This window comes from Hoplias malabaricus, chromosome X2 (genome assembly GCF_029633855.1).
Source record: "Hoplias malabaricus isolate fHopMal1 chromosome X2, fHopMal1.hap1, whole genome shotgun sequence".
Taxonomy (NCBI): Eukaryota; Metazoa; Chordata; class Actinopteri; order Characiformes; family Erythrinidae; genus Hoplias; species Hoplias malabaricus.
Genome location: NC_089819.1, coordinates 23,892,762 through 23,964,850, shown reverse-complemented (window position 1 = coordinate 23,964,850; position 72,089 = coordinate 23,892,762). Strand labels below are relative to the sequence as shown.

The following is a 72,089-nucleotide window of genomic DNA, read 5'->3' as shown; positions in this document are numbered from 1 at the left end:
GGGTTTCTGTGGGTCCAAATCCCACACAAAACCATGGGACGTGATGGTATCACACACTCATCCAGTCACTCACACCTGGGAACCGTTTCACACACTCACCCAGGCACTCACACACTCTCATCTGTGGACAGTGTCACACAGCCACTCCATCTACAAATAAGTGTAAGAAAACTGACCACCTGGAAGAAACCCACACAGACGCAGGGAGAACACACCACTCCTCACAGACAGTGACTGAATTTTAGGAATATGAAAACAGACCCAATTACTAAAACAGAAAACTATTACCCGATGCAAGAATCCAACCCATGACCCCCCAGGTCCCTGGAGCTGTGTGGCGCTGACATTAGACACAAGGACTGCGAGGTTGGAGGGCATTACATTTCTCATTCTGCCGATCAAAGTGGTGCTCACTAGTGCATTCTACACACCCTTACTGCAGTCTTTGGTGAGAACTGCAAAGATACAGGGAAAGCAGAGGCCTACTGCATAAAACACCTTGAGATACAGACAAGGACCAATCAGAACGGACAGTTTGTTTAGGGCTGTCTGTCCACAACGGCAGAGAAATAGGTGATAAGGCGTAGATAAGAATGTGTGTGTTTATTAAATGAAGTTATTGTTGAGATGCATTCTGTCTGTAATCTGAATTGGGCTGCTGTAGGTTCCCACATGAGCTTGTGTTTTTTTTTTTTTTTTAAATAAAAGTCCAGCCAGACACTTTTAAAGACTGCAGGCCACACAGGTCTGACCCAAACACATGCTTTTACACCAAAAGCACCCCATACATTAAACCCTTTAAAACACAGTATGTTTTTATCAATAACTAGTTAAGAATGAATTATTCATGCAAACAAACTAAAAGGAAATATATCAAACCCTGTGCACTATGTAAAGACATACGGCTTAAAGTGTGCACTATTATATATAATTGGCTTTCTATTAAATATTTAAAGTTAGGGTACATAAACTTTGTCATGACCTACATAGCGCAGTAAATACAGAGGACGGAATAATCCGAGTCATGTTTTTAGTGTGAAAGAAAGAAAGACAGAAAGAAAGAAAGAAAGAAAGAAAGAAAATGTATTGTCATTTTCTCACCTCGAGTTTTTGAAGCCAATGGAAACAACTATGCTAGCTAGGTACCTACCTTCAAAGAGCCTAGTTTTTTATTAACAACACTTGAGGCTGCTCCACAGGGCAGATTTATCAACCTCGAGTAATCGTTTCTAATAGTGAAAATGCTGAGGGACATTATTATTGAACAGCTTTTAAATCTGAGCTGAAGTTAATCGGCTGACTCTTTGTGGACTACTTTCCTGTGTTTCCCCTCTATTCCCCTGATTGGTTGATTCGACTGTGACAGTTGCTAATCTGTCGCCCAATGAGAGAGCTCACATGCTACAGAGAAAACTGTAGTAATTCTGATTGGATAGTTTCTCACATTGTATTTTAGCCGTTGGTTTCCCACCGAAACTTAACAGTAAAATAATATGTTATTATTATTATATAAATATTATTATTAATATATATTATATATTATTATACATCATCATCATCATTATTATTATTATTATTAGTAGTAGTAGTAGTAATCATCCAAATAAATGTCTGACCTCACTATCGTTCTCACAGATGAATGAATGCCATCAAATCCTCACAGAAATGCCTTCACAGAACAGTACAAGCTGTTTCTGCGAGGGGACAAACTCCAGATGAATAACCTTTATTTCACTGTATGCTTAGCAGTGCCATGTATGACAGAATCAAATCAAGAAAGAATATAATGCTGTTGATAATGATAAATTGTAATACTGATTCATAAATTGCTGTCGTTGATCATTGTGACATTATGATAGAGTAGATATCAGTAAATGTTTACACTTTGGAGGTTGGGAATGTAAGGGTCACTGTCTCTGGGGTGATATCTGTGTCCAGTAATGCAGTGTAATGCCTTTACTTTGTTTAAACCTGGAGCTGATGGAGGTCATTAGCTAATGTTCAGGGCCCTGTGTCTGAGCTGACTCTGGTGTAATGAGAGACATGGACACGAGGATAACGCTAGTGTAGATTTGTAGTGCAATGTAGTACATTTAAAGCAGTATAAATCCAAAGAGAAATGTAATGCTTTAAAAGAACCGCTAGATGTCACTATTGAATTATTTCCAACAGAAAAACGGTGAAGGCCAGAGCTGACCAAAGTAAAAACATTTTATTTAACTCCAACCAGAAAGTTACACTTTGAATCTGTTTATTTATAAAATCTGAGACCAGATTAAAACCACTGTCGAGGTGGGAGGGGTAGTGTAAGGGTCTGAGCCACTTTGACAAGAGCTACAATGTGAAGGTCACAAAGATATTTTGGTGGTTAACCCCATAACAAAAGTGGTCCAAGTAAGGACAGCCACTGACACGGTCATGGACGCTCAAGTCTCACTGATGCTTGAGGGGAGTGAGGGTGAGCCGGTCTGAGATACTGAAGCATACACTTCTTAAAGAGTTAATTAATGCTGGCTCTGATAGAAAGGGGTCAGAACACACAGTGCAGCGCAGTTTATGTTACAGTAGCTCTTCTCTGGAATTGGACCAGAGAGTTTCTTCTTCTGTTGGAATGAGGTTTGGGCCCCAGGACCCTGTTGCTGGGTCAGTAGATGTCATACTTTAAACCACTACTGGCATTAATCACTGCATACCAGAATACCCCACAAGACCTGCAACTCTGGAGACGCTTTGACCAAAACATTATGACCATAACAAACTTGTCAAAGAGGCTCAGATTCTTAAGTTCACCCATATCTCCTGCTTCCAACATCAACTTCAAGAACTGACTGGTCTCTCACCTAATTTTTCCCTTCCTTGAACGTGCAACTGTAAAGAGAGTATTATCAGTGTACTCACTTAATTTGTCTGTGATTTTAATCTTGTGGCTGTTCTGTGTACATTATATATTTTCTCGAATGTTTACGTGTGAAGTTTAGCTTCAGTTATATGTTAAAACTAGTGTAATAATTAGTTTAATTCGTTAATGAACTTACTAACAGGCATGTGGTTGTAATAAACCACTGAGCAGTGGTGAACAGAAGAGGTCGCTGTTGTATCCCTTTATAAAATGCCACTGCAGTTCCCTCATCGCCCGCCAAGTGTCACTATTTCGCGTAAAATCGTAAAGCTTTGGAAAACGAAGGGGATTCATTTCAGTCTCTGAGCCGTGACACAAAACTCAACAACTGTTGCTTCTAATATTAACTTTGCTTTGTTTTAAAGTCCTTCGGTGTTGTATACGTTCCTTTCTGTGCCCTTAGAGGTAGTTTACTCTCATTGGGACACAACACTCAAAACCAACAAATCTGAACCTCTTAAACAGTTTTTACATCACCTTATCTGATGTAGCAGAATGTTATGTGTGTGCAACGGTAAGAGAATATCTGTGCGAACCTCCCTAGCTGGTCAAAAGACAGTTCTTGTTCCTTCTCTGAGTGAAAATAAATAACTGAACACGTTTATTTTAATGCCCACTTGCTGTTTATGTGAATATATTCAAACATATTTACATACGTATTCACTGCTCAGTTGTTTACACACACTTCTGTACTTGGTAAATGTACCTAGCTTGAATTAGCACCATTGCTAATTGTACATTGACAGTTAATTTATTAACTTAACCCTTTTTATTTTTGTTGACAACTGGGCAATGAGATATTCCTTCATTCATCTAGATTCTAATTCAAGGGAATAATAATAATAATAATAATAATAATAATAAAAGAGTAATAAAAGTAATAATTACCTATAATGTGGTCTGTGTATAAGTTACAGCACATAATGTTTTGTGACAACTAAGGATTGCCAAACAATATGGCTCCCAGCGTGCCCCCTGTATTTAACTAAATAATGAATAGATAGAAATTGTGTGATAAAATTGGCTAAATTTAAATGTGCTCCCTCTAGAAAGATAAATAACTATGCACCTTTACCAGGTGTGTTCTAACGCTCACATATATATGTGTGTGTGTATATATATGACTTACAATTTTGCTCTTCTGCTTTTTACTGCCCCTGATTTTTGATTTCTGCTCTGTTGCTTAAGGCCACTTTTTTGCTATGTCTCCAAAACCGCCACCTGAGACTAATATTGAAACCTTATTTCCAAACAGGAAACTAGGTCGTCCTGAGACAAGTGTTAAAAATGTGCCGCTGCTCTGTTCAGAGTTTGGCATCCAGAGTAAATCTCAGCTCAACACTGAGGAAGACTGCTCGACTTCTCTTCCTCTCTTCTGGTGTATGACCAATTTCTGTGAGAAGAAATGTGTCTAAAGCTTTAAATCATCTCCTTCCTCTGAGATAACAGCACCTTAGTCTACATTACATCCTGTGAGCCCTCTCTTCTTTATCTCTGCTTTAATCTGGATCCCAGAATATACACCTCAGTGTGACCCAAGAGGCTGAATATTATGTGTAAAATAAATTAATGAGCAGTTATAACATACAAAAATGGCAACACTGACCTGTTCTTTGACAGATAGTGAGCACATATACATCTGATATGACATGATATATATTATATGGAGAAGAAAAAAAAGTACCACAAAAAATGTATTAATAATATAATAATAATAAAAATAAGAATGATTTTGGTTATTAAACAGGAAAGAAAAGAAAGTAACCATAAACATAGGCTTAAAAATGTGATTTTATTTAAATATGTGCCACACTGGCTCACTATTAAGCAAGCAACAGGTCTCCTATTCACGTTATAAATGTTTAATGGTGTTTATTGGTGGGTTTTAAGGTATTTATTCCTAGGAGCGCATTTTGAAGGTTAAATAGCCAAATAATTAAGTACTTCTAAATCATTTAATAATTGTTTATTAATGTGTTTTAAAGTGGTTATGAATAATAGCTCGTTTATAATGTTTTTGTAGCTAATTACTAAACTCTAAACTGACTGCTGATTATTGCTAGTTGAGGTTTAGGCGTCTACAGATAATTCAAAGGTATTTATAGGTAACTGATAAAAGACCTGTTTAAATTACGGTAAAGCTGCAAGTAGACGTCACTTGATTAGAGCTAAAGCTTTAAATAAAAAAAAAAGAAAGAAGAAAAGAAAAAAGAAAAGAAAACCAAACTCCTCCCCTGTCCCCACCCCCACGGAGTGAAACTAGCCCCGCCCACTACAGACAGTCGGCCTTAGACCCCCTTATACACTTAAAAAGAGGTGGCACACTCACAGACACAAGCATTTCATTCAGGACTGCCTCCTTAAGCAGATTACTGCTGCTGCTGCTGCTGCTGCTGCTGCTCCAGATCTTCTCCTCCTTCTACTTCTTCTTCTTCTTCCTCCACTTCACTTTGCCCTGAACTCGTTGAGGATGCTAGCAGTCCCAGAGCTGCGGATTCTGCTCTTACTGCTCTGCCTCTGGCTTTTCTCTGCACGCCACAAAGTGCAAGGTGAGTCAATTCCCCGTGTGGATTTTGCCAGGTCTCTCTCTCTCTCTCTCTCTCTCTCTCTCTCTCTCTCTCTCTCTCTCACTGTCCACTCTGGTGCTCTGGGGTCTGAGAGGGTTTACAGCACTTACACTTGACTGGAGTTAGTCCAGTAATTGACTGAAGACTATCCTCTTTAAGCCTGGTGTCCCCTCTGCGGTGATGTGTTGGTGTGCGGTGGTAAATACTGAGTGCTGCTGACACCGAGGCAGGTGTGTGTTTACAGTGCATCAAGGTCTGAAGGTTAGAAGGCCATTGGTTTAATGCTTTAAACGCTTTGTTTGAAGTTCAGCGAGGGAACACATATAAACTGTCAGTGTATCAGTTTTGGATTTAACAGCCATTGTTGACCACTGGTGACACCCGCGCGTGAGAACGAGAATAAAGGGTTGTTGAAACGTTTAATAAAAACAGACAAACAAAAATAAAAACCGCACGTTTGTTGATATTTTTTAAACGCCATTTTGCTTGTTTATTTTCTGCTTTATTTTTGTTATCTTCCCAAAGTCACAGCACAATTCAAAGTGTCTGGGTTGGTGTTTATGGTGTGCTCAGGTGCTCCGGGGATTGCAGTGTTTTTCCTGCGTCTGCCCCCCATCCAAAACCAAAAAAGTTTGGACACCTTTTTACGGTTTTCTCTTGTGCGCCTCGATGTCATTTTAATGAAAACAGACACGAATGCGAGTAAAGGTGGTATGGCACGGGGTGTCCATTGGCTTGGCTCGACCCCAGACTCCGTCTCAGTCTCAGTCTCGGTCCTGTCTGTCCGCTGAGGGAAAGACAAGGAGCCCCAGTCTGTCTGTCTGAACTGTCTGGTCCAAGTGGGAGCCCGGGGAAGTGTCTCGAGTCTAGACTGCACATTGTGTAAATAGGCTCGAGTCTGTCAGCTCATAGAGAGAGAGAGAGAGAGAGAGAGAGAGGGAGAGAGAGAGAGAGAGAGAGAGAGAGGGAGAGAGAGAGAGAGAGAGAGAGGGAGAGAGAGAGAGAGAGAGAGAGAGAGGGAGAGAGAGAGAGAGAGAAATCTTTCACTCGAGAAAAAGGGGGGCAAAAAGAAAAAAAAAGGAGCGAAGGGAAAAGTGTCCGAGACGGAAAGGGGGCAGCCCCGTTGAGTTTGTCTGGGTTCAGGCATGCAAGTGTAAAACAGTCGCATTACTGAGAAATCAGACAAAATACCGAGGGGGAGGGGGAGCGGGGCAGCTTCCAGCTAATACAGGCTGCACGTGTTGTGTCTGGGTCATTGGCTTCAGACTTTAATGCGACTGGCTTTCTGTTTTTTCATTCTTTCTTTTTTTTCTCTCTTTTCTGTTTTTTCCTCCTCCACCACCTCCTCCTCTTTCTTACCCCCCACCCCTTTCTGTCTTTCTTAGCTGGGAACTGCTGGCTCCAACAGGGGAAGAACGGGAGATGCCAGGTGCTCTACATGCCCGGGATGAGCCGAGACGAGTGCTGCAGGAGTGGACGCCTGGGCACCTTCTGGACCGAGGAAGACGTTCCCAACAGCACCCTGTTCAGGTGGACCATCTTCAACGGAGGAGCTCCCAACTGTATACCCTGTAAAGGTACGCCCCGCAGAGGTGCATTGTCCTGCAGGTGTGATTTCTGAGGGCACAACCCTCTCGAAAAATCCCATGCATTAATATTAGTGTTATTACTGTAAATACACGTATCTGGATATTACTATAAATATTTCAACCCTAAATACACTGATAACGGGGCTAATACTAGTGCTGATACTGACACTGCTAGTCATATGTTCAGTATTAACGTACTGTAAATAATGTAGCTGCTTGGGGAGCAGTGTGCCCCACTGGTATCAGCTAACAGTGGTCAGATGTTGCAGTGTGTCGACTAAGAACGAGTTTATTTGCGAGGGTGCTATAGTTTGGACTGAGCGGATTGGTCCAGACTGATCAGGTGTCACCCCAGATGAACGTTCTTACTCTCATCCAGCACTTCTTCTGAAATAAAACAGCTTCTACACACTTCTAGGAGGTCTTCACACCAGATGCTGGATCATTTCTGTGAGAACATTAGTAAGAAGAGGGTTTGGTGTGATGCTGAATGGTTACATTCACTCTTCAGAGCCCAGTACTGGGGATGCTGTATCCCTCTAAGCCAACGAGCATAGTTATAAAAGTTTACAGTCTACGTTTAATGTCACACGACTAACGTCTTCCTCCGTGTGGTTCAAAGAAACGTGCGATAATGTGGACTGTGGCCCCGGGAAGAAATGCAAGATGAACAGGAGAAGCAAGCCGCGATGTGTGTGCGCTCCAGACTGCTCCAACATCACCTGGAAGGGGCCGGTGTGCGGATCGGACGGGAAAACCTACAGAGACGAATGTGCCCTGCTCAAGTCCAAGTGCAAGGGGCAACCTGACCTGGAGGTGCAGTACCAGGGCAAATGCAAAAGTAAGTTTTGTGTTGATCTAAGCTAACGCCTTAAACAGCAATAGCGCCATTTTAATGCTTCACTATCAACAGCTAAACTACCCACATGCTGTTTTCTGAATTGTCTACAGCAGTCGCATGATGATAAGTCTAAAGAATAATAACCAAACACAACACCTGCAGTTTAAAAGTCATTTTAAAGGAACACTAGGTATTACTTTTACCTCAAAACTGCAGCTTCAAAATCATTGTGATGATTCACTGTGCTGTAATAGGAAGACTATAGCCTCTGTCATTGCTACTCCGGGCTCAGCACTGCAGAAACTGCACTGTGTAACTTCTACAGGAGGGTAGGAAAACAACCCGGCCCCACTTCCCCTAGGACAGTGCTTTTTAATAGAATTCATAAGAGGTTTGGACCCACTTTAAGGTAGGTGACTTCCTACCCTCCTTTAAAGGTTACATAGTGTAGTTTCAACAGAGTGAAAAGAGTGTAGCAACAGCAGTGTCTCTATTCTGTCCACCACTGCTCAGTGGATCATCACAAGCTGTTATTTTAAGGTAAAACGATTACCTAGTGTTGCTTTAAATTTCCAGTCTCACTGTTGTGTTCTAACATCTCCAGATCAATTAAATTAAATAACTGAGTACCAAGTCTGAAATTCCAAAGCTGAAACGTGAGAGATTACGCCCGGGGGTCACTAACGTCAGGGCGGGTGTAAGGAGAGCCGCTGGCACTTGGCACAGCACACGCATGAGGAAAACGAGATTGAAACACTAGCCCTAAGTGTTTGCATTTGTTTTTATTTTTTTTTATTCGCAGAGACTTGCCGTGATGTGCTCTGCCCGGGCACTTCCACGTGTGTGGTGGACCAGACCAATAACGCCTACTGCGTGACCTGCAACCGCGTGTGCCCCGAGGTCACGTCGCCGGACCAGTATCTCTGCGGAAACGACGGCATCGTGTACGCCAGCGCCTGCCACTTAAGGAGAGCCACGTGTTTACTGGGCAGGTCCATCGGCGTGGCCTACGAGGGGAAATGCATCAGTGAGTGACCAGTGGGAAAACAACCCTGATCCCGTTGCTTTTGTTGATCCCAGTTGAGCGTGAAGTTTGCAGGGGTACACAAAGTTCAGGAAGCTTATTGTACGTCGATTTTCAAAGGGATTGAGTGGCGAGGGGGTGGGAGGTGGGCTTTTGTGGCTTATTTTCCAGCTAGAGGTTTATGTGCATATGCAACCAAGCCAACTTTCCAAACAAATTCTGACCTCTGCTGCTCTCATGACAACAGTGTTTGCAATTAGTATTTGCAAAAGTAAAAGCCGTGGGTGTCTTAATTGCTTCCTGATGTTGGCAACACCGGCCTGTCTCCTCTTACAAACAGAGTGCAACTGCCCTTCCAAACACTTTTTGTGAAACCTCTACCTCACAAGAGCTGTTAATTCCATCACCGAAGGGTCATTATTATATAAGACTTTTTTTATTATTATTATTATTTAGTTATTCGTTTAAAATTTACTACAATATTTGTCTAATTCCCAAGAACTCCTAAAGGAACACTAGGAAAGGTTTAGTATTTTCTCCTAGTCTCCAACTAGAGTTACAGAGTGTAGGGTTTATGTCCTAGAATCAAGGGGCAGATTGGAGGGAGGGAATGAGGGGTGGTTTCCTACCCTCCTCCAATATTTACATAGTGCAATTTCAGCAGTGCTGAGCCTAAGGTAGCAACAGAAGAGGCTATTTTCTCCCTGTTAATGATTTTTGAAGCTGTAACTTATGATAAAACCACTTCAACCCTTCAGAGAGTCAGTTGATACAACGCAGAGCTGGTGAAGTGTCTGTAGATGAGCTAAACCAGTCAGAAGTAAAACAAAACTCTAAATATTTGTCACGTCACACCCATGACTAACTGGCTGTCTTCCACAATATCCTCAGTATTTATGTCTCAAGTTACAATAAATGGATGTAGTGCTGCAGTTAAAATCACAGCCCAGATACTGATCTGAAAAATCATAGCATTTTTCCAACACACTGCAAAAATTGAAATCTAAGCAAGTAAAATTTACTTAAATCTACACTAAATATCTAGTGTTACTCATTTGGAAATTGTTGTAAGGATATAATACCATTATTCAACTTATTTCTAACTTATTTTTATCTACAGAAAGTGGCCATTCCATTCCATTGGCAGAAATTTTTGCTTAATTCAAGAAATAACATAAAATGACGCTTAAAAGAAGCAAAAATTTCTGCCGATGGAATAAGCCACTTTCTGTAGGTAAAAATAAGTTGAATAATCGTATTATATCCTTACAACAATTTCCAAATGAGTAACACTAGATTTTTAGTCTAGATTAAGTAAATTTTACTTGCTTAGATTTCAATTTTTGCTTTGCAAACCTTTCAGCCACGCTTTGAGTCTTAACCCCCCCCCCCCCCCCCCCCCCCGTGTCTGCATCCATATTCTCTCCTTTACTATCCCAGCTCGACCATGAACTGAAGGTGTGTTTCTGTGCACTTGCAGAAGCCAAGTCGTGTGACGACATCCAGTGCAGCACGGGGAAGAAGTGTCTGTGGGACACGAGAATGGGCCGAGGTCGCTGCGCCCTCTGCGAGGAGTCGTGTCCAGAGAGCCGCTCGGACGAAGCCGTGTGCGCCAGTGACAACACTTCGTACCCCAGCATGTGCGCCATGAAGCAGGCCGCGTGCTCCATGGGGCTCCTCCTGGAGGTTAAGCATTCAGGATCTTGCAACTGTAAGTAACACCCAGCAAAAAAAAGACAATCCAGTGCTAGCCTCCTTCCCTCCACCTTAAACACCCCATCCTTCCCTTGCTTCGCAAAAGCCCTCCATTGGTCAGATCTAAGCTACACAAAAGGACTCCAAATGGGAAGTACTTGGTTTTTTCGCATGTCCTCTTGGGCTGACGGCTTTTTTTTTCAAATAAAAATAAACACCTGAAATGAATAAGTAAACACCATGTAAACACTTTTAAACAAAGGATCTGTAATCGCGGGCTCATTTCTTGGGGGTCATTTGACCTACTAATTTACTGCATAACAACCATATTAATGCAAGCAGACTAACTTCTGCCGCTAACATGTTGTCATCATTCTAGTGACGTCTCATTTACCCAAGCAGGCTGCCTTCATTTTTTTTTTTTTTTTTCTTTTAATAAATTAAAATTTTTGCAGTGTTGAATTCGAGAGACGTTCGGCTTATAATCATATCGCTACAGCTTGTAATTTCCATGGTCACGTTGCTAATTTCTTGATAATCATGTACATTTTTTAAAGTTTGTATTGTTTTCTTTGATTTTTTATTTATTTTAATTTTTTTGCTGCTTCTGGCTGTAATCAATCATTTTAAAAAATGCACTATGTCCCCATGACATTATCAGCCCTGCCAATCTGTACCAGGGTCAGAAATCAGTAGCATCCATGTTCTTAACAAACATAAGGTGATTGTAACATTGGCGCCGGTGTTTAAACTTGTTTCACGCTTTACACTACCTACTCAACTTCCACGATGGTCCACTGACCAGTTTATTTACATTCCAGTGTATGGTGTACCTGTGAATACATTCGTTTTTTACATTAATTTTATTGTCCAGAATATTAATAATTGAAAAAAGAACATTAATAAAACAGTGGAAAGCTCCTAGCCCTAGGTGCTGCTAATAAAGTACACTACATGACCAAGCGTTTGTGGACACCAACTCACATCATTTACTTATGCATGTCCTCCCTCTGCTGCTGTAACAGCCTCTACTCTTCTGGGAAGGACTTTTCTGACTTTTCACAGCTCCACTGTTCCACAGCGCAACACTGGGACGTTTATACATTCAAAGCTTACATTTGGCATTGAGAATGTTTATGTGCAGCTGCTCCAGAGCATCTCCTTTCCACAGTGGGTGCACCTGCAAGTAGGTATTTGGGGTGTCTACAAGTGTTTGGTCGTGTAGTGCATGTAAGACTAAATCCAAGGGACCAACTTTACGATCACCTCATGGCATGAAACAAGCATTTTACAGTTTGCAGGACAAGCATTTCTACTCTAGTGGTACGTGTCTAACATGGACAGGAGGTTTTTGTTTCGCAGGTTTGGTTGTGAATGGGTGGTGTCTTGTGAACGTGTTCATATGGATCATGAGGGACTGCTTATTTCCTTCTGTTGCTCTGTGTACTGTTTATTTTTTTATGCTTTCATTTGCTTTGAGTTCCCAATGTCACCGTTTATGTAGAAGGATATACCTCAGAACTGTGCCGTTACGATGACCGTTTGACTAAGGTCATCTCATGGCACGGGACGCCACGCTAGCCGAGTAGCCGCATATTTTGTTTTTCCATTTTTTTATGTCAGAGTTGGGTTTTTTAGAGTAGAAAAGAAAAAGAGCCAGTCCTAAAACACACAAGCACTTTTTTTTTTGTCCTCTTTCAGGAATCTGCGAAATTAGACCTGAGCCACTGAACCCACCGATCTCCCGCTCTTGTCACAGTACTGACTTTCTTGATTATGTAAAGCTTGTTGCGTAATTGGGGTGGGCTGAGGGGGAAGAATGGGTTGGGGTTCGTTGGGAGGGGGGTGGTGTAGTTGGGGGCAGAGTGCATTGCTGCTGCCAAATCTGCCTAAACACAAAGCTAGATTGTGGTCTTCAGAAGGCGGAGAAAAAACAGACAAACGTTCAGTTAGATTCTGCGCTGTTGTGGTCATTATTCATACAACAGCTACCATGTATTCTCCCATATAGCCATCACGGAAGAGCAGGAGGAGGAGGAGGACGACGACGAAGACCAGGACTACATCCCTTATATCCGTTTATCGCCAATACTGGACGGATAAACCGCCTCCAAACCAATGGAAAAACAGTCCTGTGGAAAACATACAAAAACGAAACATGTCCACACTGTACAAATGTGTATGCTAATTTATTTTTCAAAGAAAAAAAGGAAGTATACATATAGTTCAGTCCGATAGATGTTTATTTATACAGTGTTTTTCTTGTTTTATAATTTATACATTTACAATGTCTGACTTACTATCTCTATCATGTTATTATTTTGTGTTCACTTGTTTCGACTTGTCTTTCATTTTTTTTTTTTTTTATTATGAAGAAGTATATTTGTCCAAAGAGAAGCAGTGTTATTTATTGTGAGGTTTAAAAAAATTCAAAAAAAAAAAAAATAATAATAATAATATTAACTATACACACCTAAAAAGAAAACAGAAAAGCGCTACCATGTAAAGTGTCATGTAAAGTCTTGCAAGCTGTAAATTGCATTCCCGGCGCTGTAAATCTGCTTCAGTCGCTGTCCATTCTGTACCACAGATGTTTATTTCACATGTAACTGCATGTCTGCCTGTGTGTTTATTTATTGGGGGAAAAAAAAAGAATCCGTCACTCTTTCAATGTACATAAACCTGTTTCTGCTTTGTTTACTGTTCACTATAACTGACCAAAGGGATCTTCTCAATGGTTCTCCATCGTTTGGCTGTAAAGTGCAGCATGTTTTTGTTTTTATTTCTGAACGTGAGCCATTTCTCATTTGTTGAGGTTTGTGAAGCTGTCGTCGTTTCCTCAGTGGTTTCATGTGTTCAGCTCGAGAGCGGAAACTCTGGCCGATACTTGATTGTCAAAAATGTGCCATTAACATGTCTATGCTATTTTATTGTTTCTTTGTTTTTATTGTTTTTTGTTTATTTTGTTTAATTTTATTAATATTACTTTTTTGGCTGTTGTTCTGCGCCATCTCCAAGCTCACGATACAGGATCCAGTATCAGTCTAAATCTTCTCACTTATCCTTTGCTGGCATTGTGTTTTTCAAAATGGCTTTTTTTATTTTCAGACATCACAAGATGAATACAAGATTCAGTTATAAATATATAGTTTTGTATTTTTTTAATGTAAATGTCATATGTATATATAAAGTTTGATGGTATTTGTACAGATATGAAGAGTGAAACAATAAATAATAATAATAAAAAAAAGGATAAATCTACTGTCATTAGCTCTTGGTTCATGACTTTCCCAGTAAACATTTAGCCGTTGATTCAACGTTGAAATAACGTAATGACTGCCGTCTAAACAACGTTCTCTTAAGGTTGAAAATGAAAGTTGAAAAGACGTCCAAACACAGACATTGAAAAGACTACTATTAGACGTATTTTGGACGTCCATTGACGTTATTAATTGGTCCCGAAATAAATTACTTGTATAAAACGCGTTTTGGGCGTCCACTGACGTTATCGATTGGTCACCACTTAACTAACTTATTAAGATGGAATGGACGGCCATTGACGTTTAAAATATGTCCTTGACGGACAGACTACTTTTAGACCTACTTTTAGAACGTCCAGGGACGTTCCTTGTTTACTGGGTTGGCTCTCCAAAGTGGACTTTCCCTGTTCCACTAAATGTAAACAATCAGCTCAGACAAGTCGAGACTGCAAGGCTAACATTGCTAATAATTAAAGGAAGCGTACACACCTTCAATTAGCATGATTTCAACAGGAAGAAAACTGAAGTCCCATGTTGTAATTAAAACTTCCAAATAGTAACACCCTTGTGTTTGGACTGGTCCAACAACACAGTACTCCCTCATTTAACAAGTGGCTTGTATAAGTTTTAGACAAATCATTAAAACAACTTGCGATTCTTGCAGTGAGATGTTCTTCACCAATCGGACGTAATAAACACACATTGTGTGATTTAAACATAAATGGACCTGTGACTGTTTCAGAAGGAGGAGAGTGTGGGGTTGATCCAGAAGTTGTTCTACATGTTTTATTAGCTTCCTTTCACACTGTTCTCCAGCGGCCAGAACCCTCACAAAGCTGGTATTATTCTGTTGGTGGATCTTACACTTCAGAGAGCACCTCTGTGGTGATATAATGCTCAGGCCTCTCTGTATGTAGTATAAGACCAAAATGTGGTGGACACCCTTGTAGCCAACTTTTCTTCTGGAGCTAGGTACTACTCACGTAGGCCACAAACACCACTCCAGCTCATCCAAACGGTCCTGGATGGATCTCCTCTCTCCAGGGAACAGTTCCACTGATCCCATGCCTACTGGTGGTTAATAGCTTTTGCCATTATTCCTGTAGAAGCTCATTGTCCGACCCAACTTGGCCCCCATTGAAGAAGCTTTTCCGAAGCGTGCACCCTGTGCATTAATATGTTTGTCTGGTTTTTAACTTTAAAGAGCGAAGTAGTTTTGATGGCAGGGATGTTACAATACAGGGTCTGGTTAAATCTTCCATTGAGAAACTTGGACTTAATGAAGTCTAGCATTCCAAGAGAACACACAGAGGTAAAATATAATAACTTTAAAACTACTTGAGCGGTTTATGTACTCGAAACCGCACAGACTTAACATGGCACCGTATTAAACAACTGACAAAACTGAGGCCTTCTGGTTTTTTAACTCCTCCATGTCTGATTTGGAGTCTTAGATTCTATCTTATGCAACACAAACAAAAACACCTGCATGTAATTTAGTAATAAAAATAGTTGCAGATTTGCGCAATACGTTACAGCACTTATTCAAATATTAGAAAACACTGCTTTTTTTCCAACAGGTGGTTTCCTCATCTCAAGGCATACCCCAGAGCACTGAGATAAACCTGCTCTCAGTCTTGTAAAGCTGGGCACGAACCCTTGTTCTGTTTCACAAGCTGTACGCAGGTTTGAAACCGTATATATGTGGAGCATAACAAGAAAAAAAAAAAGACTACTTCGAGATTATATCTAAACAATATTTAAGTTTTAAATATAAAAGTTTTCTAGATTTGATGTCTTCAGATTAGTGGAGTTCAACCCAGAACTAGTCATCCGACCATCTTTACCAGACCTCATTCGTGTTCCAACATCTAGTCTAGAAGAGACCCTGCGGCAAATGAGAACAAACTGCCCACGGACAGCCACCCCACTGGATGAGCAGGTGTCCACAGATTTTGCACCACCATGCATTACTGTTGAGAATGAATCTAGTTTAGAAACGTTCAGCAAAGTTTAAATAAAAAACACAAATATGATAAATCTCTTCTTAAAAATGACCAATATATGCTCCTCAGAGCTCTATGAGAATGGTGTGGGCGTGGCCCAATAATAATGACTGATAGCTCTCTATCACTAGAGAACAGAATGCTGTTTATGTTACTATAGCAACACAGCCTCAAGACAGAGCAGTCGATGTTTTTTTTTTTTTTTTTGTAGAATTGGCATTATACAGCCGTTCATGTGCGAACCTACGGACGTCTTTTGTCTTTTATGAGTCTGGGGCTTTTATGCCCACTGCTAGTTTGCTGTATATGCCGGTCTAGTGTGGCAGCTATTTCCGCTGTCCTGCTGACTGAGTCGGTCTGCCTTCACCGCTGCTGCACTGCTCTGCGCCCCGGCCAAGTGCAGATGATATCTCCGCTGATTCGCCGTTAAACACGTCGACCGAGTGTTGTTGCTATCTCTGCTGTACTCAGACCTAATCCGTTCAGGTTCGTTCTGTTTGCGTCTCTCACTCCTTCCCCATAGCTTGGTGAATAGCTGGATAGCTAGCTCGTTTACTAATGGCTCCTAAATTTTGGCTCACCAGGCTCTTCGACTCAGAGAGGAGGTGTGGCTATGGTAGCCTTGTGATTGGTCAGGGTAACAGTGACATAAGCATTACCCACTTTTAGGACTGCCCATTCTACATCGAGACGTGAGCAGTACTGGTCATTTAGAAAAATACCAAATAAAACACAACATTTCAAAATCGATTCCCTGGGGCTTTAAAGTGTGGCTAATTGGTTCCATTAAACGGTTGCTTCATTCCCATTATCGAATGAATCACTGTTTAAACCCTAGTTAGGAAACAGACTGAGAAGACTCAGGTGATAATGATTAAGGATTAGATGCTTTATTAGATATAGATACAGAATAAGAACTTGTACAAGGCTGTTACAGAGAACAGTAACAGTGACCAGTGATTGATGCTCTACTTGGCAGATCTTCTAGTTCTTTTGTCCCAGGAAAAGTTTGCTCCATATGACTTGACTCTTGGCTTCGACGTTCTCCTCTCTGTTATATCGTAGCTCCAACCTGCACAAACAAACAGGACCGTGGATGAGTGGCCAAGCGTATTTTCCGGAATTGATTTGGGAGCGGCCCGTTGGCGTTGATGTGAAAAGTAAACGATTGCCACGAACAGTTGGAGCAAAAACAAAAGCAAACCTTTAAGTAACAAACAACACGTCTAATTCCTTCAGCACGACCTCCCTTCGGGGACAGTTCTGAAGTCCAACTCCAGCAAGAATTTGACAGTTCAGCGTTGCAGAAAAACTTCAGTTATGATTACGTCTTTCATGTTTCAACAGCTTACCATTCTTCTCCGCAAAGGCAACGGCATCCTCCTTGGAGCTGAACGTAAGGACCATGTTGGACAGTGGATCGGCTCTGAAGAAAACACATCACAATAAGGTTAGAGTTAAACAGGGCAAATAACATGTACAAATCTTTTTGGGGTGACATTGCAACAAACTATCGCACACCCAGGTCTTCAACATTCGAAAACATTGTCACTTTTCTTTTTCACATTGAGCACTGAGGATGTTTGAGTGGGAATCATCATCAGTAAATTCAGACAACTATCCATTTCATTTAACAGCCTGAGGATGTCGGGGGTGGGGGGGCGGACACATTCTAATTTACATTATTTACAATCTACATAAAATGATTGGACTTCAAAGCAGAGGAGTAAAGGCTTATTCACGGACTGACTTATACATCAGACTTTGTGTGATGGTTCCACGACTTTAGTAATCTGTTTTTGTTCATCCAAAAATAATCAGACTCTATATGAATAGACCCTCACAGTCACAGTTCGATTCCCGCTCCAGGTGACTGTTTGTGAGGAGTGTGGTGTGTTCTCCCTGTGTCTGCGTGGGTTTCCTCCGGGTGCTCCGGTTTACTTCCACGGTCCAAAAACACATTGGTAGGTGGATTGGCGACTCCCAAGTGTCCGTAGGTGTGAGTGTGTGAGTGAATGTGTGTGTTGCCCTGTGAAGGACTGGCGCCCCCTCCAGGGTGTATTCCTGCCTTGCGCCCAATGATTCCAGGTAGGCTCTGGAACCACCGTGACCCTGAACTGGATAAGCGCTTACGGATAATGAATGAATGAATGATATAAACTTTAAATAAAACTTCGCAACTTTGCGTCTTCGCAAAATCTACACCTACTTGCTACTGGTAACATACTGATTAAAGAAAACAATACGTATAAAAGGCCAGACCGTTTTCACAGCCCATGTTTTAGGTTGTACATTAAAATGAGCAGAAATGTCAAATCTAAAGTTAAACATAAAAGAAAGCTGTTTTCCGCAGAAGTTACTAGAAATTTAAAATCAGTGATGAGACGTTAGTAATTAAGCAAGTAAACAAAGTAGTGTTTCTGGAATTAATGAACATGTACAGCAACATCTCACTCAACACAGTGTTAACGTCTTTGCTCTCTCGCTTACGTCGAGGCCCAGCCCATTAGAGGGTTCTCCCAGCGCTCGCGAGTGTCAAAGTCCATCTTCCACTTCTTGGTGTTCTGCACGCCGGACTGCATGGCCGTACGAGTGGGGACGAATATGCGCACCTTACGGGTCTTGATGTGCTCCTCCGGAACCCCCGTTAAGGCCGTGATGTCCTGAGGGGAAACAAAAGAACGGCTATTTTAGGTCTGTATTGTATGGCTAAGAGCCTCTTTTTTTAAAACAGTAATAATTTGCTCGGGCTCTTTCTGGCTGATGAAAAAAGGTTTGGGAAAAGATCCAATAGCCTTTGCTTTGTAAAATGCAAATGCGAGCTCGTGGTAAGCATCCAAGTGGGAGGGAAAAAAAGCAGCAGCATTAAAGAGCTTGGCAGGCCTCACACACTTACACCTAAAGGGCATAAAAGCCCAAATATTTCCTTTTGAATGCAGACGCGCACTCTGTCTAGACAAGCTAATTTCTCACACACACAAAATGCTCCGAGACAGTCCATTGTGATTTTTCTTTTTTCACTACAGGGCTTCGGTCACAGGCCAGAAACCTGCGCTTTCAGGTGTGAAGGCAGAGAGAAAACACTTCCAATTCCTACATTAGGTGAAGACTGAAGTGGTGGGAAAAAGGCTATTGAGGGCAGGCTAAGTGATTCTGAAACCAACCAAGCATGCTGAATACAAGATTATACTTGTTATAATATGCAAATTACCATTAATGTTTTTCTCTTCTACAAGTAAAAATGTAAAAAAAAAAGGGATGCACACAGCAAACAAGCTTTATTTTGTACATTATCCTCATTTTTAAGGCTATTGATAATTTTAACCCTTAAAAAAATGGTTCACTATGAAATCATATTTATTTTTAATATTATTTTGTACTCCCCAAATGTAGTAAATCAACCAAAGACGTATTTCTGTTTTGAGACCGACTGGTAAAGAAGCAAACCTTGAAATCCAAACAGATCTTACATAAAGACTTGGGCGAGTTATAGAGCGATACATGTTTATTTTTCCTCAAATTTCCCTCAGGATCAATAAAGTGATGTCATAATTAGACCTTAGAAAAAACAACAAAAAATAATATTTAAAGTAAGGGAGCATTAAGCACTTTTAACCTATTCTTAAATAGTTCCTTAGAGTCAGAAATTAAATAAATAAATAAATACATCTGTAAGACAAAGATTTAGGAGAAATTAACTGTTTCATAACCGTTGAGTAATCAACAAAGATTCGTTTTAATTATTTTATTTCATTTACCAAACCACGCGATGTGTTCTATTCCCACTTTGAAATAGAAATAGTTTGAAAAGTAAGATCAGCTCCAAAAGCAGGTGTTAACTGACCATGGTCCTGAGCAACTGCTGAAAGACTGCCCCAATTCTTCAAGGAATTAGGCGACGAGCATTGGGAAGTCGGCGACGACACACACACAAACCTCCCAGCACGCAGCCAGTAACCACCCAAGGTTCAGAGCCTCACAAGCAGCGCTCCTTTCAGCTCTCCTTCACACATTTCAATGGCCATTACAACTTCAAAGAATCAAATTTTTATCATTGTCTGTCATCTGCCAGTTGATTCTTTGGAAAAGGGGCGCTTTAGCATGAACCCTGAACAAAGACACCCGAACAAATTGGTGTGCAGAGAGTGCTTGCATAACATTTGGGCAGACTGAATAATAGTTGACCATACAGTAGCCTATGGCCAATTCATACGACAGGGGACAGGATTATGAACAATTCTGGGAACCTGGTGAAAAGGTAACCAAGCTGAATTTATGTCAAATGGTAAGCAAGAGAATCGCCGTGGTTTATTTGTGCGTTGGTCGTCTGGTATATTTTTGTCATGTTTTATATTCCAGCTAATGAACGTACTTCCTTACGGGAAAAAATAAATCAATGAAACCATCTATTATTGTTTTCTAAACACGCCTGCGTCTTTCAATATAACTGTGTGTTAAATGAGAGTTTCAGAGATGGCCCTATTTGTCTCTAAATTAATGCACATAAGGAAAACATACAGCTCCAAATGGATTTTTGAGGATGCTTGTGTCAGCCCCGGACACTAATTGTAAACAAATATATTAACGGATAAAAAGGCCAAGCCAAATTCACTCGAGTGATAACAGAAAATATGTTCTGAATTCACAATACAAAGCCTTCATTTCCTAGAAGGCATGTTTGTAGACGGCTTCTTTGCTCAACAACAAAAACGACTCTAGACCCTGAGGGGTTGCCATGCCATTCCTAGTAAATGCTGAGTGAGGTGCAGACAACAGTAATAATAAATCATAATAACAACAACAAGAGAATTGGACAAAAATCATTAGACTAGTTCCCAAAAGTAAGTTTTGGAAATTATGTAAATTAGCGCAAAATTAAACTGGGCGGAGTTAAATTTGGACTAACTCAATTTTTGATTTGTCAAGACCCAAGGAATCAGGGGAAAAATGATTTTGTCTCCACGCCTCACAGTGTAGGACACATTGACCTAAACATGTTTCGCTTCACTATAGCGCCACCATTAGGCCAATCAGTGTAATTTTTGTTGTCCTCCAAGATGCACACAAACTACAGCTACCTTCCAAGTAGGGCGTCTGTACGACCTACGGTCTCTTCCGCACAATGACTTTTACAAGAGAAAAAGAATAATAAGAAAACCCAAGGTGTGCTTGAACCCTAATAATAAGTTCAAATTATATATAGTGCCTTTCCCAGACCCAAGGATGCTTTACATAGCCTCCCCCGCACCCATTTTTAAAAACACAAATAAATAAATAAGCAAAAAAAAAAAAAAAAAGGGGGGGGGGGTGTTAAGGTGAATCCAAAGAAGAAAAGAGGAAAGCTTTAAGCAAAGATTTGAAGGATAACAGGGACGTAGAGTTGCGAAGAAAGGATGGGAGACAAATCCAAAGTTTGGGGGCAGCAGCATTTAAAGATCCGCCAACCAAAGTAGTAAGTCTTGCAGACACAAACGCAGGGATTAAACGTTATCTACGCGGGATTAACAATCCAGACTATGGTAAGCATTGGTAAGTTACATAAACTGCTGCTGGAAAGAGCTGCACAAACTGGAAATAAAAACTTTAAAGTTTGTGTTCAGTCGAATATGAATGTGTTTGAAAGGGTCTAAATGAGCTAAAACAGAAAAAGCGCCTCCTCATTGTCCCTGCAATGAAAAAGGTAGTCTAGACTTTTATGCCTGCATACATTAAGGCAACAAAAACTAGGAGGGTGATCTGCACAACAGGCGAGAGCACAATGGCCCAGGCACAAAGCGGGCGACGGTGGCTTAAATATGGTGCTTCTTGGGAAGGGAAGGAGAGGAAAAAAAAAACGAAGGGCAAAGAGGAACCACAAAGGGAAACGCTGCACGTTTCTCCTTCCATGTACAGGAAGCAAAATGAGAACTATGAAGTTTGACACTATTCACAGGGGCCTACAATCCCTGGTATGCAGACAGATTGCCAGGCTTAAGAGCGGGGGAGGAAAAGCTGGCAAAGTCTTCGTCACGTGAAAGCGTGTCTATATTTCTGACACCTTTGGCTCCTTAATGAATAAAGAGCATGGGATCTTTTCAGGGCGACAGACTGAGGGCCGAGACGCTCAAGAAAGAGCCGAGGAGCTCAGGCTGGCTGGCAGCTCCGCCAAACCAGTGTAAACCTGAGAGAATCCAGCATACAAACACACCTGCACACAAAGAGCAAAGGTAGTGATGACTGGGAGATCTCCGAAATATAAACTATGACCAAGCACAAGGTGGAAAATTTAATGCCAAAATCCAACATAAGCCCTGATCTGTCTGTCTGCCTCTGCATGCAACCAATGTGAATTCTGGTTTGACGAGGAGGAGGAGGCCACCAAATTTAACAGAAATCTCATGCTTAGTTTCCAAACCTTCTGTTCAAAAAAGGATTCAAAGTTAGAAAACTGGACTCTTAACAACTGTGATGACCACTTTCATCTGCAGAAGTTAGGAGAACATTAAGCTTCAGGTTGGAAAAGCCACTGTGAGAAGATACCTCACCACTATTGGTCGGTCTGAAAGAACGTGGAGCACTGAAAATCAAACAAACATGAGGTGGTTAGAATGATGAACAACCAACTTCTTTAACTGAACTTCGGAAGAGTGGAAAACCTTCCAGAGATTTCATAGAAACACTCAAACCAAGCGTCCAAAACAGAAAAGCTGCATTTCAGGCAAAGTGTAGACAGCTTAATTCTAAAGTTAAATTAGGACCTGAGGTGTAACTTCATATTAAAGCAACTCTAAGTAGTTAAAATTACAGCTTCAAAATCATTGTGATGCTACACTGACATGTAACAGGGAGAATGGAGCCTCTGTCTTTACTACTCTGGGTTCAGCACTAAAGTAACTGCATCATGTAACCTCTGGAGGAGGGTATGAATCCACCACCCCTTTCTCAATTTCAGGGCAGTGTTCATTCATTCATTCATTCATCCATTATCTGTAACCGCTTATCCAGTTCAGGGTCGCTGGGGGTCCAGAGCCTAGCTGGAATCATTGGGCGCAAGGCGGGAATACACCCTGGAGGGGGTGCCAGTCCTTCACAGGGCAACACAGACACACACATTCACTCACACACTCACACCTACGGACACTTTTGAGTCGCCAATCCACCTACCAATGTGTGTTTTTGGACTGTGGGAGGAAACCGGAGCACCCAGAGGCAACCCACGCAGACACAGGGAGAACACATTTCAGGGCAGTGTTGTAAAATTGAATTAAACCCTGCAACTGCAGGAGGAGCCCAGAAGCAAAAACAAAACATCTAACCTTACCTAGTGTTCCTTTAAATGTTTCCAGCTTATTTCCAGGCAGTTCTGTCCTTCACTTCAATAAACCAACTCACTGTCTCCAAGCGATCTCTCGCTTCAGAAAATTGGAAAGGCATTGTTATTTTAACCCTCCCCTCCCTCCTCAGGAACTCCTTAAGTCAGCGCTGGTCCTCAGGTTATCGTCTCCTTTGCTCTTTACGTTAGAGTAGTACAGTTTATTCAGCTGCCTTTGGGCCAAGTCCCTTTGTAAGAGCCACACACAGACAAAGGTGCGATTGCATGGCTGTTTGATGGCAATCGCGGGGCCCAGGAATATTAAGAGACAGGAGGGTGGTATGGGCAACTTGTAAAATAGCACAAAGGTGGCAAACTGATGTTCAGTTCTGAGCTAGAGCTGAAAAGCTGACCATAACACAGGAGAAAGTAGACAGAAAGTCCTTCCCATCAGATACAGGTGGAACCCTTTTCATGGATTTCCACAGGCCTGGAGTCCATATGTAATTTAATCAGATCCAGTGCTTCACTCCAGGACATGGAATTCAGATAAATAATTCACCTCTCCGGCACTCTCACACGAAAGCCTTTACAGCGTAAGCCTCAGTTTAAATTCACCTTGAACCTAATCCAGTGTCCGAGGGTTAAAATACAGAGACTTCACCAATTCACCAAAGGGGTAATTAACACCAGACTTGGACATTCAACCTTCCCTGTGAGTAACTTATGAAGGGGCTGCGAATAAACGACCGAGTGTCATCATACGCACCGAGGATGGTGTGTAAGTGATGAGCTCCAGCGTGTGGATATTTAACATTTGTTTTATTCTCTGTCAGATTGTACAAATAATCCCCGACAATTACGTGAGCTCTTTGGCCCGTGTCAGTACTTAAGGAGGACAATTTCCCGTTATTAATGCAGGGGGGGGGGGGGGGGGGGCTTGCACATCTTCAGCTGGAGGCTTCCACAAACTGCAAACACTTCTTGGAGGGCTGCGCTGAGCTTAAACCAGTTAACAGTCCGTGTACGCGCTCATGTGCTCAGTTGAATAGCGAGGCTTTCAACACCCTTGCTATCAGGATGTTATTACCTGAGACTTGACCTCTCTCTAGACATGTTGAGTGCTAGGTCACACACGCTGCAGTCGGTGTATCAAGCGCGCAGTTCAAATATCTCTCGGTTGGAGGGCTCATTTAAGGGTGGGGAAAAATATATATAATGTTTAAGGCTTTGTCATATGCATAATACATATTTTACCACTATAAAATCAACCTTTACAGCTGCCATTCTTTCCCAAGTTTTTCAAAGTGATCTGCAGAACTACGCCTTCAAATTTCGGTCTCAAGCTGTTGGGTTCTTTTTCTGCTTCTCACTCCACTGTTTTGAGAAAAACACAATCTTATTGTTCAGCCTGAAGAGGGCTTAGTTTGAGTCCATTTTCTCAGTAAATGCTTCAAAGAGAGATCCACGGCGCTGAGCTGTGTTCTCCCAGTGTAAAGGAGGAAACAAATACCTGTGTGTTTTATTTCTTTTTTTTTAGATGTGTAGCCAGATTGGAGCTTGGGTTAAACTCTGTTGACCCGATGGGGACCGTTTGGGTGGGTAATGGAATTTTAATTGGAAATTAAATAAAGTGTGGGCTCTGAGACTTGCTCAAAATAACCGAACAACTGTAGACAAATTTCAAGTATCAAAATAGCTGCTAGGACTGTTTTTAGCTATGCAGCATATTTCAGGTAACACTATTTGAGGGTCCACTCCAGATGCTATGTAGATGCTATGTAGTGCAATCTAACCTAAGGTAAATGTGACCGATTCAACTACATTTTACAATATGCTAACTCTAAATGTTGTAGATAATTAACCAGATGGTGCTTTACCAGATGGTTTCCAAAAGATTTTAGCTACATTTTAGCGCTGCTCTTCAGTTTCCACACGTCAAATGAACGCACAACTTCATGAACGAAACACATCCTGGCTGAAGGGCACATTTGAGGTGAGAACAACGTGATGTGATTGTGATTCTTCACCAACCTTTTGCTTTAACCTTGACAGCAGGGTTGTGTGTGTATTTTCTGTTGTGCAACACACATCCCGTTTGGTCATCTTTGAAGTGTGAAGACTGGGCTAATTACAGATTGGAAATACGAGGTCACTAATAGAAACAAACAACATGTAATACTTGTGTGAGTGAAAGGAGGGTGCAGCTGGTGCTGAGGGTCAACTCTATTCTCACATTTCAGCGAGGGATCAGGGCGGGGCGGGTGGAGAGGGCCGGAGAGAACGTGTGTGAGTGGGAAGAGGCATTTCCGCATCCTATTAGCCACGTCCCACCTGTTTGTTTGTTTGTAGGCAAAAAAGCTTGGCACAGCAGTGGTGCTTTTCAAGTGTTACTCACGAGCCATCTGCACTGTTTGAGGGAAAAAAAAAACGCATTCATATCCATATGTACGTGTTGATATTTAGAAAATGTCATTAAAATGTCACTCAGTTTTCAGTGATGAGAAACAGAGAAAGCTGTTCTTATTAAAGCTTAACGATTACAAAGTCAGTTCACAATGTTAAACTATGTTTAGTGTACATGCAGACAGACAGTGATCTCACTCTCTGTTATTATACCAACAACCAGTGATCGCCAACTTAGAATTGGAAATTCATGCAAATATTTACGGGCCCTTAAAAGTGACATTCATTTACACTTTTTTTTCCTCCTTTAAATAAAATTCAGAGAATGACTTCTCGCCATTTGCTAGTCCTGTGGTCTGTCTGCAATGCAAGAAAAGGTCCACTGCCTGTACACAAGCAAATAAAGTGTCTCGGGCCAGACTGGCTTGGGTGTTCTCTCGAAACGGCATCTGGAGGCGTTTGGATAGTGGAGAGACCTCCGAACGTTGAAACACATGAAAAGTGATGAGGATGTTGCTCTGTTCCTGCTCCATAAGTAGGTAATATTGACATTGTTCTGCTGTTACAGGTACATTAATTAAGGTGGAGCTGACTCTAGATTCAGGAAAGCGCTAACTGCTTGAAAGTAAACATAGACCCAAAATGCTACAAAACTAAACAGCTCGAGTTACAAATGAGTTTTTTGTGGTAATTCAAACAGTGAATAAAATCTATAACCATGAACAAGCTAGTCGCCCAACTCAAACATACCATTCCACCTTAAAAGATGCAGACTTCCTGAATGCACTCAAATGTGAGGGGAGGGTTTATTCTGCTGTGAGCATTTACTTACATAAAAATGATTTCATGTCAAGATTTGAGAGCGAATAGGATACACAAGATCCTCAGAGGAATGTAATTGTAACTATATACAATACTACAGTATCCTTCTGGATAAATAAAGTGTTATATCTTTGAAGGCTTTTGGTCCATGTACTTGTGTTTTAAGGACCCATAACCTAGATATGTTTGTGTGTGTGTGCCTAGTTATTCCTCATATCTGCAGTAGTGTTGGCACAAGACGACGACTCCTGTTCCAATACAGATTCTCAAACATCTGACAGCAGCTAAGTACTGATCTGTTACTTATTTACTGTGAAGTGGATACACTCTGAGTATTAAATGTTTTGTTTTCCATCCAGTGTTTTACTGTCCCTCAGTGGGATGTTAACATTTAGCATCTAGGTGATAAACCGCTTAAGTCCAAAATGTGATGTACTCACTCCTAACTCTCTCAAATCTCAGATCTACTGATGATCTGACTCGTACGACTGGTGCGTACTAAATAAATACACTGCACATCTCAGGGATTCGCGTACTAGTAATAAGATTGCCTTTCAAGCTAACAAAAACATCTTAAAGCAGCCAAAGGATCCAGATAATTTTGCCAGCTACTACTGTAGGAGTGTGGTGTTCACTCTAATGGCTAACTCGTTTTATAAAGTTCAAAGTTATTAGCTACCAAAGTCATAACAATAGAAATATAATAAAGTTGCCAAGAAAGGACAATCCATAACTTGCACCATCTAATTATTTTCTGTTCTCTTCATCATCAGTTCTGTTTCTAAAGATAAAGCTGCTGTGCTCTGCTCTCTCTCCATCTTGGCAGGAATACACCCTGGAGGGGGCGCCAGTCCTTCACAGGGCAACACAGACACACATTTACACCTACGGACACTTTTGAGTCGCCAATCCACCTACCAACATGTGTTTTTGGACTGTGGGAGGAAACCAGAGCACCCAGAGGAAACCCACACAGACACAGAGAGAACACACCAAACTCCTCATAGACAGTCACCCAGAGCAGGACTCGAACCCACAACCTCCAGGTCCCTGAGCTGTGTGACTGCAACACTAACCTGCTGTGCCACCGTGTCGCCTTGAATTTCATTCACTTTAGCCAAAACGGAAACCATGCACACTTCCTAATAACGATTAAATAAAGAATTTGCAATCTTTAGAGCACAGAACTGAGAGATGGTTATTTACAAACACATGCAGCTCTGGCAATGCTTATAAAACCATGCTTAAGTTACTGAATCACTGTCCTTCTTTAAATTTGCGACCTACTTTGCTTTAAGCATTGTGGCACTGCACACTATTTTGAGCCATCTTCAGACTAAGTTTGGACTAGAAAGATCTCACAACCGTACCCAAGTCCACAATGTCTGCTGATATCAACCCGATACAGATCCAGTGTCAAACCAGTGGCTTTACTAAAGCTACGGTATTTATGGCGTCCTGTTCGGTTATCATGATGTCCATGTAAATGCAGTTCCACGTAAAACCAACTGCATTCAGCAATGAAAAAACCCCAAACATCTCCATCAACATCATTGCGTCTTTAAAGGTCAGCTAGGAACGTTCTCCTTTCTTACTCTGTACCTAATTACAGTTAAGTTACTCGGACTTAAAATATACAAAGTGATTTTCCTATAAATGAACAACCATAAAAATAAATCAAAAACAGAAAGACGTTCTCCTAGTTAGTAGTTTTAAATGTGTTTGCTATTATTTTCCCTAATTCTCTACTCCTCTGTCACTGCTGCATTAGCAGCAAACAAACAAAATGTTCTCTGAGCTTTTCTAACAACGTAAATGCACCCTTTCAAACTTGGGGCCATTCACTGGAAATAATGACATGTATGATGCAAGAGACATGTCTAATCTAGAAGGCTACGTGACTAAAGACGGACTTTCTAAACTATCACACAATAACAATCAATCACATTGACTCTGTGTACTTCCTATTAGCTTCACACACAAGTCCAAGTCCAGTCTACAAAGTGGAGACATAAGAGTGGGCCCATCTCCGCATACAGTGGAGTAAATGAGTTAACACTGCAGGAGAGCTGAAGCCAAAGTTCTGCTCCTGGGCCACACAAATACAACACCACTGAAGGGTGCCTTAAAGACTACTTTCCCTTGAGTGCTAAGTAAATGAAATACCATTTAGCAGCTAATACACAAAGCCTCTTGACAGGTCCTCTTCAAAGAGCCGTATCTTTTGACCTAGTTGTCCAGCCTTGAATTTTTTTTGCACAAGCACCTGGTTTTAGGTTCAACTAGACATAACAGACACTTGAGATGTGTTGTAGGGAGAGCAGGGAGTAGGGGGAGGACAGGTCAGTGCAGTCCGGCTCAGAGCCTGGATCTCCTCTCCCACTTCTCTCAGGATCAGAGAATCCATAGAAATCTCAGAACAATTTACGTCTGTTAGAGCTCTCACACATCAACCAAGTGACCCATAATATCCCTATCACGAACCATCGAGGCCTCTACTGAACTGCATCAGGACGTCACCAGTCTACAGCAAAAATGCCACCACATAATATGCTAAAACACAAAGATTGAAAGCAACAATTGTGTTATATTCTACAGTGCAGGCATCTGGTTTTCTTTCTTGTCCGCGTTCTCATTTTCCCCCATGTGGGGTGACAAGGCTAAACTGGTGCACACATCTCATAATCATTGCTTAATACCCAGGGATAAAATGTAGTACTAAACATCTAACACTGCCTTTAACACGGATAGTCCACAGGCTACTAAACCGCCGAGATCTGCACGTCCAGAGAGAGCCAAATTAGTGGCTGCTACCATTGAAAACTACAGTGAATGAATTAATAAATAACACTTTGTCTGGGGGACTGGCAAAAACAGACTGTGTGCCACCAAAAGGGAATTGAGTAATTAATGAGACAAACAGACTGGACAATCACAGCATGCCAATCAGATAGCTGGCACAAACTTATTCCACTGTCTGCTCTCCAATAAACACAGCCTTGGTTCCACTTCTACACTTCCAACACCTTCTCTTCCCATTCTCTCTCAATAAGAATATGCATTTCATTTTAACAAGCTGAAGAAAAAAAGTGTTTCAGGTGAGAATGAGTTTTTTTCTAGTTGTGAGCATTATCATGAATATATATATCATCAATATATCTTTTTGGAATAAGAGATAAGAGAGAATTTATTGTCCTTCACAGGGCAACACACACACACTCACACCTACGGACACTTTTGAGTCGTAAATCCACCTAACAACGTGTGTTTTTGGACTGTGGGAGGAAACCCACGCTGAAACAGGGAGAACACACCACACTCCTCACATACAGTCACCCGGAGGAAACCCACGCAGACACAGGGAGAACACACCACACTCCTCACAGACAATCACCCGGAGGAAACCCACGCAGACACACGGAAAACACACCACACTCCCCACAGACAGTCACCCGGAGGAAACCCACGCAGACACAGGGAGAACACACCACACTCCTCACAGACAGTCACCCGGAGGAAACCCACGCAGACACAGTGAGAACACACCACACTCCTCACAGACAGTCACCCGGAGGAAACCCACGCTGACACAGGGAGAACACACCACACTCCTCACAGACAGTCACCCGGAGGAAACCCACGCAGACACAGGGAGAACACACCACACTCCTCACAGACAGTCACCCGGAGGAAACCCACGCAGACACAGGGAGAACACACAACACTCCTCACAGACAGTCACCCGGAACAGGAATCGAACCCACAAGGTCCCTGGAGCTGTGTGAATGCAACACTAACCTGCTGCGCCACCGTGCCGCCCTGATTAGGATATTCTCATCTGAATTAACAAAATTTATAACCAGTAATTTTTGTGTTAAAGGAGCAATCTGTAGGATATTCACTGTAATTAATCATAAAATGTCCAGGGTGTGTGATCATAGATCACACAAGAAGGAAACAGTCAAAGCTAAAACACAGCATTGCTAAAGCAGTATATTCTCTTTGAGAAGTGCCAAGTCTGGAGCGCAGCTAATAGATCCCACCGCCCGAGGTCCTGTCTGTCATCCCTCCCTCTGTCCAATCATTTTACTGTCCACTGTGAAACTGGCCAGGTTTACAAACAGCCATGAAATGACCAAGTGGACAGAGTTAATGTTATATTTTACCAGACCCCAAAAGCCCTATAGCCCTTCTAAAAACCTCCTTGAGTTGAGACGGAGTAAAATGAGAGGAAATAATGGCCTTGTGTTTTAAAATTTGAGGCAGTTTACAAGCAGCAACACCACAGAACAGAGCCAGAGCTGGCTAATTTTCTCCTGAACTTGTAACAGGAAATCATTTCTGAAAAAACACAGAAGTACAGAAGCCTATGAATAGATTAAAAGGAGTAAACAACATAGGTTGAGTGTTTTATATATAGAAAGTGAGGCATAGGGACATTTGAAAAAGGTAAAATTTTGTAGCTATATTTTATACGAAGAAGGCGAATAACAACATGATTCAAAAATGTAAATACCACTCTTTGTTTCTTTTAAAGAAATTAATGCAGATTCATGTGTATTTCTTTGTGGTGTGTGTGTTTTAAACAAATTAAAGAGTAAGAATTGTGTTTGAAAAGCCTCGCATATTCAACTATTTAAGGTGGAACGGAGAAATCAAGCTTGGTAGTACATAGCAAATATAAGCATTTCTCTAGTAGACAGATGATTTAGTGACGTTCACCGGGTCGTATGTTTGAAATAGATAAAATGGGAAATAAGAAGTGTTTCAAAACGAGTTTATGTTTAAAAACCTAGCGCTAGCTTTAGCTTCACATAGCTGTTTAAGGTGGATGTGAGTATTCAATAAGAAGCTGGAGAACAAAGCATATAACTTGACCCATTTAAGGTGCAATTAAATGCTTGAATACAAAAATTGTGAATAATTGGTTGAATAGTACACTTGGTCTGTGCGATTTAAACAGACGAAGTGGAAAAATTGAAGGTGGATTGGGACAGTAAAGGCTTTTGAAGGCAGACGTTGTAGTGAAACCATGAAAACTTTTCTGTGTAAATGTGTTGGTTATGGCAAACTCTTCTTAGCTATTACTTCCCCAGTTTTTACACTCGTCTCTTGCTTTTTCGTTCAGTTTTCCTCAATCTGGCAACCTGTTTTAACTTCACTTCTGGGGAGGGGGGGAGGAGGCAGACATCTCTCCCCACTATTTGGGAACTTTATTATAGTTCCGATTTTAAACGCTTGGTGTGAATATTACAGATTGCTCCTTAAACAGTTGGCCTTTTCCACCACTACTACACCGTAATACCATTACTTTCAACAGTTTCACAACAACCCATTTCACACATGCATGGTAATGCAGAAAAATTTACCCACAAACACCCACGACATTTGTATGCAGACTTTATTCCACTAGCGCACTAATAAAAGCTTGGCATAAAGTCCAAGTCATTGAATGTGTGAACAGAGCCGCTAATGTCCCGGAATATTTCTTGCACTCGCTGCACAGTTGTCCCCCCATGCCTAAAGCACAATGAACATTTTCTGCTGCCAGGACACTTCTGACACAAAAAATATTAAAAATAGCTGGCTGTGTGCTACATATGTGTGAATACTTTGCAGACTATGATTTTAGATTCAAATTTCTCATCAGCCTTGTGTGGTTTCCGTAATGCAAATGCCCATATCACAACAAACAATGAATAACACTATACTGCTCAGCTGTGGCTGGTGTTGAATTTTATGCATGGCTGACATACCACAATACTTAGATAACACAACGTCACTTCAAGATCTTAAGTGAATCATGCACCGATAATGCAAACTTTGGAAGGTTGAACTATATTAGGAACACATATTTCAAAATGATAGGCATCTATGTACTACAGAGATATTCAAATGTTAAAGATAAAAAAAAAAACTGTGAGAAATGGCCGATGTGAGTCCGTCCTTATAAGTGACCTGTGCATGGGCCCAAGCTTTTCGTGTAAAGCAGTGTATCAGTGGCCAGCCATGCAGGCTTTCTCGCAGCTCAGCATGCTTAATCAAACAGTAATTACTAACAAAAGCAAGCCAGGGCAGGCACCAGAGGGAGAGAGTGCCAGCACTCAGGCACAATCACGCACGTCTTTAATTGCCATCATTTAATATACGCCACACATTTGACTGCTCACAACAGGCTACATATGCAAGCACTTTCACATGAACACATGGCCTTTACCTTGGGATGTTTTGTTCCTTATTTATGAAATTCCATTTTCATATCTTAATCAGACAGGAATATTGAAATTTAACAGCAATGTCACTGGCTTCCTTTTCAAAGAAATTAAAGCCAGGTGATTGGAATCTCAGTCGAAATTGAGCAACACGTCAAAGGTCCCATGTGTCACTGCGGTTTATAAACTCTTGAAGATCAAACAAATTCTAATGTTGTTTCTCGAAAACAAAGAGGACTTGGATAAAGTTTAATCAAGTTTATATTGTAAAAAAAAAAGCATTAACATTGTATTCCTGAACCCAAACAGAAAAACATAACAATGGAACCTCATATTTCAAAAAATCATTACCATTAAAAGTGACATTTTGCTTGTGTAATATCCTTTAAATCATTGTGTGTGCGTAATGATTATTGAAGACACTTAATGTTCGGGTGATGCGGTAAGGTAAGGTGACCAGACGTCCTCTTTTACCCGGACATGTCCTCTTTTTTAGACTTAAAAAAGTGTCCGCCGGAATTTCACAAACGTCGGGGATTTTGTTTTTCTAGAGCTTACGTAGAACTTCGAGAAGCTTCCTTCACAAACTAGTCCCGCCCTCCCCTACTCCTATTGGTTCACTTGAGTGAGAAGGGGGCGTGGTGAAGTAGCCTAAAATCTTCTGATTGGACGGTCTGACTGTAGAGCTACCGTTATTGGTCGATAACCTTCTCTGTAAACATTTAATTGGTCAGTCTGCACGTCAGTAGTCCTTGTTTACGTCAGGCAAAGCTCATGTACCCACCCTCATCTCGAGCAGCTATGCCGAAACGTAAATGTAAGTTCTCGGATGAATTAAAAAAGAAATTCCCATGTTTTGTGAAGGAAATAAAGATGTAAAGGACCTAAAAGCACACATAGGTTCAGCTAGGAATACAACGGCAGCGAGGGGCGAGAGCTCATCTCCTTTTTTCACCATCTCAGATCTGGTCACCCTAGGTAAGGCATGACACAAATAAAATTAAATAAAAATAAAACTCCCCACCTGCTGTACATCATCAGAAAGTTTTTACCTCTTAATGCATGTAAACATCTTCAAATACAAACATATGAAGGTACTGCTAGTTTTTTAACCCATCAAATAAAATGATGCCAAATAGCAACAACTTTAAGTAAGCTCAGTAAATTGTGCTTTTCATATCAAAGTCTAACTATTTTCAGGAGTTTAGGAGTCATGCTTTAGAGTGGATTTTTCACTCAATTTATCGAGGTTCATTAAATGTTTCAACTGAAACAAACAATTGGATTTAGGCCCATAATTAACCAACATCACTTGGTTCAACAATTGTTTACAATATTTAACAAATAAAGAACAAATTAAATGCATTGCATCACAACAAATAAGTCTTTTTTGGGGGAAACAGAGTGGGCTTTGTTTCAGAAATGCTTCAATAATTTAAACAGTTTAAACACATTTTTATATTTTGGCACATATTTTTTTTTTTTTTGCTCAAAGGTGTTTTAAAATCATGAGAACTTTGAGAGCTGATGACTATAGACATTTGAACAAGGGAATAAAAGGAGTGGAGGTTTGTATATACTCAGTTCAGGGCTTTTGTCTGTTTTTATACAGAGAAAATCTGCCTTTTTTCTTCCAAAACACGTCTTTTTTATGCTAATGCATTGCAAACCACCAAAGAAAACATGCTCCACTATTTTAGAAAATGCGAAGAACTAACTTTTGATGGTCACTGGCTATTTCACCAAATTACTCACTGTATTAGTAAATCTCCTCAGCTCAACAGGAGTGGAAGCTTTGTGGCCAGCACCAAAAGGACAGCCTTTTCCTTCCAGACGAAACTGCTACTGTCTGTCTAGTCTTGTCTTTTTCTTTTCATTCCATTCATTTTGGGGGGCCCTTGATCAGCTTTGCATTGGAGCGGCCCCAAAATTGAAGTGAGAGCCTTTACTGAACTAGGCAGGGCTTGTCTGAGCTGGGTCCCCAGCTTCTCAAAACACCCTGAACCAGTTTTAAGATTTTGTTGTTTTTTTTCCATTTAAACCAATGATAAGGAAACCCACTTTCAAACTGTATTCTTCCAAACACAATTGACAAATATTAACCGCATTAAATGATGCAATTAAACTAAATTTTTGTCACGAATACATTAAATAAATGTAGCTATCTATGCACAGAGATCTATGTCTAGACATCTAGTGTGCGATACATTACCAAACTGTACGCTGCACTTTAGAAATGTGTTTTAATCCAATTTTAATCAGTTTTAATTAAATACGTACATTTTATTTAACTAAAAGTCTAGTCCAATCGATCACACAAGAAAGATCATATTGTTTGCATATTGCTGGTAAATGAAAAATGAAACCACGGAGGTTGTTGCCATAAGGAAACACTGATCAGTGACCTCACAGTTTGATCCGATTTCAATTTTAAGGTGCCATGATTTTTTTTTAACAATTCTATGTCTAAAGCATTTTAACACTATTTTTTTATCACATTAAATACCAAATAGATTATTATAGTTAATCCCTCTGATTATTGCACAGATTTCACTACGCATTTTGTAAGGAAAAGAAAAATCATAAAAGCATTCAGGATATTTCTTTACCAACAAAATGAACAGTATTTTTTAAACAAAGCCTCTTGCTGGAGAAACTTCTACACTTGGTCTGTGTCTCTTACATATTCTACAAAATTGTTTTCTGAGGTTACAGCCTGTGGAAGATCTGTGGGAAACCATGAAACGTCATATTTATATCATTTACATCTCCTGTAAGTGCCATGATGGACATGCTAGCAATTTGAAAAGAACCCTTCACAGTGAATACGTCAGTAAACATTTCTACTAAAGTCTTACTTTGTCTACTTTGAACTTTGAAACTTTTTATTAAACCACTATAAAAGATTTTTTTTTGTTTGTTTTGTTTTTGTATTGTGGAAGTAGCTGAATTTCATACACGTTGAATAAACTGGATCCAAACAGCATTTAACATGTATCAGCCCATCAATGGGCTGCCCTTTATCAACCTTTCATCAAGACAAAGAGTGACAGCAAACAAAGGACACTGACGGCACTCTTACCAGCTTCTCATCCACCGTGATGAGCTGGGAGCCCTGCTCTTGTTTCTGTGCCAGACATCCTGACGTGCTAACTGACCTGCAAGACAGGAAGTTTGGAGGGGGAAAAAAATTAGACTGACAAGCAAACAAAAAAAAATCTCTCTTAAGTAAACAAAAAGCAACCACAATGCATTGTCTTAGAGAATGGGGCACATCAAGGGGAGAGAGAGGAGAGCACGCAGATCCATTAGTTCTGTCTGCTGATTTCCTGGCATGCTCCCATCAGCATGTTAGCAACAGACAGCACTTTATGTTGGCCCACCGACCCACAGTCACCAAGAGAGCGTTTGGAGCAAGACCTACGCAACAACTCTCTCTGCAAAATACCTACAGCTGACAGTTTGTCACGAACAGAAGATAACGCCACTGAAAGTCTGATCTTTCTCGCATGTGGCTGCCAGGGGAACCCTGTTATCATTTGGTTCAGTCTACCAATCCAAATAAGAGTGGCTGGCAAAATGAAGACGAGTCTCGATAAGATTTTCTTGGACTGTAAAATACTATAGTTAATATTCTGTAAAGCTTTTAAACACTCAATAGTTTCTATCCTCATAATTTAGGGCCACAATCTTAGTTTTGCTACTTAGGAACGACATATGCTGGCTAAAAACAAAAAACGTTTCTATATATCCTGTATTTAGAGCTTAAAATATTCCTTATGGGAATGTTTATGTTAATTATTTCCCACAGATTAACGATAGGTGCCTTTAAATTTACTAACTGTTCCCTTGACTATTTTACCTAGCTAACTGCCCCTAGAATAATGCTTTATTGAGGCTAATTTGGGTATTAGAAAGAAAAGTTTTTCAAAAAGAATTAATAAATTGAAGGGACAGTAGTAAACCTGAGGGAGAAGTGTATTAATTTGAAAAACTGTGTGTATACTTTACGTAAATGTATGTTTTAATTATTTAAACCCCTTATCAAACGCTCTAACAGGCAGAGAAGCTTTGTTCATCAAATAAACACATGGTTATTTAGATGTATATTAATTTAATTAAAAATTTTTTTTTAATATGACCAAGATGGGACACTTGAAATGACTCCCTGTGGAAAATAAATGATTTTATATCAAAGCGACACTGGAGAATGGAGCACAACGACCAACATTTGCACGTTTACATTTACAATATTTGTCTGTTTAATCCGAGCTAACTTATGGGTTTACAGTTATACACAGAGCTGAGGCTCAGAAAACTGCTAAAACCGACTTTAAAATTACATTTTATATTTTTTAATGTCATTTGTGCGAAAAGACCGAGGCTCCGTTTAAGGTGGAATGGAATAATTCCTGTAAATAAAACAACTTCACCTCCGGTTTGGAAGCGATTTTGACCGTTAAATCTCCTGCGCATTCAAAACCCGACGGCACGGTACGACGAAGCAAAGTGTGAGTCATTACCTCAGAGGAGTCCGCGGGGTTTTCGGTATTAAATTTCGAAAATAAACTCGACTCAGACTCAAAAGTGACATTGAGGACGACGCCATGTCGACGGGGTAGACACAGTACGGCGGCCGGCAGGGTAAAAAAACAGAAACGCGATTATTCCTGAGGTAGCAAAGACCGTTGTGTTTCTGCAGACACCCACACATTCACACGAAAAAAAGAACAAACACAGAAACGCACTGCACAGGAGCTAAAAGATTAATCGCTTTGAATCGAGATCACTGAGCTGATTTACTTACATTTCATAAAGTTATAAGGTGGAAACCATAGAATGCAGAGTTAATAAAACGGAAGTCTTAACCTGCACTAGGTCTGTCACAATAATTACATTATCGACTTATCGTAGGCTACAGTTTATGGAATTTCGTCAATAATAGTTGCTGTTTGTCTCAGAAAGTTGAGCTCCAGTCCTTCTTTGCTCTTGAAAAATGCCAATGAATTGTTCCCAATTAATCAATTTTATTAATTATTATTATTATTATTATTATTATTATTATTATTATTATTATTATTATTTAGTATATTAGGAGGCATTACACAGCTTTACCAGTATTATGTTCCCCATCCCAATTTTTGCAATGTGTTCATGGCATCAAAATTTAAAAATATGCAAATAAAATATCTCAGCTTTAACATGTGAAATATTGTCTATTTTCAGTTCATTATAGGGTTTGTGGTGTGCACATCATTGCACTGTGTTTTAATTGACATTTTAAATAGTTTAACTGATGTTTTAACATTTCTAGAAATGTTTATTTATTCATTCCTTGATCAGTGACATTCTTAAATATCAAAATATCAATTTTCATGATGGGTTTTGGAAGTTGTGGATTTTCAGACACTAATTCAACTTATTTAACATTATTTAAAAAGGCAGTGGCAGATTTGTAAGTGTCGACTTCAGTTCAAATCAGAGTCAATGACAGTACGAAGGACTGATCTTGGTGAATTTGGTAAACATATAAACTCCACATGGTTCAGTACTGTGAACACAGAAGCTATGTGGTTTAGTTTAATGGTGACTAAACAACCTCCTGTTTATAAATTTTGCATAATTCTGATCTTCACCTTCAATGTATCTTTTAGGAAATTCATGCTAGTTATTTATCCAAAAGTTAAAAAGCAGGGGTTTTATTTTGCACACAGCCCCCCCCCATGTTGTTCAGTCTAATGTGGTCCATGATGTGTCAAATTGCCATTGTTGGCGTGGCGCCTTGGCTTGACAAATATATGGCTCCCCTTACCCCCTAAAACAGGAAAAAGGGGTCCTTGCAAAAGAAAAAACACAGAAGAAAGCATCCATGGCATGCCGCTTAATTTGAGTTCAGGTCTCTTCAAAGGGCTCGCTCTGAGATGGTCGGTTTCTTCCTCTGTTCTCAGAGCTGGAGAGAAGCAAGAAAGCCCCCTCTTGGGACTTAAGGCATGCCACGGCATAACACACTCATTTTCCGCTATTTATCAGTCCCCGGGATTCTTCTCTTCCCATTTTGCCATTCATTGGGATAAGGTTGTGTGCGTCTGGAGGATGAGATCAAAGTTCCTATTGATCGGTGAAAGAGCCGAAGGGTCTTAGGGCCTTTCCCCACACTTCAGCTGGCGGAATCTCAATTTAGTTTTAATGAGACCCATTCATCTACACTTACCCACAGAGGAAGAGAGGGTGATGGACTGCTCTCTCAGTCTCTCTGGGACTAAATAGACGATGCACAATGAAAAAAAGGACAAATTTGTCAGTTTATGGAGGAACTGCAGACCGTTCTTTCAAGGCTGTAATCTCAATGTGGTGAATTTGAGTGTTCTATAATGCGAACATACTAAAAACTGTTGTGTCAGCGTTTCACAGCAGACGGCTCAGAAGAAAATATCCAAATGACTTGGAATTTAATCTCTTAACATTAACTTAAATTTAAGTTTACGTTTTCTCTTCTAAACAATCTGCATACAAATGTAACCACACATTTGAATACACCGTTATTTACCACAAAAACCCCAGTAATTAATTAAAGAACCCAGAGACAGATCCAGTGCATGGCACCAGTCTCAATGAATGTGTACTGTTTTGTTTTTTTTAAACACAATGACAAATTTTGCACAAATTCTCAGTTCAGTCAAAAATTTAAAAATAAACGTTGAGGAATTCTAAAATGTAAGACAAGATTTGAATAAACATTTATAGCTATTGTAAGAACCCAGATCATTTTTTGAGCTCATGTCTTTGTGGTCGCCAATTTAAAATGGTTGAATTCAAATTTCTGATCACTTCAGAATCATAATATTGGACTGTGATGATGTGAAGTCTCTGATGTACTTTCAGCAAGTCTTTCAGAAACATAAGCAAAATATTGACAATTCATTATTATTAATTATCTTATATTTGCTGTCAGCCCCCCCCCCCTCTTTTTTTTCTTCTGTTCTCTCTGTTCTATCACTCTCTTTATCTCTCTCCCCCTCCCTCTCATATGCTCTCTCTCCCTCTTTCTCTCTCTCCTATTTCCCCTCTGTCTCTCACGCTCTCTCCCCTCCACCTCTGTGTGTGTGTGTGTGTGTTTGAGGGAGATGCGAGTTGGCAGTATGGTGGAGGACTGGAGATTAATGGTGTGGAGGGGGGCTGACAGTCTTTCCGCTGGTTGTGGTCCTCCTGGGTGGCCCGATTGGTCTTGGATGTCACTTTTGCTGCTTAATCTTGTGTATGTGAAGCAGCCTGACGTTCTTAAAGATCTTGGGGGGCACCTCTGCACTCTGACTGCAACGGTTATGTTCTACCTGTGCACACATGGTGTACTATGGGACTTTGTGGACACCTGCTCATTTGAGGTTTCTTGCCCACTCTTGTTTATCTGTTTAAGAGAAGAGCTTCACATCATTAGCGCCCTCGGGTTATTGACACTGTCTTGCACCTATGACATAAGCATCTGTCTTCTGCAATATTTCTAGGTTTGGATATTATGTATAAAGCCTTTACCAAACCTGGAGGTCCATAAAACGATTAAAGTGCCACTCCATTCATCGATTAAACTCTAAAGCACGTCTGTGTTCATCAAAATGACAGTTTTACAAGTTACTTCCTGGAACAAAAAAGATCCCTAATGCTTTAAAAGCTGCTCATGTGTTACTCAGGGTGAGTCAAAAGTCGCAGGACATATATTTCTTTGATATGCTACATGACCACCACCTTTAATTGGTTTGCCCTTGATTCAAAATGGAGGCATTTAAGATGGCGGCCATGTTCCGGACATAGCTTAAAAGATAGGTCCCTCACCCAGCTTCATTCAGGTCTCACAGGTTTTTAAATATGCCGTCCGTCTCCGCCTCTGTCTCCACCCACTGAAAGCTCCGCCTTGCAAGAGCACCGAATTGGATTTATAGGTTTGTGACATCAGAAACCTGGGCTGTCTGAATCCACCTATTTGACACTACATTGGCACGGCAATGTGGAAATTCTCAGCCGTGGCTTTGCTTAAATCAGTCATGATATTTCACTGAAGTGTGTTTATAAAACATTCTTTTCAGTCACTCATTCCGTGGAGAACTTCCATTATTGTGTCCTTGTAAGGAACCATGTCTTTACACATGGAGTTTACGTAATAGTTTCTGAGCTGAACTCACTCCACTAAGACAGCACACGTGAACTGGGTCCACGGTGAACCCTAATCCTTGCTTCCTTAAACCCCGCTCTCTGTCTAACCCCTCGTCTCACACTGAAGTGGGTAAACCTTCACTTCATTTCGAACAGGCACTGATGCATTGAGCAGCACCTAAGAACTCATTACGTTTAAATGTTCTAAAGTTCTGGAATGGCTTTACACTTAATACTTTATAACATTTCTGTGAGAAGTTGATGGCAGTCTGCCAGAAGCAAGTTAGTGAGGTCAGATGCGGATATTTGTTGGAACTCCTAAATCACCGAAAACACATTTTCGCGGCTTAAGGGTTTGGGTCATTTAAGCACCTCTAGTTGGCACTGCTGTGTCTGATCCACTCATACAGTGCAACCCACACTAATCCACCACCATCACGTCAGTTCCTACCCTCCTCCAAAAGATACATAGTGCAGTTTCTGCAGTGCTGAGCCTTGAGTGTTGATTGTAAAGCATCCTTGGGTTTCTAAAAAGGTGCCATGTAAGTGTAACGTTAAATAAATAAAATAAATAAACAACAGAGGCTCTATTCTCCCTTTTACAGCTCAGTAGAGCTTCATAATTATTTTAAAGCTGTAAATATATTACCCAGTGTTGTTTTGATCAATTAATTAAGCTTAATTTTGTCATAACCACACTGAGATCTGATCTCCAGTGACACTGCGGTTGCTCTGACGGACTGAAGAGTTTCGCTAAAGCCACAGGTGTTTTGTGTCCTGGAAGATGCCGTGTTTATGGGACAGTGACGATGAGAAAGTGCCTCTTTTCTGCCACATTTTGGCAGCAGGCTCCCCACACATTGCCGTAAGTGAGGCTGCTTCCTGGAGCGTAAACTGTTTGGAATGGATTAAATAATCCACCTACAGATCCTGGAACAGAGCCCTCGAGGAGCTCAAACGGACAATTTCAGAGCAGTAATCAAATATTTACACCACTGGAGCAGCTGATGAATGAAGTGTTCCTTAGTACGCTCCACATTTTGCGCTTCATTGTCTGTCAGCCGTTGCTTCAACTGAAACATTCTTGGAAATGGGTGGTTTAAAGCGTAAGCTTTCTGGTAAGTACAGGACATGTCCAAAAGTTTGTAGAAACCCCTTATCAATATGAAGTCAGCTAGATTAATATGCCACCCATTGTGGACACAGGTGCTCAGCTTGTGTTGCCTTTTTTTCCTGTTAAAGTAAATGCTCAGGAGCAGCTGCAAGAGCCTTAGTTCAGTCCCAAGCATCGGCTACAGGGACACAAACCCTCCCAACACCAGGCTGGGGAGCAGTGGAATTGGGTTTTCTGAGGAACGAAGCTTCATCCTTTTTTTACATTGTCTATTATGTTAGCTAACAGACTTTCTTATTGGCTAACACCATTTGGGAGGGGGACCCATCCTTCCCACCAGGCTACCCACCACCCAGAGAGAGAGAGAGAGAGAGAGAGAGAGAGAGAGAGAGAGAGAGAGAGAGAGAGAGGCCAATTGGGCTCTCCCCCCCCCACAACCACCACACATCACTGATTGAAATCCATCACAGACTCAGTATCCTGTCTAACTTCTGCATTCTGGTTTTCCAGGATGAACCGTAAATGTGAGACAGCCTGTTTCATAGGTTCATAGTGATGCTGATATTCATCTGGAGGACACAGATGGCCTAGTATTTGCAGTCACTAAATACAAACTACAAACTACTGTGGCCCCTTTTAACAAATGCCCAATTTCAGAACCATGGCGCTGTCCACTACATTTTTGACATTTAGACCAAAACAGATCTATGATGTTGTATGGCTGTGTATTGTCTGCCACATATCATGCTCCTGTATTATTTAGTGGTAGCTGTGTTAGGACCACCTCGTGGGATGAACTGGTCCGTCACAGACACATCCTTCATGCTTTCAAAATATTCCAGGAATTCATGGAGGATATCACCAATTTTTTTAAAGGGGAGCTTATTCTTACGGCACGTCTGGTCTACATTAAATATGTTCATGCCATACGTCTGAGTTACAGCTCAGTATGTTCCACAGTTCCTCTAATAAAACCATTATAACTAGGCAAATAAACAGGGCTCTTCAGCTTGGCGAAGGCAAACAGAGACTGTAAAACGCCTGTAAGTATACACTTGTCAAAAAACGTCCGACACAACTCAAACAACGGCTTAGACGTAAAGGGTTTATTTTAGCGGTGATTAAAACTTGGCAAAGGCCAATGGCAGCGTAAAAGAAGGGTCTTTACTCTCTGAGGCCAAATGCTTTCTCCTGGCTCTGGGGAAAGGATGGACTGCCTTAGAGGAGGTTCAAAACGAGGTTCTTAAAGGGTTCTTCAGTGAAGGTGATGGTTCTTTTTAGAAGTGGTGACATTGAAATGTTAGAAACATTCTCCTCATTAATTTCACTTCATCTGCTGCCTGCAATGTGCTGATAAAATAGTGAAATAGTGCCAAATCTGGAAAGAGACCTTCCTTTTGTGCTGTTGTGCCTAAAAAAAGTCCCTTTTTGGAACCTCAAAGTGGACATATTCTCCTGCTTTTCACGGTTCTGGGTCTTAATAAAACGGCCCTGTTCAGAACGACCGGTTCCAGTGCTTGTTCCTTTAAATTATAATGAGCTACTCACTGTTCACCCTGACCCTGAGCGCACAGCAGTGAGGAGCGAGGAGCAGAAATCTTCTCTGTCCTCGTTTTCTCTGTTTTTACTCAGTGCTCTGTTCTGTTGTGTTTAACCTCATCTTTGTGCTCACACTTGAACATGGGTCCAATGCTGTGATTGGAGACACTCGGACGAGGGCACAGGGCAATTCTAAAGTCTCTGCCCTCTACATAAGAAGCAGAAGAAGAGCAGAACTCCTCATTTTATGCCATGTTTTCTGACCTGGGTGGTTCACAGTGGTCTTGTTTCTCAGTTTGTGGGTTGCTGTGCTCAAGAACATGAAAATAAATGGGGAAAATAATGATGGATGTATATGGTAGACAATCTCGCTACTGGATCCTTAGTCTACCATTATTTTCCCCCCTCTAACCGCCCCCCCCCCCTTGTCTTCGTTCACCCCTGGATGAGTGCTCAGAGCAGACCTCACACCTCCTGACGGATGGGCCTAGAGCAGCGGTAGGTGCTCCGTTAGATCCCTCCTCTTGGGACAAACCCCCGCCACATATTTTCTGTCAGAAAACAAAGAGAGTGAGTGATGTTTGCTTGAAATAAGAAGTCAGATCTCTTGTGTTTTGATGAGCGGGCCACCTGGGATGCACTTCTCCATCATCGCGTCAAATGTTGAGAGAACAGGGAGGCAGGAAGAGAGAGAGCGGAGGAGAAACAGAGCTAAAAAAAAAAAAAAAAAGCAGCCACAAAGCAAACAGACCGTAGGGCCGAGCAGGTCCACGGAGGAGAAACCTTCCGCAGAGATGTAAATCAACACGAGTAAAACATGGCAGAAAAATGTGTCACCGTTGTTTACTGCAGTTTGAAAAGCTGCACTCACTTCTTCCAGGTTTTCCTCAGTAACACCCTCAAAAAAGCGTTCCCCATATTCTTTAGGAAAGGCAACACTTGTTTATAGAAACAGGGCGACTCCAAGAACCTGGGTCTTCTCTAAAGTGTTGTACAAGCTACAATTCTACAGAATTGTACACAGCTAATTCCCCAATGTTAAATCAACTCTGTTAGTGTTGTTAGTGTTGAAATGTTAAAGTTACACTCTTTAACACCCTCTGTGTAAATGTAACACTAAGATTCCATGCATTCTGAAGACCTTTGTTCACTGGTAGTTTAGGTGAAAGTCAAATGGCTGCGTTTGCACTGTAGGCATCATTCAGATTATTGATACAACATATGTAACACTTCACTGTAGACCATTCTTCACAAGGTCACATCACTCTTAAGCCGTTTTAGAACTGATATGAACTTCCACAGTCATCTATAAAGGCTATTATCTGCTATAACTTTGTCTGACTGAAGCAGCCTTCATGAGAACTGCTGGTAGCTGGTGTCTCCAGGTCCATGGACAGGCACGGGACGTACTGATCGTGGATCTGATTCCCCCAGCCCACACACAGAGACATCAGCCACTTCTCTGCAACACGAGCAGTCGTACTGTGCCTTTATACTAGCCCTATAACAGCCTTATATCAATATTATTACTGCTTTATACTAGCCAAATACTAGTCTAATGAAACAGTTATAATGTTCTTAGGGGTATAGCAGCCTAATAACAGTATAATAGCAACCCTTATAACAGCTTTACGATAACCTTATAATACCTTTATAAAAACCCTACAACAGCTTTATACTGGCCATATACTAGTCTTATAAAACTTACAACAGTTTTAATATTTATATAGTGCCATAGCAGTATAACAAGTCTTATAACCACCTTACAACAGCCTTATTAGAATCTTATGACACTCATGATATGATATTATACTAGTCATATTACAGCTTTTAAACAACCCTTTTTTACTACGCTTACAAAAGCTTTATACTTACAATGTAAAAACCCCACAATAGCCTTATAAGAGCATTGCCTATATGACTTATAATAACAGGCTAATAATTGTTGTATATCTACTTTAAACAGCCTTATACCTTTATAAAAACCCTATAACACCTTTATACTAGCCCTATAACAGCCTTATATCAATATTATTACAGCTTTATACTAGCCAAATACTAGATTAATGAAACAGTTATAATGTTCTTAGGGGTATAGCAGCCTAATAACAGTATATTAGCAACCTTATAACAGCTTTACGATAACCTTATAATACCTTTATAAAAACCCTACAACAGCTTTATACTGGCCATATACTAGTCTTATAAAACTTAAAACAGTTTTAATATATATAGTGCAATAGCAGTATAACAAGTCTTATACCCACCTTACAACAGCCTTATTAGGATCTCATGACACGCATGACATTTATTACAGTTTTAAAACAGCTTTTTGTACTAACATTACAAAGGCTTTATACTTACAATACAAAAACCTCATAATAGCCTTATAAAAGCATTGACTATATTATGAGTTATAATAACAGGCTAATAATTGTCTTATAGCGACTTTAAACAGCTTTATAAGGACCTTATAACACCTTTACATTAGCCTTATGACAGCTATATATTAGCTATATAAAAGTTTTAAGAATTTTATAGCCACCTTATAATAATCTTATTATAACAGCTTTATACTAGCCATGAACTAGCCACATAGCATTATAAAATATAGCGTATAATATAGTTTAAGATAGTCTTAATGTATTTATAGATATTTATGTTTATGTCAGTCGTGATAGTCTTATGTAATGGTAGCGAAATGTGAAGTCTCTAAGTTTTTCATTTCATCCCTAAGTTAAACATTTTACGCCAAGCTTCATCTCAGAAACTGGAAACTGAGAACTCTGAGAACCGAAGCCGTTATTTCAGCATTACATCTATATCTCTGCCTTTAAGGTTTTCTTTACATCAGTGCCTCCCACCACAGCTGATACCTCACAAATGTTGTTTGTTTTACCTGGGGAGGGGGCAGTGTCCATGCTGAGGAACCCTGCCATGCGTAAGAAAATTATTTTAACCCCCCACCCCTCCCCCCAGCACCACACACAACAAACAAGGGCTTGTCGGTGGGCCTTTGTTCTGAGACGTCTTATCACTATCAGCTCCGGGTGAGAATGTCTGCTGTGTTTATTTTGAACTCAGGAATCTGGAGGACACGCACTGTATCTTCGTCAAGGGTCAGACTCTCGCTAAAGCCCAGCATCGTAGGGGGTCAGCCCCCCCATCAGGGAGCCAGCCAGAAACTGTAAAGAGAAAAGGGAAAGGAAAAGATCTTCACTCCACAGCACAGAGCGCAGAGGATCACAAGGACCAGATGGATGTCAGGGGAACATCTGTTGCATTTCCTCCAGGGTGAGCCCCATCAACAGGTTGTGAAATCTGGGGATTACACCACTGATTGAAGGAGGGAGAGCAAAACATTCACCAATTTCCAAAGGAAAAGGCGCTCTTGTTTTTCTTGTAAACAAAGCAAGATTCCCAGAAGAGCCATGCATTACCATTTCAGATAGGAAGGGGGTAACCTTGCCTTTGGGTAAACACAACTGGGCATAGATCCCAAAGCCTTTAAGTGGGCATCAAAGCAGAATGCCTTTCCCTTATTTCCGAAGACCTTAATGAGACAACAGCTCAAATGCGAAGCTGCTGAAAGCAAAGTAACTTCTATAAATAAGTTCAGTCCAGACTGAGCCAACAGATAAATTTACACACAAACACAGGGCCTTTTATAAACAGTAGTAACGGTGCAGACAACACAGAGTCTATGTTTCAACCTCAACCTTCAGTGGTTAATAATTAATGGAGGCAACAGAAGCTTTATCAAATACCACTATATCACTTCTCATCACATGTACAATGTTCAAATATACACCACTCACTCACAGGTGAGAACAACTATTTACATTCACTCAAGTACCTGTACGTAAGTGCAATTTAAATAGAATTGTAAGTCAAAATACTTCTAGTCAATTAGTAAAGCGAGTGCTCTACTCAATTACATTTTAGACATTAATGTTTCATTACTCATTTCTATTTAATTTCCAGCCTGATTGCAACCTGAATTCATACACATTTGACCAAAACGCCATTAACAGGATACATACAATGTGCACAAAATATAGATTCCCCATGTGGATGTACAGATCTGATGCCTACCCAGTGTGAAATATCAACATAAACTCTAACCCTTTCCCAAACTCTAAACCTATTCATAACCTGAAGACTAACTCTAACTCTAATCCTAAGCCTAACTCTAATCCTCCTCAAGTTTAGAAACACCAGGATTCCTGTGTAATATTCTCCCCGAAAGTTTACAGCACTCTCCCTGTAATTTTTCATAGAATTACGCATGGATTTAGTGAAACGGTGCGGCTAATGGGCGGGATTCACTCAGCGCTTGTAAAATAACTACCAATCATTGAGTAGAAATGTGAGGCAGATCTAGGGTGACCTTTTTAGTTGTATATTCACAAAGACTTGGAGATCTTGTTAATGTCATGATGTAGTTATTAGCGACTGCTTTATCAGTGGTTCACACTGCAGGTTTCCGAGGTTTATTATTCAAAAAGTAAGGACAGGTAGATTGGTAGATTATTTCTTTGTTGTAAAAATGCTTCTTAGCAATAAACCTTATACGATTGTAGCCTGTTTATTTCCCTTTTAAATGGTGCCACATTTGTAAGAAACATGCTTTTGTGGGAAGAGCAGTAGAGCTGAGTATGTGGGTTGTGCTCATTTAAAAAAAATTGCCAAATCCTCTCTGCCAAAGCCAAACAGCTTATTTTGTGTGATGGTGTGGGGCGGCATCTCCCTCACTGGAAAAACCGGGCTTGTCATCATTGGAGGCTTCTCAATGCAGAGAGATATCGAGATGGAATTCTGCAACCAGTGGCAACCCCATATCTCCACAGTCTGGGACCGAACTCTATCCTCCAAGATGACAACGCTCGACCCCCACAGAGTGGGTTTTATCAGAGACTACCTCCAGAATGTGGGAGTGGAGAGGATGGAACGGCCTGTCAGCTCCTGACCTCAACCCCATTGAACACTGTGGGATCAGCTTGGGTGCAGGGCTTTCTGCTGGTTGAAGAAAGGGATGCCATCCCACAGCAGTGTGGGACCAGGCTGGTGATTAGTGTAAGGAGGAGGTTGTTGTGGCTGTGTATGGTTCTTCCACATGCTACTGAGGCAGCAACTCCAGTGTCACTGCACTGTATCCCAGTACTGGGTGGGGCTTTAGACTGCTCTAGCCAGTACTTGAAGAGTTTAGGCTCATGTGCAGCTGTTCCAGAGCTCCAGAACATTTCATGCTTTTCAGTGGAGGTTATACACGCTGTCCACAGTGATGGCACCTTAAAGTAGCCAAGCTGAGAAATAATAAGGTGTGTCTACAAATGTAGTAAGGAAAGGGGGAGTATTGCAGCAGTGGTGGTCTCAGGGGCTCTGGATCCTGTTTGCAGGCCACACCGAGCCTCACCAGGGAAGAAGCGGGCTCTCGTCTGTTCTCTCCGGCAGGTCGAGGCTGTTAGATACACTGCCTGGGCTCTGAGGGTGGGCTTCTGTGGCGTGACCAAAGGGAAGCAGAGCGAAAGAGAGAGTGAGAGTGAGAGAGAGACAGACAGACAGAAAGGAAGCAGGTCTTTCTCAGCAGCAGCCAGACAAGAGCGCAGCAGACTGGAGAGAAGCGTCAGCCACAGATGGAGAGAGGGAGGGAGGGAAGGGGGGAGGGAGGAAGAGAGAGAGAGAGAGAGAGAGAGAGAGAGAGAGAGAGAGAGAGAGAGAGAGAGAGAGAGAGAGAGGGAGGGCGGAAAACTGGATCAAAGGGTCGCCAGGGCAACCTGCGTGACACACATTGTGTTAAAGCAACACGGGCAATTTGAAAGGAAGCAAAGGAGGAAATAATACCTATAAACGAATGAGACAGAGGTAGAGTAGATCAAGGCTTTGTTGCGGTCAGTCCTCTTCCTCCATTCTTGTCTATGCAAACCTGCGGGCTGGTGAAATTTGGGTTCTAGACGCAGATTAGGTGTGAACTGTGATGGCACAGAAAGATGTCTGAGAGCTGAAGAGGCAGTGGACAGGTGGCATTCCTTTAGTACTTTACAACTCGCCTGGGACCCGCTGTGTATCACTGTTACATTAACACAACTTTGTATCTCTTTGAGTCTTTACAGAACTCCCTTAAAGGCAATGTAGGTGATTATGGAGAATTACTGTCCTCACAGCAAAACAAACTCCCCCCTCCCATATGTGTTCATTAAGAAGCTGCACATCTTTAAAGTGGAATCACTGAATCACCACAGAAACTAATTTATTACTCAATCTGTTTATTTTGTAGCACTTTGGGTCTGCGTTTACTTTCATGCAGTTAGTGGTGTCTCCAATTTGGAGTCAGTTCCTTCATAGGTAATGTACCTACAGTACTGTGCAGAAGTCTTAGGCACCTAAGATAATGATATATATTTAAACTAATGCCTTCTCAGTGAGCGTGGTGTTTGTATAAAGTTATATATAATCAAAGTAAATACAAACAAATAACAATATAAAACAAATAAGAAATATAAAATATTTATTTTCTATAAAGTAGTAGGTGAGAGTGAGTTTGAAGAACAATGTTTTGTTCAGATTCTCCTTGATTTTCATGAATTTGTTAAATCCACAGCACACATTATTTAAAATCATTATTTATTAACCACTGAAACTAGGTACTGGATGATAACCTCAAATAAAACGGACTCCACGAGGAGAGATTTGGACAAAGTTAAACCGACACATTCACACAGAGTTTCACACTGGAATAATGTGAATTGGTTTTTTGTAATGTTGGGTGTTATTGGTAGTTTGTTTTTGTTTTTTTTTAGCAAATAAACACTTTCTGTTCGGATAAATAGCTTTTTAAATCTCATAATCTCTGCTAAAACCTTTGCACAGTACTGTGCGTGTCAGTATTACCCATCTATGGAGCAGGAATAGAGCAACATCCTCATCTCTTTTCCTTCTTTTCAACGTTCGAAGGTCTCTTCACCGGCCAATTGTCCCCAGATTCCGTTACTCACCTGTGGGAGCGCCTGAGTCAGTTGGGACAGAGACACTTTCCCATTTACGGAGCTAGGGCTGCATACATGACATTGATTTGTAGTCTGCAAACAAACTGGAGAGTTAGCACATTGTGAAGAAATAGCCTCTGAATTTGATTAAAAGTATATTAATGAGTTTATACCTTAAGATCGTGAATGTTACCTTTAACTTGGAGTGAAATTTAATGGAACAGGATTTGGGTTTGTTTCTTTGGGTTCATTCATCACATGAAATTTTCCCCAATAACGAAAAGGGTGCTATATATAGTCCACATAATCCAACAGTACACAAAGGTGTCATTTACAATGATTTTATTCCTGTTCATTTTAATACAAACGGGTGGACAAGGACAATTATTATTTACACTGCTGTGCAAAACTCAGAGACCACCCTTTATGGTGCCCATCCATTCTTTGAGACTTTTCTTCAGTTTTCCTCAAAAGTTCAGTTCTTGGGTGGTTTTGTGAATCTCACACATCAAGCATTACCACATACACCGCACAGTGCTGAGGTCTGAACTCTGGGGCAGCCAGTCCACTGTTGAGTTCTCCTCTCGCAGTGGAAGGATCCACACAAACACATCTTTTTTTACATCTGACGTGAGAGCTGAGGTTTGATTCTCATATCTATCTACAATGAAGATTTAAGGACATGGCGTGTGGGGATGGGGTCAGGTTTGGTGCAACACCAAGTATAGACATCCCTTTCCCCCATGTGTTAACCATCAGCTGGAAACATCTCTCTTAATATCTTTTGACATTGCATTTTGTTGCAAATGTAAATGGATTGTCTCCTTAAAATCTCCTAAAAAGGATCTTTCTGCTCAGGGCCAATGTCTCAGCAAAACATCAGCACAAGAAAAAAACGTACTTTCCAAAAATGAACTTACTGGGGCAATATAAAAGCTATTAATACTCTATCCAACTTGTCAGTGCTTAAATGAAGATATACAGGTCTCAACAGCTCGGTCTATAAAGGGGTTCTGCGAGACACCTGTGAGACATAAAATATCACACATTGCAGAGATACGGAGGCAGGAATCTAAATTTGAAGGGAGGAATCTGTATAATACAGGCGAGAAGCATCGGGTGAGGGCCAGGAAACGAGGTGGCAGACAGGGAGGGGTCTCCGTACACAGTTGGAAGGCATTAGACTGCTGGACAGGGACTTGTCAAATGCAGCTGTTGTGGCCACTGATTGATAGAGTTGGGGTTCCAGCCCAAACCTGAAACAGGCCCGGCGCTCCCTAGTAAAAGGGTGTGTCTCCTTTTGAAACAACAGAATTAACAGCGTAACCCAAGAGGCCTGTATACAGTTGGCTATGAAATGAGAACATTATAGCAACACATGTATGTGTGGATGTTTCCATGCCTGCATTTTTCATTGGCAGATTTATGTAATGACCTATTAAACGAATGACTCAATTTCGTTTGTATTGAAACACATAAAAGATACACACTCAGATCAATTAAATACCTGCTTGATCTCATGGCTTGGAAATACATATGAGTCATAATCTCCTTCTATGAATGTCAATGAACAAGTCAAACGTTTAACACGTCAGAAATGGCACATTGTTCAGGTTAAAAGACGCCCCCCCACACTCTCGGCCTCTCTTTGGTTCACGTGCTACTAACAGTGAACCCCCGACCTACAGTTTGCGATGACTCCCTCTGCATGTGGCCTCTGTTTAGAGTTTGTGTCTGTTTCTCCTCCTCAGTGATATAAAAACAACCTCTGAGGGAGAGGTAAAAAACAAACAGGTCCTACAAAGTCCTCCTGCCAAACAACACTCCCCCGCAGACGCAGCGAGATCTTGTTGTTTTGTCTAGCTGGACAATCGCTTTTCTCTCTCCATCTTTCAAAGACTGAATCACATCCTGCTTTGTCGCAGCTCCTTCTCTTCCAGAAGGCTGATGAGCTGAGCGAAGCTCTCCCTCACTGCCTCCATGTTGTTTATCGTGCTGCCCTCCAGGATCCATCTCTTCCCTCTCGCCAGTGGCTCCAGCTCAAAGTACTTCTTTATCTGGAGAGAGAGAGAGAGAGAGAGAGAGAGAGAGAGAGAGAGAGAGACTCGTTCAGTAAATAGCATGTTCTTACATGTATTATATAATTGTATTCAGGCAAAGCGTAAACTCAGCACACTGTTGCTGTTGGACAAATACCTCACATCTCAAAAGTGTGACTTGCCAGAGGAAGAAACAACACATGCCTAAACTCTAAAGGCAGTTTAAGTTAAAAAGCTTTAATTCCTATTACAGTAATCCCTCGCTACTTCACAGTTCATCGTTCGTGGATTCGCTACTTCGTGGGTTTTTTCAAGGGGGCTTTTTTATTATTTACATGTATTAGACTAGGCCTGTAGGTGACAAAATATATCATTTACAAGTATCTCTTACAGGCGGCACGGTGGTGCAGCAGGTAGTGTCGCAGTCACACAGCTCCATGGACCTGGAGGTTGTGGGTTTGATTCCTGCTGCCGGTGACTGTCTGTGAGGAGTGTGGTGTGTTCTCCCTGTGTCTGTGTGGGTTTCCTCCGGGTGACTGTCTGTGAGGAGTGTGGTGTGTTCTCCCTGTGTCTGCGTGGGTTTCCTCCGGGTGACTGTCTGTGAGGAGTGTGGTGTGTTCTCCCTGTGTTTGTGTGGGTTTCGTCCAGGTGACTGTCTGTGAGGAGTGTGGTGTGTTCTCCCTGTGTTTGTGAGGGTTTCGTCCAGGTGACTGTCTGTGAGGAGTGTGGTGTGTTCTCCCTGTGTCTGCGTGGGTTTCCTCCGGGTTACTGTCTGTGAGGAGTGTGGTGTGTTCTCCCTGTGTCTGCGTGGGTTTCCTCCGGGTGACTGTCTGTGAGGAGTGTGGTGTGTTCTCCCTGTGTTTGTGTGGGTTTCGTCCAGGTGACTGTCTGTGAGGAGTGTGGTGTGTTCTCCCTGTGTCTGCGTGGGTTTCCTCCGGGTGACTGTCTGTGAGGAGTGTGGTGTGTTCTCCCTGTGTCTGTGTGGGTTTCCTCCGGGTGACTGTCTGTGAGGAGTGTGGTCTGTTCTCCCTGTGTCTGCGTGGGTTTCCTCCGGGTGACTGTCTGTGAGGAGTGTGGTGTGTTCTCCCTGTGTCTGTGTGGGTTTCCTCTGGGTGACTGTCTGTGAGGAGTGTGGTGTGTTCTCCCTGTGTCTGCGTGGGTTTCCTCCGGGTGACTGTCTGTGAGGAGTGTGGTGTATTCTCCCTGTGTTTGTGTGGGTTTCCTCCAGGTGACTGTCTGTGAGGAGTGTGGTGTGTTCTCCCTGTGTCTGCGTGGGTTTCCTCCGGGTGACTGTCTGTGAGGAGTGTGGTGTGTTCTCCCTGTGTCTGGGTGGGCTTCCTTCGGTTTCCTCCCACAGTCCAAAAACACACGTTGGTAGGTGGATTGGTGATTCCAAAGTGTCCGTAGGTGTGAATGTGTGTGTGTGTCTGTGTTGCCCTGTGAAGGACTGGTGCCCCCTCCAGGGTGTATTCCCGCCTTGCGCCCAATGATTCCAGGTAGGCTCTGGACCCACCGCGACCCTGAACTGGATAAGGGTTACAGATAATGAATGAAAAAAGTATTTCTTACGTATAGTACATGTGTTGTTCACGTTCACATCCGAGTGAAATTTACTGACGCTAAATCACCGCTTAGGAATGACTCTATTAAAGAAACTGGTAGGTTATCACATGTAGTTCCAGCTGAAAATATTATAGAACGACTGTTTAATTCAAAGAGTGGGTTGTTAACAGTAACAGGGAGGATTTTAAAAGTCCAAATACTCGTTAAATACATGAAAAAATATATCTTTCCTCTACTTCACGAAAATCCGTTTTCCCTCGAAAAACGAGGGATCACTGTATATGTTTTTATCTTTTCTATTGGTCCATACGTTGTAAAGTCTTCACACATTGTGATAGGAACATTGGTGTCTCCAAATTCTTTTCTACAAATGCCGATATGAGGTTTTGCACCAACAGTGATCAAACAGCTCCTCTGTTGGTTGTTTGCAGTGTAAGGCTCAGTACACAAACGCAAATGTTTTCATGTTTTCTCTTCATCCAGGAACAAGTCATGGTTAACGCACCAAGACGTTCTTATGATAAATCTTTTATGGGACCAAATGCAACGGAAAGGACAGCGGCAGAAAAGCTCAAAGCGGCCCCTGGAAAATCTGTGACTCTTTGTTACACCTCCTCAATTAGTTTTCCATCCTTTATAGATAATCACTTCCAAAGAGAAAGGGGAAACCAGCTGTCAGGAGACAATTAAGAAAACATCAGTCAGAGCGACAGAGATGTACAAGGCTGACAGCAACAAGACCGAGACCAGAGACTCGTCCCTTTCTGTGAAACCATGCCCATTACTCGGTGCAGTCGACGTTCTGAGTAAGGGCTGGTTATGAGGATCATGTGTTCTCTTGGTATTCGATACTGGATTTACTTTTAGATGTCAGCACTTCATTAAACCAGGAGTAAACCAAAACCATCTGTTTCACAAAATACATTTAAAGAGCGCGATATTTTGGTCCATTTTCCCAAAAGAATGAGCGGGAGTTACTTTTCCAGCAGCGGGAAGAGGAATGTATCATTTTGTAACACACATTTTCAAAGCCAGCAGATGTGCTGTGAAATTGTTCTGCTCTAAAATAGATTCTCTGACTGTGGGTTTTACACTTAAACATCATCTGATTCACAACAACACGAGACATGAGACTGTTTTCACTCTGCCACACTATTAAAACACAAAAGGTTTTATAGGTGATGGCCCTGCCCTGCTGTCACATTCCCTCTGTGGTAACACTGACCCTTTACAGTACCCTATTGTCTCAAATAATAACTAATTGACACTACCTACGACACAATTAAGCTTTGCAACATTTGAACTAAATGCAATGTAAGTATTACAAATGGTCAAGTAACGTCTCCGCCGATTATTAACTAGTCAAGACGTTATTAAGAATTATTACTATATATTTCAGTCATTGTAACGTATCCACATTGTTATATCATTATTAAGCAGTGATTAAAACAAGGCACAAATGTAAAGAAGTAAATATATCTCCACTTCTACTTTAAACACAAGCCTGGTATCAATTCAGAGTTTATGTTCCATACTTCTGGCACAATCTCTCCACATCTTTTAATGAGCTATGAGTGAGAGACAATTAATATCAAATTTCACCATGTTTTTGCAAAACGCAGGCAGTAACCGCGACTTCTAAAGGGTAAAAGGAATTTATGGCTATGGCTAATGATGGGAACTTAACTTTCCTTGGTCTGAGATATAATTTTAGTATGATTGAACAATCCTATCATTTACCCACTTTAGAACAAACACATGTAAGTCTTCAGATGTCCTGAGCCAAATTAGATACCACCCTGAGGAATGTTCTGTTTGGGTACTGGGAGATAAGGGCTTGGACAGATGCTACGGCATGTGGGTCAGTTGTTTTTAGGTTGTTCTGTATCGTATGGCCACCGTCGCTCTTTTGCAGCATGTAGAATGTAGAAATGAATAACGACGTGGTTGAGATTTACACTGTTCCTGAGTTCATGTCGTTATTGTAAGTAGATTAGAATAGAATATTTATTGGCATGGCATCTCTTTACTATAACTCTTACCTACAGAATCAGTTCATTAGGTATAGAACAACAAAGCATAGCAACATATGATTAAAAAAGCAGATAAAAATACACAGCAATGCTAATTTAAAAGGAATGGGCCAGGAATAATGACTCTGTTTCTCCCTGCATGCCTAATCCGAGGTGTGTATATAAAGACTGCTAAATAAACTCTGTTGCTCAGCCTTTTCCAGTTCCGTGCAGCCACCTATCTGTGCCATGCTGGGATTTATTAGCCCCTCTTTCACGAGGGCCCACTCCAATGGGTCGTAAGATTGCGTCTCGTCTTTCCTCCTGGAGAGTCTTTAGGAGGCGCTGAGCTGTGGCTTGATCGTAGTGTAACAGGAGTTTAATGACAGATTAAGTCACTTCAGCGGGCGTTAGCCTTGGGGCCTGGCCGACCCAAACAGTGTTAACAAATCCGTCTCCGTAACAGGAGCTGCCCCAGACCAGCCGTGAGACTGCCCGCCTGCCTTCCTGCCAGTCTGTCTGTCCGTCTGTCTGTCAGTCAGTCTAACTGTCCCTCAGAGGCAGGCCCTCTTCTGGAGGACACTGGGTCTGTACTGGAACTGTAGGGAAGTCTGGTCGTTATGCTCAGGTAAACAGAGTGAAAAACATTGTCAAAAACCATCTGATATTAATAAATCGGATCAATAAAATAATCTTTTACAGTGTCACTCTAAAGAGCCACATACTGAAGCTTCTACAAAGTACTAGAGCCAAGTGGGGGCACACACCTCCTGTTTAATTCCTGAGCACTGCTGTTCGCGTGAGACAGCGGTCAGGGTAAGCCTCGCGGGACGGTGGCAGATGGCTGCTGGGATGACCACTAGGTCATCCAGTCTAGTCCTCTCTAGGTCACTGGGACCAATGCGTGGTCTAGCTGAGCAGAGAAAGCGGCTTACGTCTGTGAAAAACGCTTGAAAAGTTTCTCTGGCCCCAATCTACACTGGCCCCTCTCCAGGAGCGAATAAGAGCGGTGGCACAGAGAGAAAAAACAAACCTCTCTGCAAACTGTTCCATTCAAACAAGGCTCACTTTACTTTAAAGCTTACTTTAGAATTTAAGGAATAATATAGATTTAAAAACGCGTACAATTCTAGACAACAAAAGGAAAAGGACAAGGACATGGTTCTCCAGTTAGTAGTGTTTCTTGGTTTGGCTTCGTTTGGAGAATTCTGCTCTTTATGTTTATGTTTAATTGTGCTTTATTGTCATTGTAAAACTTTTATTCATTTCAATTCATTTCAATTCAATTCAATTCAATTCAATTCATTTCAATTCAGTTCAGTTCAGTTCAGTTCAGTTCATTTCAGTTCAGTTCAGTTCAGTTCAGTTCATTTCAGTTCAGTTCAGTTCAATTCAATTCAATTCAATTCAGTTCAGTTCAGTTCAGTTCAGTTCATTTCAGTTCAGTTCAGTTCAGTTCAATTCAATTCAATTCAATTCAGTTCAGTTCAGTTCAGTTCAGTTCATTTCAGTTCAGTTCAGTTCAGTTCAATTCAATTCAATTCAATTCAGTTCAGTTCAATTAAATTCAGTTCAATTCAATTCAGTTCAATTCCGTTCAATTCATTTCAGTTCAGTTCAGTTCAGTTCAGTTCAGTTCAGTTCAATTCTATTCAAGGTGCTTTATTGACATGTCAAATTAGTTACAGTTGTATTGTCAAAGCCTGGGTTACAATTTTAAAGCTTAAGAAGAACATAAACATTGAAGTAAACAACAAAATATTGAATTAAATAAACACAGGGTGTAACTTATTAGAAACTTGGAAATAGCAACATTTAACACTAGGAACACTGGACTGGAACTGGGGAAACGGTTATATATGAGTTATAGAGTTGTGTGTGTGTTTGGGTGTTAGTGTCACCTAACAGGTGGGTTATCGGGCTGCGAGAGTGCAGCTCTCTCTCTGTTCTCCCAGCAGATACGGGAGTCTGTCTGTGGGGGTCAGAGCTGTGAAGGACGGGTGTTTTTTTTTTTTGCTAAATTAATTGTAGAACTCTTTGCGGATCTCAGTGTACTTTAGGCATTCTGTGAGGAAGTGTAGCTCGTTTTCAGAGGAAGTGTAGCTCTGTAGCAGAGTGCCTCTGTGCTGAGGTACTGTGCTACAGTGTACTGCCGCTTTAGGACTAGAGTATGTTAGTGTGGGTGCATTAGTGTGTGTTAGTGGGGGTGTGTTAGTATGTGTTACGGAGGGTGGTGAACTATAGCTCAGGGCCAGCTGAGTGAGAGGATTGTGTTCTTTGCTCAAGTCTTGGTACTGCAAGGCTTTGTAATGGTATGATATTTATGGTCATTGTCTTTAACTTTATATCCAACTCAGGGTCATGGTGAATCACTGGGTACAAGGCGGGGACACGCCCTGGCTGAGGAACCAGTCATTTGCAGGGCGACACACACTCACACCTATGGACACTTTTAAAGTAGCCATTTTACAGTTTTTAGCCTGTGGGAGGAAAGCATAGGAAGCACCCAGAGGAAAGGAGAGAACACACCAAAATCCTCACAAACCATCCCCCAAGGCAGGGCTCTCATATGGAGCAGTGGGCACTTGGAGAGGATTTTGGGGGTTAGGCGCCTTTCCAGGTGTGAGTATCAAACCAATGACCCTCTGGCCCCAGGTCCACTCCTCTAACCTGAGATCAGTTCAGTTCAGACAGAGCAGTTGTTTGCTCCCTGTTGCAGTGTCCAACTTTCGCTGGATTCTTTCATCAGCCACAGATCCTCTTCAAAAAACCACTTCAAAAAACCACGGCGTAATTTTCCAAGCTGCTATTGTGAGTCAAATAAAAACAAATGTGATCTCTACCACAGGGGATTTTACAAATGAAGAGTTGGTGCTGGATGTCTGCATTTCGTCATGACGTCTCTCTCGCCAATCACAGCTCTGCAAGGTTTACACATCACAGTTTAGTCCCCACTCGGCTCACTCAGGACCACAAGGACGCAGCTACTAACAACGTACCCTGTACCAGGTACAAGATTTGTCTTATGAAAAAGCAGATAAACAAAAACATGCAAGGGTGACATCATTCAAATGATGCTCAGCAGGAGACTGAAGCAGACAGCAGTGGTTGAGAAAAGGCAACATGCTTCGGAGCAGAAATGCAGACAGTTCCTCATCCAAAACATGTGCAGGAGTAAGACCACGTGGCTTACTGTCTTCCTCCAGCTGATACAACAAAATGCACATTTGCCATGTATTGGAGAGTGGCAGGCTGGCTAATCTTAAGCTGGCCCCACTAACAGACCGCTAACAGCAGAGGATGCCGAGTGGGTCCAGCTGCTCCTCCTTGGCCCGCAAAGATTACTATTACATCTGAAGGTTTACGGAGAAAGGCCAGCAGGGTTGGCAGGGGTCAATAGGATCAATTTCAGACCTCACAGGATCAACCCTAGTCAGCTGGCACACGCTAGACTTTCTAAAGAGTCTGTGTATAATGCTGACCTCAACAGGAAAAATAAACTAAAGACTTCCAATGAAAAATCATTAAGTGAGTAATCTCATGTCAATGGAGCCAACTTAGTGCTCAGGGCGCTTAGCCACTCGACTGGATTCCAAAAGGGTATATTAATTAATAACCAAATCATATAAGAAAATTAGACATAAATATGCATTCATTCATTTCCTGCAACCACTTAAATCTGATCAGGGTTGTGACGGGTCTGGAGCCTACCCAGGAACACTGGGTGCAAGGTAGGAACACACCCTGGACAGGGTAGCAGCATTTAAAGCAACTCTAGTTAGTATTTTTACCTTAAAATTGCAGCTTCAAAATCATTGTGATGCTTCACTGAACTGTGGGGAGAACAGAGCCTCTGAGGTTGCTACTCCCAGCTCAGCACCTCAGAAATTGCACTATGTAACTTCAGAAGCAGTGTAGGAATACAATGACAGTGGGAATTTAACAATTGCTATACAAACTGTTTCAAAAGCAATGATATACTCAGGGTCCCCATGTGGCTCAAGTCACAGTTAGACCACTAGTATAAAAATGTGAAAATGTACACGGTACAAACGCTCTTCCTGCCTTTTCATTAACTGTTGCAGAGAGCACACTGCTCCATATCTGAACTTCACAGATCAACTTCGCATGATCTATTACACAAGCTGTGAACCCATGCTTGACGTGGTTTGACTGGCTGTCTGGGAAGGCTTGACCGAGGCATCATCTGAACAGAGCAAGTCTGCACCAGTGGGCCAGTGGCCAGCAACTGCACTACGATTCTCATGGAGCCATCTGGCTGAGACAGCTACGGTAAATCCTGCTCGACCTAGTGCTCCTGAGCGCATGTGAATGTGAATTACGTCCACGCCATTACAGTCTTATACCCACTGAACACGCACCCACAGGCATAAATGGCTTTCGGGGAAATCCATTCTCGAGAAAGTTACAAGTCATTCTCGGGAGTGCTGTGATGAAACTCCACACGGGTTTTGGAGGCCAAGAAACACTCTGGTTACCTGCCCAGGCAAACAGTCACAGGTTTGTTTTGTAGACCCAGTCAGAGTTAAATGAGCAAAAGCAGACTCGTATTACACCGAGCTAACACATATCAATATCTGCTTAATATTAAAATCTATCTGAGACCTGACCCAAGAACTGCCAATTTGGCATCAGTAAATACCCATGAGGCTTGCGTGCTAAATGTTTAACCTTAATAAATAAATAAATCATTTCATTCATACAATTACAGCCACCTAATGATGCTACTCGATCAGCTGTGAAGTTTCCCCAGCTGTAGGAAAAACGATCTTACACGGTCTCTGTGTTCTTGGGACCCCCATATGTCCTCTCCTTCCATAACCGCCTTGTCTCAAAGCCAGCTTTTAAACAGAAAGACAAGCATGGCAATTGTGTACTTGTCTGTGGTCAGACAGCACTCTGCACTTGTTACTGTAGACAGGGCGTCCTGTGCCGAAAGAGCTGCACGGAAGTTCACTTTGGGTGTAAAAAAGGGCATACTCAAATATCAGAGACGGCCAATTACTCCAGCTGACAAGTCACCCCCTGAAGATATCGGTGACCTGTGAAATGGCATGCGCGGGAAAAGAATGTGTCTCGATAACACCAGAAGCACTTACCATGAAATCGAGACGGCTTCCTTCGTTTTCCCTTTGCCTAAAGAGCCTGCCTTCATGTTCTGGGCAGGATTTGGAAATTTTTTTTTATTTATTTTTTTTTTTCTAATTGGTGAGAGCTCATGCTTTTCGGGAAAACGTATACCAAGACGTAGGAGTCTCATCAGAGCAACAGCCACACAAGAGGTGAAGGGCTTCTGAGGGATTGGAGTTAATGCCCCTTTCACCTGTAAACTGAGCATTAGCAGCACGTGAAGTGTGCTGGCGGCAGCATGTGACATCAACACCTCAGCTGGGAGATTACTAACCTTGCCCTACTGACGGCAGACAGGGTGCACAGTGTGTTCAGTGCTGACACAGTGACTTCATTACTTGGGTAAAGAAGGTAGGGATAGCAATAAAAGTGAGAATCGGAATGGGATAGTCGTCTAAATTGAATACCGGCTGAATACCCTTCAGAACAATGCTTAGCTCTGAGAATTTTATGCTCATGGGCAGGTGCCCTCCTCCAGAAGTTACATAGTGCAGTTTCTGCAGTGCTGAGCATGGAGTAGCAATGACAGAGGCTCTGTACCCCCTGTGATGGAGCATCACAATCATTTTGAAACTGTCATTTTAGTAAAAAACAAAAATACTACCTAGTAATTATAAGGAGTACAAAGATGCTGAGAAAATAAATGAGAAGGCCCAGTAGGTGAGGGGGAAAAAGGGCAAATAAAAGACTGGGCATAAGTCTGGCCGCATGCTCAGGTAGGTTCTCAGCATCCTTGAGAAGAGAGCGAGCAGATAAGCAGACCCAGCCAAGATCAATAAGCCCCAGAGCCCTGCTGGAGCCTTGCCAGAGTCTTACTGGGCAAACGACTGAAGACTTTAGGCAGCACTTGGCCTCGCTGACCATAGATTTACTGTCCTGCTTCGCACTGACGGTTGAGCAGCTCCCCGAAACGAGCGGCCCGAGAAACGGTTCAAAGAGTTCCACCTCTCCCCTCACTCCATCCTTAAAGCTGACTGACCAGTGCCAGATCAGAGTCATCCTCCTGAGCACCATAAATCTTGTCCAGGAGGCAGAGGGACACTCACTGCGGCTTTTCCAAGCCTTCAGAACAATGCTATTGCACTTAGGACCCTTGCACTGTGATAATGTACTTTCCATATAGGCAGGGGCTTCAAATGCATATAAAAGATGTCCTGAAGATATTCCCACTTGGACAGAGCTTGACCTCTTTTTTTTTACAACCCCTAAGGTTTTTATTTATCTTTTTTTTTTTTTTTTTGCACAGTAAAATCAAATGACTTCCCAAGTCACTGAGAGCTGTGGCAGTGAACTAAAGGCTCTTGCTGGCTCTATAAACACAGCTGAGGCCACACCGAGAAAACGGTTGAAGGAAAGCGCTGAAAAATTAGGAGTGTGTCAAGCTGTGTGAACCTGCCAGGAAAAGATGAGCAATCTGGAGCACTGCACAAGATCTGAAATCAAAAATGTTGAACCTGCTACACAAAAGATCACATATCATGGGTGCTGCATGGAAGCAGAAAAGATCAATGCAGGTCATGTACACCGAAATTCAGCCTCCCTGCAAGTCTGGATTACAAGTGGCATGTATGTTTTTCCACTTTATATTTTTTATTTTTAGTGGCAAACTATGTTAATGCTCTGCAGATATTAAACAAAGCAAAGAAAAGTGTCAATATGCTAGTGATAAAATATAGGGTCGCGGTGGGTCCAGAGCCTACCTGGAGACACTGGGCGCAAGGCAGGAACACATCCTGGAGGGGGCACCAATCCTTCACAGGGCAACACATACTCACACATTCACTAACACCTATTGACAAATTTGAGTCGCCAATCCACCTACCAACGTGTGTTTTTGGACTGTGGGAGGCAACTGGAGCACCCGGAGGAAACCCACGCAGACACAGGCAGAACACACCACACTCCTCACAGACAGTCACCCGGAGGAAACCCACGTGGACACAGGGAGAACACACCACACTCCTCACAGACAGTTACCCGGAGGAAACCCACACAGACACAGGGAGAACACACCACACTCCTCACAGACAGTCACCCGGAGGAAACCCACGCAGACACAGGGAGAACACACCACACTCCTCACAGACAGTCACCCGGAGGAAACCCACGCAGACACAGGGAGAACACACCACACTCCTCACAGACAGTCACCCGGAGGAAACCCACGCAGACACAGGGAGAACACACCACACTCCTCACAGACAGTCACCCGGAGGAAACCCACGCAGACACAGGGAGAACACACCACACTCCTCACAGACAGACATGAACCCACAACCTCCAGGTCCCTGGAGCTGTGTGACTGCGACAATAACCTGCTACGCCACCGTGCCGCCCCAGATAAATTCAAAAGTTCTTGGCCTCTGGTCCACACAAACACAGTGTTTTAGGTCACCAAAACAAAATCCAGTTTTCAGCAGGGCCATGTGGATGGAAACTAACCTGCCTTTTGTCTGTCTTTGTCTGTTCAGTACCAACTGGGCATGCATCCAAACTAACAAGGCGAGCCAATGGGTTGCTTCTGTTTGTGCTGTGATTTGACGATTGATCACAAGTTGATTTACCACAGCTGGATTTTGCACTCAATACTTTGAAATCCATCTCCTCTACTATGAACCATGTGGAGAGAGCTCTTCTTTCACTTACATAAAATAACATTAAACATGAGTTTATTTGTCTTTGTAAAATGAAATGTCTTGCTTAGGTGTCTTGCTCAAGGGCACACCAGCCATGGATGTTGAGGGAGGAGATAGCGCTGTTCTTTCACTCCCCCACCACTAACTTCCCTAGCCGTCATGCGGATTAAACATGGGACCTACGTACCTTTGGAAGAGGGTTAGAAACCACCCCTGGTCCCTCCCCCTGGATTTAAGGACAGTGCTGTAGAAGTGAATTACGCTCTGCAACTGTAGGGGGAGCCCAGGAGCAAAAGTAGCAAATGTTGCCTAGTGTTTCTTTAAGCATATTTTGTAATCCAGCATTTGTCTATATCTTGGCTGATGTCCATAGTTGTAGTTAAATGAATGTGTGTCCTTTCAGCATCTCAGATCTCTAATTAAAAAGCCGTGAAAGTACGAGGGGGAAGTCTTTCATCAACCCACTTAGACCGGATTGGTGAATAAGTGGCAAGGTCAATGACCAGGTCGCGACCCTCAGGTCGAGGCGACCTCACAGCGTCTAGCGGACTTGCATGGGGGGCTTGGTTTGATGGTCTATATTACAGATTTACAGTAAATGAATTTATAAAGAGCCGTAGAGAGCTCCCTGACAGCAAACATCTGGTCGGAAGCGTTTGAATGAAGCGAGCTGGCGGGCTGCCTGCTCCACCGCTGTCAGGGACCAATGCGCAAACCCCTTCCCCGGGAACGGCCCTCTGTGGTGGTGGAGGAGGTGGTGGAGCTGGTGGAGGAGGTGGGGAGGCAGGCCACACAGAGGGGCCAGGGGGAGTGGGGGCCCTATCGAGGGAGAGAAAAAAAAACTCGCCCCTCCACGATCCCAAGCCAGGCCCCCCCCACTCCACACTCCCCCACCTCCCAAATCTGACAGGTGATCCGCGGGACAGAGGCACAGCGGTGTGGGCTTCAGCACACACAGCAGGCCACGAATAAAAAGGAGACCCTCTAAAGAAGATTTAAAGCATGCGCTCTAGTCTGTAGTCCCATGAAATGCACCTAATCCCACCCCCACACCCACACTCCTCAAACTCCTTTACTGTACTCTGTCCCAGGACCCCCACGTTAAAATCTGCACTCCCTCCCGGACAACGCAGCTATGTGTTATTTCTGTTTGCATGCCTTTCTTGACATAATTTTGGGGCATGACAAAATCAGGAGAGAGAGAGAGAGAGAGAGAGAGAGAGAGAGAGAGAGAGAGAGAGAGAGAGAGAGAAAGAAAGAAAGAGAAAGAGAGAGAGAGAAAGAAAGAAAGAAAGAAAGAAAGAGAGAAAGAGAGAGAGAGAGAGGGAGAAAGAGAGAGGGAGAGAGAGAAAGAGAGAGAGAGCCAGAGAGAGAGAGAGAGAGAGAGAGAGAGAGGGAGAGAGAAAAAGAAAGAAAGAGAGAGAGAGAGAGAGAGAGAGAGAGAGAGGGAGAGAGAAAAAGAGAAAGAGAGAGAGAGAGAGAGAGAGAGAGGGAGAGAGAGAAAATTAAAAACAGCAGCATCAAGGTTTCAGTCGTGAATGTTGATAGAGAAGGGAATTAAAGGAGAACAAACTGACGTGTTTTTTTTTTACTAAGCAATTCCTTGCGAAACAAGTCCAGGCATGTCCGGTCCACTTTCTCAGATGTATCACGGTCTTAACTCTAATGCAGTTGGTAATACCTCTACCATCTTATGACCTTTGGGCAACAACACTTTTGGAAAACTGAGCCCTGAGCTCAGTTTGTAAAGATGATTCATGTTCTAAACAGACCACTGGAGTGATCACTGGTCTACTAGACTCATTCGTTTTGTTAATTAAATTCTTAGAAAAGCTGTCGCCGTAAGGAACCTAATTGTACCATATTCTGTATTAACTGTAGATTTTAAGTGCCTGTAAAATGTACCTTATTTTCTGACAGTATACAGAATGCTGGTCAAACGTTTAGAGTTCCCTCCCATTGGCTGATGCTGTCATTAATATTACAGCTAATAACTGCATAGCCATTGAGTAGACATTTAGACTGATTCCATGACCAAGAGCATGAGTGAATATCGACACAGACCAAAGAAAACGTATATACATTTTCATCAGTTTTTAATTTACAACATCAATTGAACACAGCAGATCTCCTTCGCACTGTATGTAAATTTCATGATGAATGGACCAATAGAAATGCTCCAAAATTAAAATCTTTTTTACACTGACTTCCCCTACGATTTGGAGATACATGTTTGTCTTTGTCCAGTGAAGACTTAAACACTGCAGTCATAAAGCACTGGTTGAAATTAAAGTAGGCTGAAAGTTGGTGAAACTGCTGTAATTGATTCCTCCTGTTTATTGGGACGTCAAACATTCTTGTGGGGGTTCCTCAAAGCCAGGGATAATCTGTAATTGAGATTGTGTACTCTTGTAATTATCTAGTGAGGAATGTAATATATTTCAAATACAGATAGACAACCAGACCAACATTAAATAAGACGTGGAATCTTTGTAAACAACTTAAGAAATGGATGGTTCCACATTTCTTCAGTTGTGTCTAGCCTTGTTTTATTGATTCTTCGTTGATTTAATGAGAAACGGCAAAAAATAGCAATGACAGATGATTAGATTGTAAGTAAATTAGTTAATTCATTAATAGTGTGTCATATTTTATCATATTATTGTAACTGTTGCATATTATTAAACATGAACATATTAATCTTAGTAAAAAAGAAAAATAAATCTACTTTTTTAAAATCTACTACATTCACAATCGCTAAAATCAAGATCACTATAATTAAAAAAATCACATACTTTTGGATACAATATTATCCCCAAGAACCGAACACATCAATCACATGACTTCGCAGCACTTTTTCCTGATGGAGCTTATAACGAATGTAGCGCCCAATTTTTAATGCTACTCAAGAATTAGCATAAAATGAAATTTTTTGAATTGCGAATGTATAAATTGCACAAATAAATGCTTTAAAATGTCTTTGTACCCTTAAGATATCGACATGGCGTTCCAGATGATTTCATACATTACTTTGGTTTCTCTGTGAGGCCAGTTCTTTTTAAGTACTACCCCCTCAAATCTGTCATTAGCTTTGCATACTACTGCAATTAGCACCTCACAGGCTCAACTTTCACTTGAAGCACATCCTGAGAGTCATTAAGGATTTTAAAGAATTTTGCTCAAACTTGGTCTATTTACCAATTTTCTGCTAAAACACTGAGCAAAAATAATCAGTTAAAATGCACTCCCTGTCCTAAAGAAAATGATTTGTCACTTTATCCTATTGGACCTTCTCCATTTAAAGGCTAACTAAAGAGAGCAGAGAGCCTGGATTCCCAGCGTTTGATCCCTATGACTCAGCAGTGGAATGGGGGGTCAGGTCAGATGTGAATGAGCTTTCGGAAGTCTCGTCCTGGCCTGCAGCGGCCAGTCTCCTGACCTCGCCTGCTGGCTAGACAATAGGGAGGCTGGCCACAATGTGAGCCCGGTTTTTAAATGGAGGCGCGGTGCTGAATAGAAAGTGCCGACTGAATGGTGTCTCATCCCACCGCGGTGAGGACTCCCAGGGGTCAGGGTTCACCTACATCTGACAGAGACGTGTGGGAAAAGCCAGGCAGGATGCCCACACAACTTGCCCGCTGCCCCTCACCCAAGTAGACCTAATCCTAAGACTGACCAAGCAGTGGTCCTACGTGACAAAGGGGGGGACATCAGTCGCAAAAGGGAGGCCGGGGTGTTGGGTGGGTGTGGGGTGTGGGACCTACAAAAAGGACAAAGAATAACAAAGACATTGGAGTAGCTTCACATATCATGCTTTCAGATGTCGAAAGGGCAATCGATACATACTGGCGGAGCGCCTCGCACTTTCTTGAAAAGCCCATAATAGGTTTAATTTAGCGCAAAAAAAAAAAAAACATTCTTATTTCATCTAAACTTCATGCAGATGTCTTAAGCTCACAACACTAGTCCCCGGAGCGTCTGGGCTGTGAAGATCACTGCAGAGGCCAGAGAGTACGTCTTATTTAGTGGGCTACACCAAGTCATAGCAGACTATTAGAAACACACACACACACACAAAAAAAGGCAAGTAGTTCTCGCAAGTTGCTGTGTGTGTCTGGGATTAGGTCGATAATTCACTTCCCTGTGGGCTGGTGGGGGACTTGTTGGGCTCTGCTGTGTGTGGCTGTGTGCCAGCCAGCCAGGGAAAGGTCTAATCCCCGGGGCTTGCATCATTGTTTCCCAAAGAGATAACTGGCAACTGAGGAACACAAGAGCCCAGGGCTTTCCGGGTTTGCCAGCGTTACAATGGAACTTCTCCCGTCACTTCCCTTTTGAAGTCCTTCCAAAGAGGAATGTGATAGCCAGACAAAGCGCAGACCCATCAATCCACATGCAAAATGCATGTTCTCTCAAGCAGCCTGGGGCTCTTGCCATGCTCGAGCAAGGTCTGTCTGTCCTTCACTGGAAGTAGGGGACGGGTTCATCTTGTGACAAACGCGACAGAATATATGCCCACAGACTACTGCCAAACTTCTCTCATCTAAGATCGATTTTGTTCTTCCAGGACTTTATAAATAAATCGCACAGACAAAACGGCGTTGAGATTAGGTCAATGCTGATATAATAATGAGTATTATTACAACGGTAAATGCAATGAATGTAATAGTCCTCTAATATAGAAGTGTTGATTATCAGTTCAGCATCTATTAATAATGCCACGAAGAAAGACGTTTACTTAAAAACTGCCTTTGACTTTATAAATTCAGCATTTACATACACACCTCAGGACCAGTCTCAGGGCTTGTTGAGAACAAGCCTCTGTTTACTTTCAATTACAAGAGCCCTGGAGGTGGGAGCGAGGAGCAGAAACGCTTGTTTTTAGTCACTGTTGCTTTGCTTTTTCTTCGCCATTAGCTGGATTTCCATCCAAAATTTCAGCAGGAAACAAGTCAGGTGAGTCCAGTTTCCACTCGCTAAACTTTTATGACTGAACTTCAGATGACGTAGCCCCTCGTAATCAGGGTCAGCATCAAAACAAGTGCGATAGAGAGATGTGAGCGGGTTTTTGGTCAGAATGTTTTTTGCGATCTCTTCATGGCTGTGATTCTGTGTCATTTCTGATTGCTGAGGCTTCTGTGTTGTTTCTGTCGTATAGCACTTGTTCTTAATATTTTGGCAGCAAAGATAAACGCTGTGTGGTCTCTGACTTCTGCACAGTGCTGTTTATGTGTACAGTAATCTACACATGCACTACAATAACAATCCCAGGTCGTGTTGATGGTCTTAAAGCGTGGACAAGAGATCAAAGGAAGGAGAAAATGGTAGAGTTTGTGTAACTTTCCATCCCTATATTTTCACATTTCAGCTTTTTGATATTCGAATTTTCCACCTCATCTTAGCGTAAAAACCCCATTGCGATATTTGGGACTTTTCCGTTCAGTTTTTTTTTTTCAAAATTCCCCCCAAAAACCAGTGGATGGAAAACCCACTATTTTAATTTTCCCTCAGTGCTCTTATTTGTACACACACATTGTGTTGCTCAGCGCCATTTAACCTCATTTTTGGGTCTTGCATAAACCCGAGGCCAGGCCTGATATTGGAAAGACTCTGACCAGGGGGTGGGCCAACACTGAAGTGTGTTCAAATCAGATGAACTTGTTTAATCCCATGTTTTCTAACTTAGGCAGCCCATTAAAACTGACTGGGTTGTTTTATTTCACAGTGTGTGGGTTGGTGAGCTCCAGATCCCCAAATTAATGTGCACATGCGATGGACATGATTTTTCACAACACATCCCCTTCAAAACTGCCTTTCCTCGGTGAACTGTTACTTCACATGCTCACACTTCTGAGGAAGGAATGTGTCATGACATAACAGCTGGGACCAGAACACACTAATTCAATATTAGACTACATCCAGCAACCCCTGGCCTTGTTAACAAGCTGACAGTCTCGTGGTTCCAAAGAAAACCAATAAGCGCTGATATTGCTCAAGGGCAGAAAACTGTTAAGGGATATGAGTTTGTACTTCATTCGGCTAAATCATCCACCAAACCAAAATCCAAAAGCAAAACACTGCCTAGTTAAAAGTAGATTATGAACAGCACCAAGAAAGCTGCAATGAAGCTCCAAACAGTAAACTGAAAACTGCTCTTAAAAATTCAACATCAAAAGAACAGCAGTTCTGCGGTAGCACGGAAAATTGATGTTGGCACCAACCACTTGCAGTAGCTGCGGTGCACAACAGCATTCATTTAAGAGCCTAACACCTTGTTAAAATATGGAAGCTGTTGGGAAGAAAAAACGTGGACTGGATTTCACTCGGATGTGCTGGTGGACTCCTGACAAAATGTTGCTAATCATTCTGTGTCCACTTCTAAAGGGTTGATTCAGCTATTTTAGGGTACGTGTACTTTATACTGCACATATGTACACTTGTTAAACTGCACACACACAGCTTGTGTAGCTTAAAACCATAGAAAAGCTTGGAAAGATAGTAGGATTCTATTGAGCAGCTTCATATAAGCTTTTGTGCACAAAGTCCAAAGCCAAATGTTGGCTAAATGTGTACAGAGCGTGTATCTTTGGGCTGTAAAAAATAGCAGTGTCCTCTCTGGAGTAATGTAACACAATCCCACATTTAGGATGAGCTGGAATGGGCTTAAAAATGATCTGATCTTACTATTGCTCTAGAGGCTGAATTCAAATCAAACGTACTGTAAAACAAAGTATACGTAACTGCATATAATTACAGGCAGTATGAGTATATATTACTGCAGCTGCTCCAGTGGAGACAAAGCTCCTAATTAGGACAAGCATGTGTCCATAAACCATTCTAACTTATATCATACTATGGATGTGTGTGGCAGTTAGCGAGACGCAGTGCTCAGCTTAATTACACAGGAAGGCTATGGAGCTGTGGGAATCTTGGTCACCAATAGAGCATCATCCACTCTTGTCACCTACCCTTCATTTTCCACTGTCACCAGCAACTCGCAAGATTTGACCTCTGTGCAGACAGTTCAATATGTCATTAGTTTTCTGGTCCTGTGGGGTGGAAAAAAGAGCCTGGGTGAGGTAGAGGGCGTGAATGGCATTGCTTTTAGCCTCAGTCAAAGCACAGGCGCTATTTGATAGGTCATACGAGCTGCCGTTCAGTGTCAAGGTCAGAACACTTACAGGACTTCAAAACCAACGCATCCACTTTTCCGTTCCTTGCTGGCTTCCTACCAACCTGAATTATGCGGAAAACCCAAGGCTCGTATCGGAAAAGTTGCAAGTGACATTGTGCCGTGATTCTCAGTACAGTGTCTAGACGAGGAACGCTAGGTGTTTTTCACTCAGCATATTTTAGGAATCTCTGAACTTCATCAGAATAATGCGTCTCAATCAATTTCAGGACCACCGTGTATTATTACGTCATGTCTGCTGGCCTCCGCATAACCCTTTAGCTCAGAGTACCTGGAGAGAATTTACCTTACAGCAAGTGCAGATAAATCAAGAAAAAGCAATCTCTTAAATGTGACAAAACTATAAAGCAAAATCAGGCGTAGACATCCAGTCAGACCCATTACAGCACTCTCAGCAGTGGTAGCAAAATAGCATTACACACCCCTTTTAATGTGAAATCAGGGGGACTTCTAAGTAATGCCACGATGGACATGATTGACTGGATTGCGTCATGCATTGTTTCCTGAAATCCCATTGGCTGCCGCCCTCCGCATGCAAGAGTAGTTTGTTATTGAACAATGACCTCATTCTAAAATGGCTGCCAAAAGACCTTTTTGGAAAATATCTTAATTACAGAGAAAGACTGACTTGGCCAAGGGCTCATCTCAGTGCACGGCTCAGCGCGGCCTCGCGGCACCAGGCACTGCGCTGCAGCACACTGACATCTGCTGAATTACTTGATGGAATTTGGCAGGACGGTTCAAGCCTTCTGAAACGTCGCCGACGCTGGCTAAATAATGTTGATTCAGCCTTTGGAGGAAAGAAAAATAGATAAATAAATAATAAAAAATAATGACATGCTCATCACTCTTGCTTCATGGGACGTCTGCTTTCCGGGCAACGGGACTGCGGAAAACAAGACGTTCGGCGAAGGTCACGAAGACATCGTTAGAGCAAAGCAGCACTAATGACAACTCAGTGTTTACGGAGCATCAAAGCCGACTGACCACTTCTCCCAGGGCACCCAAAAATCACTGGAGTTCTCTTCCCTGAACGGTCTGTACAAACAAAACATCTGGAGAGGATAAAACGGAGCGGCTGCAGCCCAGTGGGTCTGTCACTG

The 72,089-nt window shown here is 41.8% G+C and overlaps 3 protein-coding genes across 4 annotated transcripts in view; 1 reads left to right on the top strand and 2 right to left on the bottom strand.

Moving 5' to 3' along the window:
• The first annotated feature begins 5,253 nt into the window (after positions 1-5,253).
• On the top strand, positions 5,254-13,807 carry LOC136676351 (follistatin-A). Of its 2 annotated transcripts, none has more exons than XM_066653293.1 (6): positions 5,254-5,448; positions 6,852-7,043; positions 7,678-7,896; positions 8,699-8,923; positions 10,401-10,631; positions 12,627-13,807. In XM_066653293.1, exons 1-6 carry the CDS (start codon positions 5,370-5,372, stop codon positions 12,716-12,718), a joined length of 1,038 nt encoding a protein of 345 aa, XP_066509390.1. In that variant the 5' UTR covers positions 5,254-5,369; the 3' UTR covers positions 12,719-13,807. The 2 variants fall into 2 exon arrangements, with proteins under 2 accessions (XP_066509390.1, XP_066509391.1); XM_066653294.1 differs by lacking the exon at positions 12,627-13,807 and adding an exon at positions 12,317-12,408.
• Positions 13,808-16,762: 2,955 nt separating this feature from the next.
• Positions 16,763-37,348, bottom strand: LOC136677215 (NADH dehydrogenase [ubiquinone] iron-sulfur protein 4, mitochondrial-like). The gene is made up of 5 exons (XM_066654683.1): positions 37,136-37,348; positions 35,695-35,770; positions 18,372-18,544; positions 17,234-17,307; positions 16,763-16,953 (listed from the first exon to the last, which is right to left on the bottom strand). Exons 1-5 carry the CDS (start codon positions 37,324-37,326, stop codon positions 16,850-16,852), a joined length of 618 nt encoding a protein of 205 aa, XP_066510780.1. The 5' UTR covers positions 37,327-37,348; the 3' UTR covers positions 16,763-16,849.
• A 14,952-nt stretch (positions 37,349-52,300) lies between these two features.
• Positions 52,301-72,089, bottom strand: part of LOC136677371 (ADP-ribosylation factor-like protein 15) — a 111,773-nt gene continuing 91,984 nt past the window's right edge. The window contains exons 4-5 of the mRNA XM_066654895.1: positions 56,778-56,923; positions 52,301-52,453 (exon numbers count right to left, since the gene is read on the bottom strand). Of these exons, the coding sequence (XP_066510992.1) occupies positions 52,301-52,453; positions 56,778-56,923 (299 nt within the window). The remainder of the gene's footprint in view (positions 52,454-56,777; positions 56,924-72,089) is intronic.

What these genes read in the sequence shown, in the direction of transcription:
- LOC136676351 (XM_066653293.1), top strand. Translation starts at nt 5,370, where the DNA reads ATGCTAGCAGTCCCAGAGCTGCGGATTCTGCTCTTACTGCTCTGCCTC. An exon ending in TGCACGCCACAAAGTGCAAG is followed by an intron (nt 5,449 to 6,851) that starts GTGAGTCAATTC and finishes TGTCTTTCTTAG; the next exon opens with CTGGGAACTGCTGGCTCCAA. An exon ending in GCATTCAGGATCTTGCAACT is followed by an intron (nt 10,632 to 12,626) that starts GTAAGTAACACC and finishes TCTCCCATATAG; the next exon opens with CCATCACGGAAGAGCAGGAG.
- LOC136677215 (XM_066654683.1), bottom strand. Translation starts at nt 37,326, where the DNA reads ATGTGTGGGTGTCTGCAGAAACACAACGGTCTTTGCTACCTCAGGAAT. An exon ending in TCACGGTGGATGAGAAGCTG is followed by an intron (nt 18,545 to 35,694) that starts GTAAGAGTGCCG and finishes GTTTCCCCTCAG; the next exon opens with GACATCACGGCCTTAACGGG. An exon ending in CTAATGGGCTGGGCCTCGAC is followed by an intron (nt 17,308 to 18,371) that starts GTAAGCGAGAGA and finishes TGTTTTCTTCAG; the next exon opens with AGCCGATCCACTGTCCAACA.